The sequence below is a fragment of the Macadamia integrifolia genome, chromosome 5 (assembly GCF_013358625.1).
Source record: "Macadamia integrifolia cultivar HAES 741 chromosome 5, SCU_Mint_v3, whole genome shotgun sequence".
In the NCBI taxonomy this organism is placed as follows: Eukaryota; Viridiplantae; Streptophyta; class Magnoliopsida; order Proteales; family Proteaceae; genus Macadamia; species Macadamia integrifolia.
Window position 1 is genome coordinate 4,593,365 of NC_056561.1, and position 72,089 is coordinate 4,665,453.

Consider the following 72,089-nt stretch of genomic DNA (forward strand, 5'->3'; position numbering starts at 1 on the left):
AATTTAAGTAAATGGAATCAATCTATTATGTTAAATATACAATGGCTGTAAATGTCCCATGTGGTGATATGAGTGAGAAGTGGATAAAATATGAATACTAACCTACATGCATGAGAAAAATGAAATGATTTAAACAAGAAAAAAAAATGAATCATCAAATATCAAAAACATGTTAATAAACACGAAGCATGGCAAACATGACAATGACTAACCTATCTAAATCTAATGATTATCAATATGGCAAGATATCCGAATCTAAATTAAATACACAATTAACTTTAGAGGGACCCACTATTTGAGATAAAAAGAAATAGACCAAACGGGTTCATTTTATCAACCCGAAAACTCAAGAAATGCACCTAATGCTACGAGCTGGTTTGAGGGGCGTTAGCCACACCTTTGCTAACATACGCCTTAGACTACGTCCCATACGTTGTTAAGAGGGAAATTAAATAAAATCATTTGATATTAAATTTTAAAATTATGGGAATCCCAACCCTAAGTTTTAGGATTGGATACATTACAGACCTAAATCAAACCAATATAGATAAAAGAAAAATAAAGAAGAAGATTCCACACAAAAAACATAAATGAAATAACATGTGGGTATTACAAATATGGACGATCTAATCAGCAAATTAAAGAAAAACCAAAAAAAACATGAAAATAAAATAGGAAGAAAAAGAGAAGACGACGGGCTGGAGGTGGATTTTGGCAAAGGGAAGAAGATGGGAGCTATAGTGGTTCAGATTTCAGTTATGGAGAAAGGTAGCTGGGAAAAAGTAGGAGATAATCTCAGTTATGGAGATAAGAGGGGGGGATGAGTTCGGACTAGGAGAAAATGGAGAAAAGAGAGGGAGGATGAGTTTAGACTAGGAGAAAATGAAGGTGAGATTAGTTTTTTTTTTTTTGCTATTTTTTTTTGCCGATTTATATCAGCAATGGTTGCTATAGATTTTGGAGAAAGGAAAGAAGTAGAAGAAGAAAGTGAAGAAAAAGAAGAAGAATGAGAAAGGAGATTCGGTGGCTGCTGGTTAGTAGTTGCAGCAGCAAGGAAGCAGAGAAGAAGAAGAAGAAGAACAAGAAAAGAGGTTTGGTGGCTGATGGTTAGTAGTTGTAGCAGCAGGGAAGAAGAAGAAGAATGAGAAAGGAGGTTCAGTGGCTGCTGGCTAGGAGTTGCAACAGCAGGGAAAAAGAAGAGAAGAAGAAGAATGCGAGAAGAAGAAGAAGTTGCAGGTTTCAGCCATGGAGAAGGTTGACTGGAGAAAAATGATGGAAGGTAAGGATTCAGTTGTAGGCAAAAAGAAAGAACAAAAAAAATGGGGAAAAGAAAACAGGATTGGATGGTTTCAGCTTTGGAAAGAAAAAGAAAGGAAGAAGAAGGTATGGAGAAAGGAGAGCGAAGAAGAAGGAGAAGAAGAAAAAGAGAAGGTAGATGGTTGCAGGTTTTGGAGGCTGAAGGTTTCAGCCATGGAGAAGAGAAGGAGAAGAAGAGGAGGGAGGTTCGATTACCTGAGAAGTGAAGGATTTGCTACCACGATGGCTGTTGGTTTGGAAATGAAAAAAGAAGAAAGGAGAAAGGAGAAGAAAAAAAAATGAAGAAGAAGAGGAGGGAGGCGGCTGATTTTCTGCTACAGGGAAAAGAATAAAGAAAGGAAGAAAATATGGAAGAAAATAGGGCTTGAGATCCTAATCTAAGGGTTCATGTCTAAAGAACAAAAATCCAAAAATAAATCAAATCAAACCTACTTATAAGTGAATATATTAAGCCACAAATAAAACAGATTAATTGAATCAAAATATAATAATAAGAGAAACCAAAACACCTTATAATGAGAAAAACCGAATTAACAAAACCAATCGATTGGACCCAATGACCCTAATCAAACTATGATGAACCCAATTAAAATAAAATAACCCAATTGAACTGGAATCAACCAATTCACAGTTAATAAATCATACTAAACCAAATTAGAGCTAATTAAACCTAATTAATCTAAATGAACCAATTAAACCTAAATACACATAATTGAATCGGAAGAAACCAATTTATATCTAATAAACCACATTAAACCAAATTGAAACTAATTAAACCTAATTAATCTAAATGAACCAATTATTATTAAATTAGAACCTAATCTATTAAATTAGATAAAATAGTTCTAAATTGCAATTAGGAGAAGAAATATACATTAAACCCGGTTTTAATCAAAAAACAAGGGAGATAACCCTTGTGTTACAAGACCCAAATCAAATCGAACCGGACTAGATCTCCAGACTCAATGAAGAATTAATATGTTAAACTTTAAGACTTGGAAATATTTAATTTTAGATGGAAGAAGTTAGCTAAAACCTTGATGGGACCATCCTCTCTCCGATATTTCCAATATTTTTACCCCTCCATTGGAAGAGAGGAAAGGCTATACTTATAACCCTTGGGATTTAAGACAATTTTCTCTTATTTTTTATGTGAGACTAAAAAACTAAAAAGACTTGTCCAAATAAACTTGCTATTGGAAAAAAAGGGTTTCGACGCCATGTGGCACTCCCTGGTTGTTCGGAATGGAATCTGATACCGAACTTTGGAATCAACTTTCAAAGGGCATATCTTTTAAATAGTTAGTCAAAATTCGACTTGTAGTATGTCGTTGGAAAGTTCAATCCGAACACTATCCAATGATGTGAGACACAATTGTTGTATCGATCGGCAACCTTTTATGAAAATATGCCTAAAGTAGGGACCCTGATCATATAATGAAAGAGAGAATCAGACGTTAATTCGCATAGTTCTAACATCAAAATGTAATCTCCGACTTGAAGGGACAAACGACAATAATCCCCAATATCAAATTCCATTTTTTGAAAACATTTTCTTTTGAAAGTTTGTAGGGAAAAAAATGGTCATTTTCTACTCTAAGCTCGAAAATTATCTAAGTTTAAAATGTTCAACGTGTAATTCTTCTTGTGTCATCATCGCCGGAGGGTGACAAAATTAGGTACTCCCGCCTAATAAAAGGCCCAAATCCTTCACCTACTGATGTTTCTGGGTGCACTCCCATTGGCTCTTGTACCCGACGCTAACACAAGAGCCACACTACAATTTTATCTATGTTCCAATACCCTTACCTAACCCGATTCTGAATCAAGTAAATATATCAATCAGTCCATACTAATAAAAATATCCAATACCATTACTTAGAACTATGATTAAAACTAGCAAAGCCATGTTAATGGTGGAAACCAGCAAGGCATGCATACCACCAGTCGTCGTTCGCTGATAACATTCATCTCATCCATCAATGCAGAAACCTTAGCTAGGCGCTGGTCTACTCATGTCAGCATCTAATTGTTTTCTGTCACCACGTATGTATCATCACCATCTCCATTTCTAATTCTCAATAAATTTTATTAAAATTATCCAATCCTAAATACAGAAACATGGTGGATTCAGGTGGAATTGGGCAATGCTGAGGACCAGGAATAAAAACCCCAACCCTCGATATCCAACCCTGACCCAAGAAAAGCAGTGGGTTCAGACAGGGTAAGAGCCAAGTGCTGCTCACCAAAATCACAAGGATAAGAGCAAGTGCTCAACCAGGACTTCTTAAAAAAAAAAAGATAAAAAGAAAAAAAACAACCCAGTGCACGACTCCCTCTACATATTAATCAAGCTGAAAAACCAAAATGAACCCTGCATTACCGAATTTGGTCCGGGTTAGTTAGTGGAATGGCCAGGAATTGCAACCCCAGTCATACACACCACTCTAGAAAAGATTCCACCACCAATCTTTCTAAGAGAATTAGAAACAATAAATAAAAATGAGGCAAGCGCATGGAAGCTTAAAACTATACTGAACTTACGGGTGGGGGAAATATAACTAGGTTACGTTTAAACTAAAATAAAAGTAGGCTAATGCATACTACAATAAATTTATCTCATGTCCCTCCCTCATAAACTACACAATAAATCCTCTATAATATTCAAAATGTGAATTCATTAAGAAGCAAGCTGAGTAAAAGTCAAATATGCAAGCTTTACTACCAAGTTCTCTCCCTTGTTTGTGGCAATGTGGGTCAAGCTAATAAAGATGAATGACTTGTTAAAGTGGTCCGGACTACACTGTCATTCCACCAAAGGTTGGACTCCATATGGAATTCAGAACTTGGTTTACATCCAAATGTCAAGGAGCCTGGAAGGAGAGAGAAGCCAACTTTTCAAGGCAAGGAAAGCAAAAGAAACTGTGTGCCATATGCAAGAAAAAAGTTGGGACTCAACTAATCCTTTCCCAACTAAATGGAATCAGCTACACATATACTACACTGTCATTCCACCAAAGGTTGGACTCCATATGGAATTCAGAAGATAGTTCAGTGACAGATTGAAGGATAAAGTGGAACAAAGACATAAGAGATACTTAAATACTAAAAATTCTCTCTTTCCCTTCCCCCTTCCTCTTCAGTGACAAAGTAGAAAATCATGATTAAGAACTGCTACAGGACAGCCGAAATGTAGATGTATGATTAAGGTTCCATAATTATAACAATCCACAAGGAGTGACTTTGAGATATCCACAAGCCAAACAAAGTAGTTGATTAGGGTTCCATAATTATAAAACACACGGAAATCCATCACTAATCTACAAGTAATTTCCTCCATGTGAAACATCATCCATCTATAATCTACAAAAAGCAACACATAAAGTGACCAAGAACAGGAAAACCATCCCTAAAGCCAGTAGAGAACAATCACCTGACCAATTGGAGGATCAAGAACAATAAACTTGCATGCAGTCAATTAGCTAAACACGCCCAGGCCAATTAAGAATATACAATGTGGAAATTTTGTTTACTAAGTCTCCAAGAGATATTAAATTTTGAAATATGAAATATCTTTTTTTTTTTTTTCTTTTTTTGCTAACAACGTGTATCTAGGCCTTCGGCCTAATTAGTCCCACGGGTCCATACTGACCCTACAACCGCATGAACCAGTTCATACTGGAGTTGAATGAGAACCATTCAACGTACACTGAAAGCAGCGAAGAGCACTAAACACCCGCGTGTGAGTGGCTCCCAAAGTGGTAAGAGGAGTCGAACTCATAAACACACACTTCCTGAGGCAAAAGTCCCTTGCCAACTTGGCTACCCCCTTGGGTTAATATCAAAAGAGTTGATTTATTCATCCAACATGAAAATCATACAATTAATTAGAAAGTAAAATGTCGACAATTTTTCTATACAATTCAAAATTTCAATCATTTCGAGCAAAATTTGACCATTTCAACCATTATAGTCATGTCGACAGAATGTTGACCAAAACCTTGTAAAACTGTCAAGTCGCTAAGGGTTTCAAGTCGACTAGGATCGATAAATTTCTGAAATTTTGATCTATGAGGCTATGTAAAGTAGCTCCACCATCTTCACAAGAGAGTTTAAGCAGAACATTTCATAAATTTCCTCTACCCACTTATTTGTTTTATTTCCTTTCAAACATTTCCATCCCTTATTATCAAAACAGAAGTTAAAGCAAAAGTTTTCCTGAATACCTGTTCAAATTCCCTTCCACGCACAGATGGATTAACACTTTTATGCTTTCCACCAGAACCAGAGGATGTCAATGTCCCAAGCAAGACATGCACAATTGTTAAAATAGTATCACAAGAGAGTTCAAGACTCATATCTCATTTCAGCCATGCTTTCCACGGATGCAACCTATAAAAGAGGAGAGTTTATTTAGAGAGATTGATTGCATAGTGAACTAAAACTAGGACATGTATGTGCCTTCTCTAACAAGTACCAACCAAAAGGAATCCTGTGATTATCAGCTTATAATATATAAAGAAATCTTTCATGGCACAATAGCTAATGAGCCGAGAAGGAAAACACAAACAGAAGGAAGGGCAGTGAACAGTTTTTTAGAGCTTAAAGAAAGGGCAAAAAAAGATTTACCCGGACAAACCCATTGTAAGAATTCTCCTCTCAGAATTCATGTAACTTATTCAATCAAGTTGCATTGAGAACGAGGGTGAACTACATAGAAAAAAAACAAACACTATGTTTAACATGACCCACCATGAAAATGGGGTAAAACCGTAAAAGAAACTACTGAAGTGTGAGAACATCAAGAGCAGAGGTGTTTCTGTGTGAGCATTACCCAAATAAAAATTTAATACATCCCCCTATCAGTAGGAATAAAGAACCATTATAGCAACAAGGGCATTAAGAATAGTGGATCTATTGAGAATCACTATCAAAGCACTGAGGGAATTGAGAACACACGTTTTTTATTTGAAGATTGTCCTATTGGGTGTAGTAATGTTGGGCAAAGAATATCCTCTAAGGAGAAAAAGAGTATGAAGAAATTCCCAATTTCATCAATCAAGAAATATGCACATCTTTTCTTTTTACCTAATTTTTCACACATGCAAATTCGTTAACTCTAAATTTTTATAAATCATCCATCAAGATAGACATTAAAGAATCAAGAAATTTGAACTGCCCAATTCTTAAAAAATATCTGAAACAAAAGTGTTACAGAATTGAATCAAACAATTACCTCAAAGCTTCTAACTAAGATAAAGAAGTGAACACATACCAGAAGATATCAAAGCAATGCAGGAACAGAGGAATGCCATTGATAAGTTGGAATCTAAAGCCAATTGAGATGTATTGAGGCTCCTGATCTTCCAGAAACTTTGAGTGAGCATAGATACTTCTTGAATGAGCAACTAAACTACAGAATCACAGACCTTGTCACTCGAAACCATAGCTGTCGGTTGTTTTTCCCATTAGATATAGATAAATGGAGAAAAGAAGTAATTCACCCATGAATGGCCATTCAATCACACTCATTGTGAAAGGTGTGATCACCCATGAATGGCCATTCAATCACACTCATTGTGAAAGGTGTGATCACCCATGAATGACCATTCAATCACACTCATTGTGGAAAAGCTTAAGCACAACTTTCAGTTAATTAAGCTTGAAACATCGTGGATAGGAGTGGGGGGAGAGAGAAATTCAGTGGGAGATCTAGTTTCCTAATAAATAAATAAGTGGAAGAGTTATAAGAAGATATATTTTCTAATAAGAAGACAGATAATTCAGAGAATGAAACGGAGGGAATAGAGAAGAGAGATTTTGTTTCCTAATAAATATGATAAGGGGGAGAGTTATAGTAAGATATATTCATCCAATATAATATATTTATGAGAGATAATGGAGGGAGGGAAGAGGAATGATTTTGTTTACTAACAAATAAGAAGAGAGATAAAACAAAGAGAGAATGGAAGGGAGGGGAAAACATGCATTAAGAGGGAGAATTATAGTGGGACACTCATCTCATGAAAGAGAATGAAGGGGATGAGAGAAAGAGAGAGAGAGAGAGAGAGAGAGAGTCGGGCAGGGGAGAAACGTGAGAGGATGAGAAATAAAGAGGAAAAAAGGAATAATTGTATCCCAATAAAAAGGATGATATGGAGAATTATCTCCTAATAAATAGGATAAAAGGGAGAATTATAGTGAGATACACACACAGAGAGAGAGAGAGAGAGAGAGAGAGAGAGAGAGAGAGAGAGAGAGAGAGAGAATTGGGAGGGGAGAAATATGAGAGGGTGAGAGGGTAGATTTTTGTTTCCTAATAAAATAAAAGAGGGAGATAAAGCATGGATAGGAAGAGGAAGGGGAAGGTGAAGGGGGAGAGGGGAGTAAATATATAAAAGGATACTAATAATTAAAGGGTAATTTACAGTGCCATCCCCTGGAGAATGCCAGTATAATATGAACACCCCCTCTCTTTCATCAAATTAGCCTCAGACACCCTATCGTCAGTCTCTGTTATAGAATATACCAAGAATTCTGACATCAGCAGTTCATTTTCACCACAAAGAATGTTGGAGAAGAAGATCCTCAAGGCTTTTCAGATTGCCAGTTGCAACCCCCTTCTGGCGACAGCGACCACGGCAACTGTGAACCCCCTCCAACGACTACAGGTATATTATTCTGCCTCTTCTCAATTAACCCCTCAACCCGTCGCACTTTCCGGCACTGCGCCACCGTCGCAAGTTGTCTTTTTGTTCATCTCATTAATCTCTGAGAACTAAGCGTATAAATACCCTTTCATTGTCCTTTATCCAACACAACGAAACCAGAGAAAACAAAACAGATAATTGGCTTATTAACTGACAGTTATTCTCTGCCCTAATCAATGAGAGATTAAATCTCGTCGGCTAAGACAATACGAGAGTACGCACAGTCAGCCTCAGCGGGCAACCTGTTCGAATGCATGTGCTGACGTCAGGTAAGTCGATCTCCTTCACATTCTCTTCAATCCCTTCTTCTGATCCTTTTGGACCTGTTGCTTTCAGGTCGAGCCCCCAACCCTCCCACCTCTTCTCTATTAATTAAACCCTGTGTAGCACTCCCACACTCACTTCTCTCTCTCTCTCTCTCTCTTTGTGATTTATAGGGAGAAAGGGACAGTTCTTCAGGTTGCAGAGAAGAAAGGAGGAGAGAAGTTCATATACAGTGAGTGAGGAGACCTCAGGCTTAGATTTTAAAATAATAGAGTTTCTATTTTTTCTAGGTTTCTGTTAAATGTTTTGATCTAATGGGTTACATTTCTACAAATCTCACTCTTTCCTCCCCTAAAAAAATCAAACCCTAATATAGCAAATAAATATTTTAAGGAAAATCAAGAACTAAGATTCCTGTAATATTTCCAATAATATGCTCTTTCCATTTTCTTTTTTTTCTTTTTCTTCTTCCTTTACTGATCTTCAGTCTATATCTCTGAACTAACTTTTCTGTTTTTCTAATTTTAGGGAGAGAATATAGGAGAGAAAGTGATAAGGAAAGAATGAAATGGTATATAGGTGAAGAGGGGTATTTTTGGGATAATAAGATAAGGGTGTTTTACTCATAAGGGCTAAATTGTCATTACATAGCATCGCTGAACAGAGACAGATGATAGGGGGTATGAGTCTCATTTGGTAAAAGAGAAGTGGTGGTCCTATAATACTGGCATTCTCCAGGGGGTGGCACTGTAAATTACCCATAATTTTAATAAAAAGTAAAAAGATAATGAAAAATAGAGGATAAAGTAAAAAAGTAAAAAAGATAATGAAAAATAGAGGGTAAAGTAGTCCAACGAAAGATTTGCAACTTCGTGCTTTTATATAATAGTATGATATATAGCGAGAGAGAGAGAGAGAGAGAGAGAGAGAGAGAGAGAGAGATGATAAGCATGCTTGGAAAACTACAGTTCACTATTCCGAGTGAAGTATAATCCTTCACAACCTGCCATGTGGTGATACATAGGTGGGTCCAACAGGTTTTTTCATACAAGTGCAATATGGCAATGGCAGATAAGCTCTTTCTACACTATATTTGGTCAAGCTGGTTTGGGTCACAAGTTGGGGGTTTGACCCAACCTTTTCAAGTTGATTAGATTGCTTTATTAATATTTGGTTTCCTAATTAGAGTAGGTTTCCTATTTAGACTCCAATTGTAGTCTGTTACACTAGTTAAAAATAAAGGAAGTTCCCACAACAGACATACGGTCTGGGTCTACCATGGGTTCAGCAACTTCTCCATTATCACTCTCTTCCTCTTCTCTTCTTCCTTTACTAGTCCTGGTTTGTCAAAATAAGCTTTCATAACAGTTCCAATTTTCATTTGTTTTAACAGCATTTTGATTACAGTCAAACCAAAAATTAAAATCTGCAAAATAGGCTCGAAATTTGGTTTATTCCACAGCTCAACCCAAAATGGCCATTTTGGTGGCCAAATTATAGAATTTTTCCCTGTAACGGAAACTTCTTGTACCTATTTAAGAATGTTTACACGTGCTTGAATTATTAGACTAGAGGAAAAACCCCCAAAGTGGTAGTCTGGCATCGGACCCTAGGTTGCTAGAGCACGTCGTAGCCGACTATATCCTTTTTTCTTCTAGCCTATTATGCACATAATTTAGTCTTATAACATAGAACATTTTGTAAAATAACTAAAATATAGACTAGGAATAAAGAAACATAATATTGAAAATTTTGATCAATACCTCGGAAACCCGTCAAGTCCTTGGTGGTTTTGTTTTGACCAAGGTTGAGACCGAGATAAACCATCAAAATTTTGACTTTTTTACCTAAATTTCGATCTATGGGTTGAATATACTTTGTTGTAATATCTTCCACTACCTGAGCTCAAGATAATACTAATTGAACTGATTAGGATTTCAATTTCAAACCCTAAAGCTAAAGGTGTTATACTGATTGATCCAATATTTCATATAGCATATGAAAAGAAAGGTTAACGCATTATAAAGCAATAAATTAGACTCATATAATATCTATTAATGAGAGATCTATCATGAGCTGTCCCACAAAAGCTTTTTTGGTGTCAAGGCTTCCTCAAGAGTGTTTATTGGTTACATCCTATACATTGTCATAAACTTTATTGTAGAGCTTTCCACTTTTTGCATTAGTAAACTTTTCCTTTTGCTATACAAAAAAAAAAAGGAGAGAGAGAGAACCATGTGCCCATCTCATTGATAACATTTCAAGCCAAAAGCACTAGAGGAAGTAGCTCAACTCAAAATTACAGAGATTCCATTTTAATTCTTATATTCAACCCCCTCTAATGGTAGTTTACACAAAATCTTTGCATCAAAATCTGAGCCCCTCTTTGTTTCCAGGATAATTTACCACCGAGACAAATGTGGAGTCCTACATCAGATGAACCCACTTATGTATACGTGGCAGATCATGACATTTAACAATTTACTAAACTATGGCATTGTGAAGTGTAGAAGGATCTAAACATGTTTTAACATCTACTGACTGCTATAGCACAATTTAAGGTGCAATATGATCATGCAATCCCTAAACTGAGACAGATCAGCATATAGCATTTACACGGAAATAGGTTAGCTCTCCCCCACCCCCCTTTCTTTGACACATACTACTTGAGCCAATGATGTGCCAAGTCTTGTCATGGATATTATTACAACCGTCTTTACTAACATGATTCAAGCAAAAGACCATGAAGATGCAACAACATAGCAGTTAAGCAGTAAAAATTTCAAACAGAAATTTTCACTAAAGAACAAAATGTACTTCTCTCCGTCAATACTATATGGAATAATGGAACCCATCCGAGAAAAACAATAAATAAAAATAACTTCCAATCTGGTTGAAAATAAGTTTGATTTGATCAAATATCATCCAATTCTTGATCATACTAAATTTAACTTTAAACAGAAACAATCTTGTTAATATATCGAGAAATCTTAAGACAAGAATTTACAGAAACCAAACCTTCCATTTGAGAAATCTTGTAGATTCATTCTGAGATGTAAAAGATCTCGACAGTCACCCTACAAAAAAAGAGAAAAAATGGAAAATGAATGTACACACATATACAAGTAACTAGGACAAACACAGGATTTGATCATAAGCCTAAGGTGCAACAACCCAAATATATATAGTTCTTATGGGCACCTAAAGAAATTAAAATTAATGTGGAAAGGCATTAAAAAAAAAAAGTTTCATCAAAGTAGAACCATTAATCTCTTCAAAGAATAAATTTTACAAATACCAACAAAGAAGTTAGATATGTCGTAATCTCATCAAAATGGGCAAAAAAAAGTCATAATGGATTGCATTGCAGGTAAATTGATGAATGCTTCCTTACCTCAGAGCTATGAAGTAAGTGTGTGTGTGTGTGTGCGCGCACTTGAGAGAGAGAGAGAGAGTTTTCTCATCTCTTTAAAGTTTAAACAACAAATGTTACCATGAAGCTATAATAGGAAAAAAAGCATATATTTACATAGTAAAGCACATACCTGGGAAACTTTTCTTCAAAAGTAGAATGAGATGAAGTACAAAGTAGACCAGGAGGAAGCCAATAAATATGGAGAATAATTGTTGCCCTATGAGCTTGTACTTCCACCTTCTACACTTTATCAATAAATTCAAATGTTAGTAAAAAAAAAAAAAACCATAAGGATTAATGATAACAATACAATCAACCCATCAGAGAGATTTTTACATCCCGTTAAGGTCATTAGATTCCCAACTTCCTGGTTAAACTACTCGTTCCAATGGAAGCTGAAGGTGACAAAGGGATGGCACATGATCAGATGATTTAGCAAAATAAGGAGTTATGCTGCCTTAATTCCCTCGCATGCAATGCTTAAGATTTCCATTTCCACACAACTTCGTTCACCTAGAATCTTTCTAGAACCCTAAACTGCATTAAACAGAGCCAGCAGAGAGCCAGATAAAACAAACCTCGTGTCTAATCCAACTTGTGATGTGGAATAGATCAAAGCCATCAGAGTACACAACTTAATCAGTACAGAAAACAAGGTAATGACATGTCTGTATTTATTGTACTTCCCCAAGTCTCCACATTCCTCAAAAACATATACATACAAAATATTGTACATCTACTTTAACAAATAACGCCATTTCACATGGCCAATTGCTGTCTTCAAGTCATTTTGCATACTATGCCAACGCGTTCACTAGCAACAGCATCCAAGATGTTTTTCCATTTCTTTACTAGGAAATTATTTTTAGTTTTTCACAGTTATTTAATAAGCTGGTATATTTAAGGTTAATAGAAATAAGTGCAGCATGAAAGATTGACCCAATTCCGCTTCTTGGCACTTTTTATCATGGCTATGTTTAAAAAGAGTAGTATATTAGAGAAGAGTTAATTAAAGAAATATTAATGCGGGGCAAGTGGGTCTCGAAGACCCAACTCGGATGGTTGTGGGCCCATTTAAGAACTTAAGTAACTCAAGTCTAAGATGGGCCCATTCGGATGTCCAAGAATTCAAAACACTAAAGACCAAACCAAACCTTGAACACAACAAAGTTCACTGAGCAATCCCGCTTCCTCTAGACGACCACTTCCTCCCTAAAAAACAATGCTTCCCACTTACGTTTTCAATTTCTAACAGTAAAATCATATTTCTTTTGTCAATTATCAAAAGCCTGACTAAAAAAGATCAGATATCATATGAGAGGCATTGACCATGGCCTGCATGTCAAAGAGTAAAAAACTAATAACAGTTTATATTGATACTCCACACGAGAAGAGAAGGATAGCAAATGCCTCCATCATTCAAAAATACACAAACAAAATCAATCTTCAGTGTAATAGCCAAGTCATAACAAAAAAGAAGAAACCAAGTGAATAGCGTAATTACTTATGTAAATTGTCTCATGACTCAAGGGTTTCAGCAAATTCGACCTGAGAAAAATTTTTCCTGAGATTTTTTTATCCCATGGAGGCTTTTAAGCATAAAACAACCAATTAGAGGCCTCAGATACATCAACAATTTGTAGGTACTTATGTCTAGTTGTTTTGTGTCCTCCCCCACCCCCCCCCCTTTTTCCCTGTGTATTATTTTCCTCCTCGGTAATGAATTTATTTATTCATTTAAAAAAAGGAAATCTATGAACTAGCATTTCGAGAATTAAATGAATTATTGAAATGCCGATTCAGAATCCAAGGCAACTAAGATCCATGGAACAAGATTAGAACAGTTATGTGGCTAAAGTAATAATATAGAAAAAAATATTAAGTCCACTGAGTAAATTTCTCCCTCAAAACTACGCTTCCCACTTACCTTTTACTTCTGTAACAGTAACATCATATACCTTTAACATAAATATAAGAATTTTAAATTCATTAACTGAATAAATAATAAAGCAAATGGCATGCACCTTCCGTGGTAGCTATGATATATTTATTAATTCTCACTTATTTGATATCATTTTCATTTTTCAATCAAAAAAAAAAAAAAATCAGATATCTAATCATATAAGAGGCATTGACAATGGCTTTATGTCAAACCAAGAAAATCAAATAACAATCTACGCTCATTCTCCACACGAAAAGGGATGAATATATGTTTTTGGTGGCAAAGAAGTGCTGCATAGAAATAAAGGGAAAACTGGGTGTACTCGGAGCAACTGGGTAATGGGTTGAAAACTAGGTGTACTCGTAGCAACTGGCTAATGGGAAAGACCCATGTCATAATATTACCAGTAAATTGAATATGAATAAGAAATTTTACATTATGAACTCCAAATATAATGAAACTGAAGAGGATAAGGCGAGAATAAGGAAGCAAGTATCATACAAAAACACTCACACATGCATGAGTGAACAACCATCCCTACAAGCCTCTTTTACCTTCAGAAAATATATCAAACCCTAGCTTGGATTCCAGTTCGTCCTTAGCATTGAGGATAAGCTTTTGTTTCTTTCTAAAATCTCTGAACTCTTTACGTCTATAATTGCCATTCATTATTGTTTCTTGCTTGATCATATAACTTCTTTGAATAGCGGCCACATTCCAATTCATTTTGTTTCTGCCACTATCGGTTTGAATCGGTCAAATAAGAAAACCCAGTTTGTGTTTGCATGTCAAGAAAAGAGAAAAAAGAATGTTAAAAAGAAAAATAAATGAGATAGACTTGGTATAAGAAACCAAATCTTTGTGTTAGATATATTCAGTGGCATGTATCCTCTAAATCTAGAATTTAAAGGATCTACAAAGTAATTATTTGTTCTTTTCAGTTGTATATGTTAGAAGCATAGTTGGCACCACGCCAGGGCGAACCAAGGCGTTGGAGGCATAGTTGGCACCTCGCCTTAAGGCGAACAAGGCGACAAATTGTTATTTTTCATTTTTCCTCCTTTATAACATTATTTAGTAAGCTATATAGACCTTGTATCATAAAAAATCAACATTAAGCCACATTAAAACATTAGAAATCAACATCAAGCCACATCAAGTCATTAAAAATCAACATTAAGCCAAATCAGATTATAAAAAATCAACATTAAGTCATAAAAAATTAACATTTAGAGAAATGCTCTTAATCCATATAATAAGTTTGATTGGTCAAACTATTTTATTTTCACATGAGACTTTTTGTATTACGTATAACAGAAAACCAGCTTTCCAATAAATCTAAGATTACTTAAATCTAAGTCGTAATGATAAAATTATATACTGGTCAAATTTATTTTAAAGTGCATGAATGCTATTAAAATCGCCTCAGTAAAAATAATTTTATAGATACTAAAAAAAAAGATTATTGTACTGGACTTTTGGTCTATAGAAATGTTTTGACATGATAAGATTTAAAAAATTTCATAATTGAGAAAACCCTCAGCATTTAAAATAGAAAATCGCACCTATAACAAAAATCTTTTTTTTTTTTGTTTGGACGAGAGTGTTGACTTTTCATCATTTTGAAATTTGATTTTTAAACTATTTTTATAGGATTCAAATAGGGTGTATTTGCTTATTTATTAATAATACCTTAAGTAATGAATATAAAAAACATTTACTTAAATGATATTTAGCATAAATAAGTACCAAAACACAAGGTGAAATGCAGTGGTGATGGTGCAATAGGTCGACTATTGCCTAAGCCACAAGCAAACCGCCTAGATAACTATGGTTAGAAGTCGTTTACAGTATGGATCTCTTAACATCATTCAATATAGATCTTTGCATTAGAATCAAAGAAAGAAAGAAAGAAAAGGGAAAAAAAGCTAAAATAGATTTCAACTTCTAAAAGCGAAGTAATGGTACTAGTCTATCTGATGCAATAGGACATGTGAATCCAGTTGGAAGGAATTAAAGAAGGGAAACGCCACCTCTGCACCTCCCTTTTCTCCCCTGCCATCTCCTTCCTCTCCTCCGTCTTATTCGTATGATTTTCTCAGTTGAACAAAATATTTTTGTCGGGCAAATGAATTTTACTTTGAGGCATATAAAAAATGATAACAGCAACATACCCCACTCATTACAATTCCTAGACAAGCTGGTCTAGTTTACAAAAAGGGCCAAATAAAGGAAGCAACATTGAATGTGAGATATGTACCAGGTTTCACCTTTTGCACATGAACAAACCACTATCACAGGAGCTCTTCCTACAAAGATAGCTCACGCAAGTCGAGCAAGGGAATAGAAGGAAAGCTAAAGTTAGGGCCTCACACTGAATCAATAGTAAACACATTACCCACCCACATACACAGGATCAAAGGAAAAGACTCCATCAAAACAAAGGAAGCTACTCAGAGTCAATTGCGAGGGCTCACACATAGATCACTCCCAAAGGAAAAGGAAGTGAGTTCAAGTTAAGAATCGAGCAAATTTAGTTGCACAAGAGTCTCAGAACTAGGTTGAAGAAGCACTACCCGAGTCAAAACAAATATAAATACGTAGCATAATGATCGACAGGTTTCAACAAATTCAACTTGAGCAAATTTTTTTCCAAGATTTTCAGATTCCACAAAGGCTTTAAAGCCTAAAATAACCCATTAGAAGCCTCAAATACATCAACAATTTGCAGGTATGCACAAAGAAATTTCTCAACCATTGAACCATGGAGTTTATTACATTCTTAAAAAGCAAAACCACTTTGTATCCAATAACTACTAACTTTGGTCAAGTAGAGGCTTTAAGACATTAGGCATCCACACCCTTTCCCAACTCAATCATTCATTCTCTCTCAGATCTTTCGCACACCCTACTTCTTATAGAAGAAAAACGAAACCAATAGGAGATGAAATGACATCCAAACATTAAGAAATTCAGGAAAATTCAAGAGACTACGTAGCACCAGTAACACATCCATGCTAGGGCAAGTTAAGTTTTAGAATGGATGTGTTACTGGTGCTACGCTTTAACAGGATTATATGATTGACCAAGGATTTTAGAGTATTTAGTGCAAGTAGTAGGAGTGAGGTTTAAGGTATCGTAACTACACTACACTGAGGCGGAGAATAGTAAGGGTGGTTAAATCTGTGATTTAGGTTTCAGATTCAAGCTGAATTATAGTAAGTTCAATCTAGGTTCTATGATAGGAAGGAAATCAGAATTTGAAACACATTTGGAAGTTCATAATGCGAGATATGATAGCCAACAAGAGCAAAAGTACAGATAAGACTGTCTTCAATAGAGTTTATAAACTTGACCAACTAAAGCTGTTATGTTTTCATTTTGATGCAACGATGAACATCTGAACCTGGTCCTGCCTTCAACCGTCTGTAACAATTGAAATCAAGAAAAGACAAAAAACTAAACCCAGTCTGCAGAAACACTAGTGAAAACCCTCAACTCTTAATCTAATGTCTTCATTTTCAAACAGAATGGGCCTTCTAATCAACATCAACTTAACAAGCATACTGAAATTCAATCAATTTCAACTTGGAACCAGAGGGGGGGTTGTACATACTTGTGAATCTAACAGAAATAACAAATGAATCACTAAACACGGGGAAGAGGAAAGCATGCAACATAAATTGAGAAAACTGACAAAAAAAACATAAGGTTACTACAAACAAAGCACTTGCAAAAGAATAAGAATAAAGACAATACCCCCAAAGCATTAATGCAATTTATTCCCTCTCAATCTTCAACTAGCTTTTTCAACTTTGAAAGTTGTTACATCAAGTTACTTTTCAATAAGAAGCATCAATAAATGGTAGCTTTCATTAACTAGGAGGAATCTATTGTGGTTTTACAAGAATAGGTGGTGAAGAAGAAGAGTCTTGCAGATATATCATGCAACTGCAAACTTTGACCCAGAAGTGGATTCAGTGTTTAATGGGAAATAAACTTACAATGAGACTAATAGCATACCCAAAAGGGTGCACCCCTAATTAATTGGCTTTGGGAAATTAAAATGACCTAAGAAAACTCCCCCTGTTGATTGTATAGAAAGCTTAACGATGGCACAGGTGGAATCAAAAGAACAGGAAAAGCTGCTGCGTTAGGGCGGGTCATCTACTGATCCACATGAAAGCATTGTAAACCAAATGATGGGGCACCCAAAGGGAAAGAAATATAAGTACCACTGTGTACCATACACACAGGCCTTGCTATCGTTGTAGAAATAAAAATAGCAACACTAATGATCTACATTTTTGTATAGGAGGACTCAGGAGATCTATGAACTAGCATTTTGAAAAGTAAATGAAATATGAGAATGCCAAATCAGAAACTAAAGAAACTGTGATTCATGGAATAAGATTAGAACTATGCTCCCTACTTACCTAGTGCATCTGTAATAGTAAAGGAAAAAACTAATAAAGATCAAACAAAACCTGAAACCCATTTAAGTCCACTAACCATGAACGCTTTCTCTAGAAGATAAATTTCACCCTCAAGAACTATGCTCCCTACTTACCTAGTGCATCTGTAATAGTAAAATCGTCCATTTTAACAGAAATGTAAGAATTCCAAATCCATTAACCTAATAAATGATAGAGCAATTGACATGCACCTTCAGTAGTACTATGAAATATTTATTCATTCTCATTTGTTTTATGTCATTTTTAATTTTTTAATTATCAAAAGCCTAAAAAAAATCATCAAATATCTGATCATATAAGAGGCATTGGCAATGGCCCGCATGTCAAAGCAAGAAAATCTAATAACAATCTACATGCATCCTCCACAAGGGAAGAGAATGAATATACCTTCATTGTGGCATAGAAATAAGGGGGAAACTAGGTTAACCCGGCACAACTGCGTAATGAGAAAGAACAAATTCATATGAATAAGAACATTCCCATTATGAACTACAAATATAATGAATCATAAGAGGATAAGGCGGGAATAAGGAAGCAAGAATCGTACGAAACCACTTACAGATGCAATAGTTAACAACCATCCAAGCCTCTTTTTTGCCTTTAAAAAATAGTTCAAAAACTAGGTGGATTCAATTTCTTTCTCTGCTAGATAAGCTTTTGTTTCTTTCTAGAATCTCTAGACTCTCTACATCTACCTTCTCCATTCAATATTGCTTCCGGTTAGATCGTATAACTTCTTCGAATTGCTGCCACACTCCCATCCATTTCATTTCTACCACCATCGGGTTGAATCGATCAAATAAGAAAACCTAATATGTGTTTGCATGTCAAGAACAGAAGGGGAAAAAGAATTTCAAAAAGAAAGTAAAATAAATGAGATAAGCCAGGTATAAGAAATCGCATCTTATTGTTAAATATATTCAGCAGCGAGTCTCCTCTAAATCTAGAATCCTTCAATTCAAGAATTTAAAGGATTTGCAAAGTAATTATTTGTTTTTTCTTGTTGTATGTGTTTTCCAATTGTATGGGTTAGATGTCATTTATAGTTAGGATCTCTGTAAACCCTTCAGTATAGATTTTTGCATTAGAATACTTTTGCACAACCTGCAGTATAGATCTTAGCATTAGAATCAAAGAAAGAAAAAATGAAGGCCAAAAAAAAAGAAGCTAAATAGATTTAAACTTCTGAAGGGGAAGTAATAGTACTAATCTCTTCGATGCAATGCGATATGTGAATCCAGTTGAAATGAATTAGTGAAGGGAAATAGAGAGGCCGAATTTCCAGCTCTCCCCCTCCGCTTTCTCCCCTGCCATCTACGTCCTCTCCTCCGTTTTAAATGTACGGTTTTCTTGGTTAAACGAACTTTTCCTGTCGGGTAGACAAATTTTATCTTGAGGCATATAAAAAAGGATAACTGTAACATACGCCACTCATTACAATTCCTTAACAAGCTGCTCTAGCTTCCAATAGTGGCAGGCCAAAGAAATCAACTTTTTATTGCACCAATGTACCAAGTTTCACCTCTTGCATATAAACAAACCATTATCTTAGGAGCTCTTCTTACAAGCTCATGAATATGAAAGGGGAAAATTTGATGGAAAAAATATGCACAATGGCAATCTGAACAAATATCAAACAGCCAATTAATGAAAAGCTATTACCTCGTTTTTCACATTTTTCACTTTGAAGCACCCTTTGTAATTTGGTTTTGGTGTATACCAGGTTTTCTATGTCCACCTCCAGATACTACAACAAATGGGGCAATCTTAAATAGTTAATAAAGGGTCAAACAACCCAGGTAATAATCATAATCCAAAAGGACAAAAAGAAATAGTATGACTATTTCTAACAACCATTTTCATAAATAGAAACTGGAGGACAAGCATAAAGTCTCAATCTGATACCAACACTTTCAACCCAGAATGGAGCCTCAAAGCTCTTGGTTGATATCAAACTAGAAAACTGCATGATTATAAAATATTTTCAAACAAAAACACACACACAAAAAACTTAGAGAACTAAGGAATTGCATCTAACTAATGTATGCATGCATAAGGAGGGGGGAAGTGGTAAAAGAAACTGCATCTTTATGTTAGAAATATTTAGTAGCATGTCTCCTTTAAATCTATAATCCTTCAATTCTATAATTTGAAGAAGTCGTTCACAATATGGATCTCTTAACACCCTTCAATATAAATCTTTGCAATATAATACCTATAAACACCCTGCAGCATAGATCTTTCATTAGAATCAAAGAAAGAAAAAAAAGAAGCCAAATATAATTAAATTTCTGAAAGGGAAGTAATGGTACTCATCTCTTTGATGCAACGCGATATGTGTATCTAGATTGAAGGAATTAGAGAAGGGAAACAAAGGGACAGAATTTCCACCTCTCCACCTCCACTTTCTCACCTTCTTCTCCATCTTATTTGTAAGATTTTTACAGTTGAATGAAATTTTACTGTAGGGCAAACAAGTTTTATCTTGAGGCATATAAAAAAGGTTAACAGCAACATACACCACTCATTACAATTCCTTGACAAGCTGCTCTAGCTTCCAAAAATGGGCAATCAAAGAAATCAATGTAATATGTGACATATGTATAAGCATTCACCTCTTCCACGAGAACAAACCATTATCCTAGGAGCTCTTCTTGCAAGCTCATAGAAATATAAAAGGATAAAATTTAATGGAAAAAATATGTAGAATAGCAATTTGAACACATATCAAACAACCAAATAATGAAATCCCATTACCTCGTTTCGCACGTTTTTCCTTTTGAAGCACCCTTTGTAATTTGGTTTTCATGTACACACCAGATTTCTCAGTCCTCTGGATACTAAAACAATAGTGGCCTTTTTGAATAGTAAATAAACAGTCAAACAACCCAGGTAATAATCAAAATACAAAATCTAACAGTATGAATATTTCTATCTACCACTTTGATAAATAGTGACTGGAGGTCAAACCTCAAGTCTCAATCTAATACCCAACATTTTCAACACAAAACACAGCATCCAGGCTCTAGGCTGGCTCTAGGTTGATATCAAACTAGCAAACTGCAAGATTTTGAAATAAATATAAAAAAATACAAAAAAATACAAAAATATATATATATATATATATATATAAGAACTAAGGAATTGATTCCAACTAATTTATGCATGCAAAAGGAAAACAAAGAATTGGGGGGACGAGCATACATAAAGCTAATCTGTTTTCTATCTATGCCATGCAATGTTGCTTCTTATTGGATCCTATGACTTCTCCGAGTAGCAGCCACATTCCAATCCGATTTGTTTCTACCACTATCGTGTTGAATCCATCAAGTAAGAAAACCTAATCTACATCTGCATGTCAAGGAAGAACGGGAAAAAAAAACCTTAAAAAGAAAAGAAAATAAATGAGATAAGCCTGATAAAAGAAACTACATCTTTATGTTAGAAATATCTAGTAGCATGCATCCTCGAAATCTAGAATCCTTCAATTCTAGATTTTGAAGGGTTTGCAAAGTAATTATTTCTTCTTCTCAGTTGTATGTGTTAAAATTCATTCATAATATGGATCTCTTAATATCCTTCAGTATAGATCTTTACACTAGAATACCTCTAAACACCCTGTAGCATAGAACTTTGCATCAGAATTGAAGAAAGAGAAAAAAAAAAAAGGCTAAATAGAATTATACTTCTGAAAGGGAAGTAATGGTGCTCACCTCTTTGATGTAATACGACAAGTGAATTCAGTTGGAAGGAATCAGAGAAAGGAAACAGAGGAACAGAATTTCCACTTCTCCACCTCCCCTTTCTCCCCTGCCATCCCTTTCTTCTTTGTCTTATTCGTATGGTTTTCTCGGTTGAATGAAATTTTCCTGTCGGGCATACGAGTTTTATCTTAAGCCATATGAAAAAGGATAACAACAAAAAACACCACTCATTACAATTCCTTAACAAGCTGCTCTACCTTCCAAAAATTGCCAGTCAAAGAAATCAACATAATATGTGACATATGTATAAGCTTTCACCTCTTCCACATGAATAAACCATTATCTTATGAGCTCTTCCTGTAATCTCATAGAAATATGAAAGGGTAAAATTCGATGGAAAAAATATGAAGAACCGCAATTTGAACACATATAAAAAAAATAAATTAATGAAAACACATTACCTCGTTATTCAAATTTTTCCATTTGTAGCACCCTTTGTAATTTGGTTTTGGTGCATACACTAGATTTTCTTTGTCCTCCTCTAGATACTAAAACAAATGTGGCATTCTTGAATAGTAAATAAAGGGTCAAACAACCAAGGTGATAATGATAATAAAATATCACAAAAACTAACAATATGAATATTCTATCTACCACTTTGATAAATAGTGACTGGAGGTCAAACCTCAAGTCTCAATCTGATACTCATCTCTTTCAACACAGAATAAAGCCTCCTGCCTCTAGGTTAATATCAAACTAGAAAACTACATGCTTTTAAAATAAATTTAAAAAATCATTAAAAAAAAAAATAACAGAATTAAGGAATTGCTTCTAACATAAAGCAAAGGCACAGAACCAGTAATTTCTCAAAATCATCAATACAAATCCTTGTGTCCTCATACATGCACTTGCCTTTATATTAGTAAGGTCGCAAACTGAATCAATAGTAAACACGTTACCCACCCACAAACAAAAGGTCAAAGGAAAAGTCTTCATCAAAACAAAGGAAGCCACTTATAGTAAATTGAGAGAGCTCACTCATATACCACTCCCAAAGGAAAAGGAAGGGAGTTCAAGTTAAGAATTGAGCAAATTCAGCTACAAAGTCCAATTGAGAGCCACTAGTGTCGTTTCCAGTTCCATATAAAAAAAAAAATAGTGAAGTCCTTACCTTACTCTCTGTTTTGTTCAAGTTCAAAATCCTTAATCAATTGATCTTCAGCAGAAAACATCTGGATTAGCACGTATACTAACAAGAGTAGAGGCAGATCCTTAGATGGAAACAGCAGTTCGAAAGCCCTATGTGTCCCTCCCATTTCGTCAGTACTCAACTTTCCCAAAAGGATCCCTTCCACTCCAGAATGGTATCCAAAAGTGGCAAAGCCTGAGACAGAAAAAATTGGTAAGAAGTAAAAGAAAAGAAAAATAAAATAAGAAGACATACAACAGCAGCATCCAGTGCATCTTAATCCCTCTCAAGTTGTAAGTTGCTTCATCAAACTTTTCCTCTGTCAAAACAAATGGGATCCATTGAATAAGATTAGAAAAACAACATGGTCGAAATAATAATATGAAAAATTAGAGGTAAGAAACATTAAACACCAAACCAAACCTTAAACCCATCAAAGTTCCCTGAGTAAGCCCGCTTCATCTAGGAGTCCAATTCCTCCCTAAAAATCAACGCTTACAACACTTACCACTTAGTTTTTGAATTTGTAAGAGTAAAATCATATTACTTTTGTCAATTATCAAAATTCCCTAAAACACATCATAAATCTAATCAAATAAGAGGCATTGACCATGGCCTGCATGTCAAAGAGAAAAAAACTAATAGTAGTTTATTTTAATTCTCCACATGAGAAGAGAAGGATAGAAAATGCCTCCATCATTCAAAGATACGAAAAAAATCAATCTTCGGAGGAAAAGCCAAAGTCATAATGACAAAGAGAAAACCAGGCAAGTAGATTATAAATTATTTTGGCTCCTTTATAATTTATTCTCGTAGCGTAATTATTTATGTAAATTGTTCATGTACCTAGGGCTTCAACAAATTCGACCTGAGCAAATTTTTTTATAAGACCTTCTGATCCCATAGAGGCTTTAAAGCTTATAATAACCCATTAGAGGTCCCAAATACATCAACAATTTGCAGGAATGCACAAGAAAATTCCTCAATCAATAAACCATGGAGGCAAAGTACGAATATAAAAGGGAGGGGAGGAAGAAGGTTATGTACTGCTTTTAGAGTTCGAAGAATTTGTCCCCTGTGGATTCATGTAATTCCTTCTATTTGAAATCTCAAGATTCGAGCATAAAAGTTTAGAACTGAGTTTTCCTTATTCCACGGTGATATCATCAATATCACCCCAGTAGGGAGGCATAATGTCGACTTTGTAAATAGTCATGCTGGAGTTGAGTGTATTCATAACATAAGATTGAGCAATCATTCTCTGCTGCACTACACTGGTGCGGTGAGGATCTAAGTGGCTGGGAGCACCCGGGCACACATCCCGAGGTGCTCTCGGCCATCCAGATCCTCGCTGCATCAGTGCAGTGCGGCAGAAGATTTTTATACCATAAGATTCCAACCATGGGGTCATATCACTATGTTTATTTGTAAAGAAAAACTTAGTCGAGTAATGTTTTAGCAAAATTTCAAAAGGAAAACTAAGCAATTTCGTAAATCTTTAAAGATTAATCAGGGTTTGGTACTCTAATTGGAACAAAGATTATGGCTACTTAAGGTCCCAACACAAGTATTATTTTTTTATTTTTTTTTTTTTTTTTTTAATAAATAATGAAACACTAGTATATGGTTTATACTTTGTGCTTCAAACCTCCATGATTAAATCAGTAAATAAATGTGTCCTTGAGATGGAAAAAATCATGGGGTTCCTATAGAAAGGCAAGATGTAATGTAGATCATCGCACAGTAAGAATATCTCACTCAACTAGATTCAATTGAATGGCAACCAATTAGGTTTCTATTGAGTCACAAATGTTTCCCAAACTGATCCTTTGACCTCTGCAGAGCTGTTTTAAGAGTGCATCTTGCTGAATTCTGCTTCTATGTTCCTTATTAATAAAATTCTGTTTATAACAGAAAGGGATAAAAGATTATGGCTAGTAATTGTTTGTTTCATATTTGGCCTTTTCTTGTTTTGTTCAGGAATTAGACATACAAGACTAAAATCATTCAAAGATTTAGGCTACAGGGTGTGGAAACTGAACTTTTGAGCTCCCTCCAATCCCCAAACCATATGGAACCTTTCCACATCTTTACTGGGTATAAATTTCTGAACTAAGAAAGCCCCCCCCCAGTCCACATATACAGAAAGTCATGTCATGACAGCCAAAAACTTAAAGCAAAGTGGAAGACAAAAGTTTGATTTAGTCATCAGTGGCCAATATTGTGGTTGCCTAATGGAAAATACCTATACCCCAACCCCAAAACGAAAAAAAAATTCAACCAGCCATGATTTTGGCAAGAAAAGAATATTTCAGAACAGAACATGCTCAAAGAGTTTCTCAGATACCTCATAAGCCATGGCCAAAAATTTAGCCTTGGTTAGTAATGGAATGAAACAGCTGAATAAGGAAGGGAGAGGATTCCTTCCGATGCCTGTTTTAGGATGTGACGTCCGGTTTCCCCTTTCGGACATTCCAATGGGGAACGGCCCGATTTTTTAGACATTTCACTGATTTGGAAGAACAGTGAAATATTAGGGGTTGTGCAAACATTGATCTGCATACTGCCAGTGGGAATCTTCTCGCCATGAAAAAAATATTCTAAACAATTTCTCAGGAATATGTTGCAAGAGTGTTAGAGCTTTCTATCAGCACTATATACTGATTACAAAGTTTCACTCATAATGCTAACCACAGCAGTTAAAAATACCGAGAACTAGTCAAAAGCAGAACTTAATCCCTGCTAACCACCTCCACTCTAGATTTTAACACATGAGGCACGAAGAGCATATGTTGCCAAATTCTCCATATCAGAAAGGCTACTGTGTCTAGAATGGAAGAATAGACTCAAGAACCGTGGGGTGTACTAGAACATTAATTCCAGAAGCAAATTTCTCCAAAAGCAATAATCTTGAAGAAGGCACGGATTTTGCCATGGTGATATTCACGACAACATAAATACTGCAACAGTGGTCCTGAGACAATGATATTTATAGCAAATACACAAAAGCACCAACAGTTCTTACCTGGTACAGTTTGTACTCTTTCCTTCTTGTACATCGTCTCTTCATGAGGTGAACTTGTATTTCATTAATTGAGAAATATCACTACAATCTAAACTCTTCAACACCATACAATCAATTCTACTTCTGTTCTTGGCAAATACAATGGTACATTGAAAAGGGCTCGGATTTTTCCATGGTTCTGTAGTGTTCACTATAAAATAAATGGTGCAAAAGTGCTTGTTTAACAAAAGACATACAGAAATCCACAATTAAGTATAAGAGCAAGAATTTGTCAGGTGCTGAAAAAATTTGAACTCTCCTAATCCAGTGGCATACTTGGTCACAACTTAGATTGCTTGTCACCAAGCATAGCCTTCAAATAACCTATAACTGGCAATGGTCGAAAATTGAAGTAGGTAGCAGATGAAAGATAAGCATAACCTGATGCTATATATATTTTGAACCAGACATATGAGAAAAATGTAAGGAATACACATATGCTGGTGAAAGAAATCACCACTAGAAAGTTTACCAGGCACTTGAATGTTGAGAGACTTTCTTCTTTTTGTTGATTGGGGAAACAGCCTTGAGCAGTAAAATCAGCAAGCAGCAGCCTCGTTCTCAGAGGTTGGAATCTCACTGAGGAGGATATGCTGAACATGAATGTGCACTTCCGCAGGATCAACACCACATAAATTATCCATGAAGAGAGGGCAGCGATGCTTGTACCCAATAGTTACATCATATACAGCAGTCAAAAGAAAAGGATAAGCAAGGGAAATTGCAGTTAAAAGGCATGCCAAGAAATATATGCTGCAGTTAATGGATACATTATAATTAGGGGAAAATGAGAATCAGATATTGCGGTCTAATAATAGAGCTCTCCATTCATATGAAATAGCAGAAGAGACAATCAAGAAAATATCATATGCAAAATAACAAGTTCAGCTCCTATTTATATGTTCTCTTGTAGTTCCGGGTACCATCTTTAGTTATTTTCTTTCCACATTTCAAGGGGATTAAGTATCAACTTCTAAAAATATCTCTTTTCTTCAAAAGCAACATAATTTGCTATCCATCCAAAGAAAAAATCACTGCACTAGCAGAAAGCTTGTAGCTCAACTACAACCTACCAAAGCCTAATTCCAACTATTTGGGATCAACTACACAACTATTCCTTTTGCATCATATCTAGAGCCATATCTTCCTAAATCATGTCTTTCTCCAACATTCTTTATAGCCTTCCCCTTCTCCTTCTGGAACCTTATTTAACATCAAATTATTTCGTCTAATGGCTGCAGCCACTTGTCTTCATCGTATATAAACAAAGCATCTTTGTCAACTTTTGTTTTTGGTTCAGCTTTTCTCCATGATAACCAGCAAGTTTCATTAAATGCATGCTATTTTGAATCTTGCCATTAATCTGAATCCACATTGCATATCGGCTAGTGTAAATGGTGAGGCCGAGGTAAGCCCAATCACCAGCCAGCTGTTTTGAGTCATAGCCTAAGCCAGGCCTTGACCTTGGCCCCAGGGGAGCCAAAAAGTCTCCAAGCAGTCAAGCACAAATTTAACGGCAAAAATCAGGAAGACCCGGCAAATCCGGGTCCAAATCCATAGGGCATTGTTGGGGGTTAGTGCAACTTCAGGTTGCACCATGCATGACAAAACAGACATTAAATATGCTACATTGAATCTCAGATGGGGAACAGAAGACATGAAAAAGGTACTCCCCAACCTACCCTGCTAATGTACCAAGTTTCAGCCCAAAAGAACTTAGCATGCTGCATACAACAAACTTTTTTGGATATTTTGACTAACATGGACTGTTCGCTGTTGAAAATATGAAGTCGTACACAGTGGGCGATGTGATTGAGGTGAATCCAAAAATTTTACATTTGACAATTAAGAGTTACATTCTTTATCCAACAGTCAAGAATGGCCAAATAAGCCCTCCACATGACTCAAACCAAGACAATCCATCTTCCTAAGCCTATCAAGGTGATATATATGTGGGTGTGGGTGTGGGTGTGGGTGTGTGTGTGCACTGTGTGGGTGTGGGTGTGTCTGGGTGGGCATGTATGATTGGGTGTGGGTGTGGGTGTGGGTGTGTGTGGAGGCGTATGTGTGTGGGTGGGTGGGTGTGTGCGTGGGTGTGGGTGTGGGTGTGGATATGTGTGTGTGTCATAAAGAGAGAGAGAGAGAGAGAGAGAGAGAGAGAGAGAGAGAGAGATGCTCCAAGTTGATCCATTGCTTGGTCACCAAGGCAGGTGGTCCTATTTTCCTTTAAAGACTATTCTATTCATACTTGATAAGCTGCATATCAAAGACCCATAAAATGAAACTATCCAGAATACTGATGCCAAAGACCAGTATCACTTGCAAAGAGGAAGAGCCAAGCTCCAAGAAGATCTATTGCTTGGTCACCAAGGCAGGTGGTTATGTTTTCATTTAAGGACAATCCAATTCATACTTGATAAGCTGCATATCTAAGACCCATAAAAATGAAACTATCCAGATACTGATGCCAAATACCAGTATCACTTGCACAATGTACTTTAGGGGCCTATAGCATCAAGTAGAACACCAAGGCCCCACTTTGGCCTGCCTAATAATTGAAGCAAGGTCACACACACACACCACTTATTATAGAAGAAAGATGAAACCAAGCAATATCAAGAAAGTAACGCAAATTCATAAGACTATGTAGCACCAGTAGAGCACCCAAACTAGGGCAACTTAAGTTTTAGAATCAATAAACCCTTCAAAATGACAGATTGATACTACAAGAAATAAGATACTTAGGTTTGGAGGCGATTTACTAAGATTATATGGTTAAGTAAGAAATTTAGAGTATTTACTATTTAGTGCAAGCAGCAGGAATGAGTTTAAGGTTTCCTACCTACACTACACTGAGACGGGGACTATTAAGGGTGGTTAAGTCTGTGATCTAGGTTTCAGATTCAGGTTTAATTATAGTAAGAGAGTTCAAGCTAGGTTCAATGATAGAAAGGAAATCTGAATTTGAAAGACATTTGGGATTCATAGGCGACATACGATAGCAAATGGGAGAAAAAGTATAGATAACATAGTTGTCACGGCGCCAAGGCAAACTAAGGTGGTGGAGGGTTGTCTAAGCGCTTAGGGAGAAGGCGCATGCCTTGAGGCGAACAAGGCGACCAATTGTTATTTTTTATTTTCCCTATTTTCTAACATTATTTAGTAAGCTATATATACCTTGTATCATAAAAAACCAAGATTAAGCAACATCAAGTCATTAAAAATCAACATTAAGTCATATTAAGTTACAAAAAATCAAAATTTCAAAAAATGCTCAGGTTCCATAATAAGTTTGACTGGTCAAATGATTTTATTTTTACATGAGACTTTTTGTATCAATTATAATATAAAATCAGCTTTTCAACAAGTCTAAGATTACTTAAATCTGAGTTGTAATGACAAAGTTATGTTCCGGTCAAACTTATTTTTAAGTGCGCGAACACTGTTAAAATCGCCTGAATGAAAATAATTTTATGGATATCAAAACAAAAAATTATTTTACCGGACTTTTGGTTTTCAACAATGTTTTAATATGATAGAATTTATAAAATTTTCATAATTGAGAAAAACTCCAGCATTTAAAAGTTGAAAATCGCCCCTATAACCAAAATCCAGTTTTTCTTCTTGGACTGGGGGGTTGACTTTTTATCCTCTTCGAATTTAATTCTTAAACTATTTTTATTTGATTCAAATAAGGGGGTATTTGCTTATTTATGAATAATATCTTAGTTCATTTACTTAAATGATATTTGACATAAATAAGTGCCAAAACACAAGGCGGCATGCAGTGCAATAAGGCGACTGTCGCCTAGGCCAAAGGCAAACCGCCTGGACACCTAGGCGACGCCTTGACAACTATGATAGATAATATTGCTTTCAATAGAGTTCAGAAACTAAATCAGTTAAAGCTGTTATAATTTTCATTTTGATGTCCATAAAAATCTAAACCAAGTACTGCCTTCAACCATCTCCATCAATTAAAAGAAAGAAGAGACAAAAAACTAAACCCAGTCTACAAAAATACTAGTGAAAGCCACAAGTCTTAATCGAATGTCTTCAATTTCAACCATAATGGGGGCCTTTTAATTGATATCAACACAACAAAGTGACAGAAATTAAATCAATTTCACCTTAGACCTGCCCCGCCCGGGGGGGTTGTAATTATTTACGAATCTAACAGAAATAACTAATTAATCACTTAACAAGGGGAAGAGGAAAGAATGAAAGATAAATAGAGAAAAGTAACGAAAAAACAGATGATTAAAAACAAAGCACTAGCAGTGAATAAAAATAAAGACATTACCCCCAAAGCATTAATGCGACTTAATCCCACGCAATCTTCAACTTGCTTTTTCAACATTGAAACTTGCTACATCAAGTTATTTTTTTGTCTTAGATGCATCAATAGACTAAAATATCTTCCCTAATCATCCAGGACATACAACACTCTAATGTACCAAGAAATTTAAAAGTGAGAAAACACAAGAAGATCTATAACAAGATTATTCAGTGGATTTTCAACTCAAACTTGATCTTACATCAAGTTAATTTCTCCTTAGAAGCATCAATAGATTGCAGCTTTCATAAACTAGGGGGAATTTATTGAGGTTTAACAAGAATAGGTACTGAAGGGGAATAATCTTGCAGTTATATCATGTAACGACAATCTTTGACCCAGAACCGGATTGATGGGGACATCAAGGTGTACAGTCGAAAGAAGAAGAAGATTCAACCAGGTCCATCTTTATGGTTGGAGGATTAAACAAGAAAGAAGAAGGAAATAGAAGAAACAAGAAAGAAGAAGGAAAGAGAGGAGTCGAACCAGCCTTCCAGCGCGGGGTTCAACCCCCCCTTGTCCTCCCAGTTAGTAGACCTTGTGGACCCCACCAAATCTTATTTGATTCTAGTACTTTGCTTTAAATCTAGTGATATTTGATTGTCTTACATAATTAGGAAACTAGGACTTCTTTATATTGGTCTATTAGGTAGTTTTTTATTTCAAGCAATTGAGTTTCTAAATATATTTTTTATTTTTGGAAGTTTATTCTATTTAAGTGTAAGGCCATTGGCCATTGGCCATTGTTTAATTCAATGAATGTGAATTGAAAAACAGCCAAGAGCAAAGCCCCACCCCTCACGATTCTCTCTCTCTTTCAATCTCGTCCTTCTCTTCTCTCTTGTCTCGCCTCCCTCTCTTTTTCCATTCTTTTTTTTCTCTGCTGCTGTTTTATATCCCCTTAAGGCTGAACTGCTGCTGCTGTATTTTTATCCCCTTAATGTTGAAATGTTGCTGTTGATCTCCCCTTTTGATGCTCACTGCTGCCATTACATCACTGCTGCTGCTACCCTCAACTGTTGCTACTCTCGGTTGTTGTTTACTCTCTGCTAGTGCTGATCTCCTTTCAATGAATGGATTACTGCTGGTTGTACCTGCTGTCCGTGAGTTGCTGAGAGCCCCAACATCATTCACCAAGCTACATCGATAATTCTGAGGATCTCTATACAACGGGCTGGACTTGTCTTCATCAACTACAGGTAGACTGCATCTATTTATTTTGGAGGACCTTGATCTTTTCTTTTCTCCTCAGATCTGGACAGCAGCATGGTAAAACATTAAACTAAACCCTCCCCACCTCCATTAATCCCTATTATATATTGCAGCCCATTAACATTGAAACCAGCCTTTGCCCTTTGTTTATGACTATTTTTACCCGTTGTTTTAAGTCGTTTCGTCACTGTTATATCTCCAAAAACCTTGCTGATTTTCTATTTTAGTTGGCTGCTAGAGGACATTGATTGTTTACTTATCTAATTTGGGTGTCTAGATTGATTTGTGCTGAACCTAACATTCGTATGTCGTTTATTCCCTTCCCCATGCCCCCACTTGAAACTTAAGTAAGAATTTATGTGTTTTTCCATCTAGATTATTATTGCTTTTTGCTACTTTGTTTATTAGTCTCATTTTATTTTGCATGCTTAATCTTGTTTGTTGAGTTTCTTTTTGTCCTATCTACCTAAGTCCCTTGAGTTAACCCTACCTAGTTAATTAATCTTGTAGGAGACCTAGTCACCTAGGAACCCCCTACATCATCTTGGTATCAGAGGATGGTTTTGTCTAGGTTTAGGGTAATTAAGTAATGTTGTCCCTTGTTTACATGTCTTATCTTTTAAGGTCTAGTCTCTATCACCGTTTGTCCGTGGTCGAGTCTGAGCTAAGAGAGCTAGGACCTCCCAGTCAGCCGAATCTTTTGCTCAGCATATACATGATTTGCATGTAGGTATAAGGAGACAGATAGCACTGAGCAATGAGCAATACAAATCGAAGGCAGATGTGCACAGAAGGCTACAAGAGTTTCAAGAGGGTGATATGGTGATGGTAAGAATCAAGCCGCAACGTTTTGTTATGGAAAAAGCGACCAAGCTACATGCTCGCAGGAGACCTAATCACCTAGGAATCAGGGTTAGGGCATCTGCCCCTAGGTTCAGTGCCAGTTATGTTACAGCCTTGCCGTCCATCAGGGTTTTGGGCACTTGTCTCGAGGGCAGCCAACTTATCAACAAGGGCTTGGAGATGGATAGCTTGTGTTTCCTGTATGGTTTGAACGGCTTTCATGAATTCAGCCAGTTGCTCCGATTAGGTGGCGGTGCTAGGAGGGTCAGACATATCTTGGTATGCTCTACCACTACGAGTGGACATAAGGAGATGGGCAGCCAAAGGTACGATTGCCACCAAAGACTCAAGGTCTACTCAGGATCTCCAATTGAGATAAGTAGTTTGCCCTTTCAATCTTGAGGTCAGAAATCTCCCTCTCGAGTATATGCTTTTGGAGGGAATAACGTCCAATGCTATTTGGTCCCGTCAACTTAAGAAAGAAAAGGGTGTCCTCTAATCTATGGTATCGCTCTCTTATCTCAGACTCGACCACGGACAAATGGTGACGGAGACTAGACCTCGAAAGATAAGACATGTAAAAAAGGGACAGCAATACTTAATTACCCTAAACCTAGACAAAATCATCCTCTGATACCAAGATGATGTAGGGGGTTCCTAGGTGACTAGGTCTCCTACAAGATTAACTAACTAGGTAGGGTTAACTCAAGGGACTTAGGTAGATAGGACAAAAAGAAACTCAGCAAACAAGATTAAGCATGCAAAATAAAATGAGACTAATAAACAAAGTAGCAAAAAGCAATAATAATCTAGACGGAAAAACACAGAAATTCTTACTTAAGTTTCAAGTTGGGTTCATACGAATGTTAGGTTCAGCACAAATCAATCTAGACACCCAAATTAGATAAGCAAACAATCAATGTCCTCTAGCAGCCAACTAAAATAGAAAATCAGCAAGGTTTTTGGAGATATAACAGTGACGAAACGACTTAAAACAACGGGTAAAAATAGGCATAAACAAAGGGCAAAGGCTGGTTTCAATGCTAATGGACTGCAATATATAATAGGGATTAATGGAGGTGGGGAGGGTTTAGTTTAATGTTTTACCATGCTGCTGTCCAGATCTGAGGAGAAAAGAAAAGATCAAGGTCCTCCAAAATAAATAGATGCAGTCCACCTTTAGTTGATGAAGACAAGTCCAGCCGGTTGTATAGAGATCCTCAGTATTGTCGATGTAGCTTGGTGAATGATGTTGCGGCTCTCAGCAACTCACGGACAGCAAGTACAGCCAGCAGTAATCCATTCATTGAAAGGAGATCAGCACCAGCAGAGAGTAAACAGCAACCAAGAGTAGCAACAGCCGAGGGTAGCAGCAGCAGTGATGTAATTACAGCAGTATGTAACAGAAGTAGTGAGTAATCGCAGCAGCAGTGAGCATCAAAAGGGGAGATCAGCAGCAACAGTTCAACATTAAGGGGAAAAAAATACAGCAGCAGCAGATCAGCCTCAAGGGGATATAAAACAGCAGCAGAGAAAAAAAAGAATGGAAAAAGAGAGGGGGAGAAGGACGAGATTGAAAGAGAGAGAGAATCGTGAGAGGGGTGGGGGCTTTGCTCTTGGCTGTTTTTCAATTCACATTCATTGAATTAAACAATGGCCAATGGCCTTACACTTAAATAGAATAAACTTCCAAAAATAAAAAAGATATTTAGAAACTCAATTGCTTAAAACAAAAAACTACCTAATAGACCAATATAAAGAAGTCCTAGTTTCCTAATTATGTAAGACAATCAAATATCACTAAATTAAAAGCAAAGTACTAGAATCAAATAAGATTTGGTGGGGTCCGCAAGATCTACTGACAGGGAGGACAAAGAGAGGAGTCGAACCCAGGATTAAGTGTTTGATGGGAAATAAACTTACAAGGAGAATATTGCATACCCAAAATAGTGCTCACCTAATTAATTGGTAAAGGCGATTAAAATGACTTCAGAAAACTCTCTTGTTGACTATATAGAAAGCATGAACACAGCACGGCTGGAATCAAAAGAATAGGAAAAGCGATTGCGCTCGTACTGATTTAGTCTTTCATTTGCAATGAAGTAATCACATCATTCAGAATAACATCATCTACTAATATACAAGGAAGCATTGAGAACCAAATGATGGAACACACAAAAGAATAAAAAGATAAAAGCCAGTCTAGAAGATAAGTGCCACTGTGTTGCATACACAGAGGCGTTGCTATGGTTATATAAATGAAAATAACACGACCTAACAATCTACATTTTTGCATAGGAGGATGCCTCAAGAGATCTTCTAAGTAGAATTTGAAAAGTAAATGAAATATGAGAATGCTAATTCAGAAGAGATAAATGGAATAAGATCAGAATAGTTATGCGGCTTAAGTAATAATACGAAAAAAATTAAGGAAAGAAATAGTAAAGATCAAACCAAACCTGGAACCCACTTAAGTCCACTTAGCATGAACTCTTTCTCTACACTACAAATTTCTCACTCAAGAGCTATGCTTCCCACTTACCTTGCACATCTATAACAATAAAATCATCTACCTTTAACATAAATCTAAGAAATCCAAATTCATTCACTAAATAAATGATAGAGCAATTGCTATGCACCTTCCGTAGTGGCTATGGAATATTTATTTATTCTCACTAGTTTGATGTCATTTTTATTTTTCAATTATCAAAAGCCATAAAAAATCATCAAATATCTAATCATACAAGAGGCATTGACAATGGCCTGCATGTCATAGCGAGAATATCTATAACAATCTACAATCGTTCTACACATGAGAGGAGAATGAATATACCTTCGTGGTGGCACAGAAATAAGAAGGAAACTGAATGTACCCAACGCAACTAAGTAATGAGAAAGAACCACGTCATAAATATTACAAGTATATAGAATATGTACAGAAGCATTTACCTTATAAACTCCAAATATAATGAATCAGAAGGATAAGGCAGGAATGAGGAAGAAAGTATCATATGAAATCACTCACAGATGCATGAGAAAACAACCATCAGATCCTCTATTTTGCCTTCAAAAAATAGACCAAAACCTAGCTTGGATTCAAGTTCCTCCTCAACTTTGCGGATAAGCTTTGATTCTTTTTAGAATCCATAAACTCTCTACATCTACTTTCGCCATTCATTGTTGTTGTTGTTTTTTTCTTTTAAATCATACAACTTCTTTGAATAGTGGCCATATTCCAATCCGTTTTTGTTTCTGCCACTATCAGGTTGAATCGGTCAAAATAAGAAAATTGAATCTGTGCATGCATGCCAAGAAAAGAAGGGAAAAAAGAATCTTAAAACAACAAGAAAATAAAGGAGATAATCCTAGTACTAGAAAATCTTTCAATTCTAAAATTTACGGTATAAATCTCTTAACATCCTTCAGAAGATTTTTTCATTAGAATACTTATAAAGACCCTGCAGTATAGAACATTGCATTAGAATAAAAGAAAGAAAGAAGCTAAATAAATTTAAACTACTAAAAGGGAAGTAATAGTACTCCCCTTTGAAACAATACGGCATGTGAATCCAGTTGCAAGGAATTAGAAAGTGAGACAGGGGGACAGAATTTCCACCTCCCCTTTCTCCCCGACCATCTCCTTCCTCTCCATCTCCATCACTGTCTTATCGGCACGGTTTTCTTGGTTGAACGAAATTTTTTTGTCAGACAAACGAGTATTACCTTAAGGCATATAAAAAGGAAAACAGCAACATACATCACTCATTACAATTCATTGACAAGCTGCCCTAGTTTACAAAAATCACTAGTCAAAGAAATCAGCTTTGTAGGTGACATATATAACAAATTTCACGGTTTCACCTCTTGAACATGAACAAACCACTATCTTGGAGCTCCTTCTGCATTCTCATAAAAATATAAATGGGAAAATTTGGATATCAATATATGCGCAATGGCAATTTTATCACATATTAAACAACCAATTAATGAAATCCCGTTGCCTCGTTTTTCACATTTTTTCCTTTGAAGCACCCTCTATATTCTGGTTTTGGTGTATATACTAGATTTTCTATGTCCTCTAGATACTAAAAGAAATGTGGCATTTTTGAAAAATTAATAAAGGGTCAAACGACCCAATAATAATCATAATACAAAATCAAAAAAACTAATAGTATGAATATTTCCACCACTTTGGCAAATAGTGATTAAAGGGCAAACATCAAGTCTCAATCTGATACAAACACTTTCAATCCAGAACGGAGCCCGTAGGCGTTAGGTTGACATCAAACTAGAAAACTGGAGGATTTTAAAATAACTTTAAAAAAAAATGATCGAGTCGTAATTATTCATGAAACTACTACTTAAATGTTGATCTTAATTAGGTTTTTATCATTAATTTGACCACATATTGTGATGATCTTTGATTATAGGGTTTTCTCTCTCCTTGTCCTAACCATCTCCTAAAATCTCTCCCCTAGTACAACTCCAGCCCACAACTCCATTCCTTTTCACAACTCCAACTCTTCTACTTTTTCTCTCTTTGTCCTAGAATCCCACTCCCAAATTTCTCCTACCAATCTCTTTTCCTATAATTTCTTTCTTTTCTCTCTCATCTCACCCTACCCACGGTTCTCCATCTCCCACTGAACCTCTCCCTCCTACAATGTCACTCTTTTCTCACTCACTTCCCACATTCTCTCTCTCCTTGCTCGCACAACACACACCCATACCCTATCGATCTCTCTCTCCCTCTCCTTTGTCCTAATCTAAGCCATATCTATCTCTTCTTTTCCCTAATTTTTCTCAAATTCCCACGGTTGGAGTGGGAAAGAAAAAGAAAGATAAAGAGAGAAAGAGAACCATGGGAGATGTGAGAAAAAATAGGGAAAAGAATAGATAGATATGGCCTAAATTAGGCAAAAACAGGAGAGACAGATTGATAGGGATAGGGGTGTGTGTGTTGTGGTAGCAAGGAGGAGAGAGAGAACGGGGGAAGTGAGTAAGAAAAGAGATATTGTAGGAGGGAGAGGTTCGATGGGAGGTGGAGAACCGTGGTAGGGTGAGATGGGAGAGAAAAGAGAGAAATTATAGGAAAAGAGATTGGTAGGAGAAATTTGGAAGTGGGATTTTACGACAAAGGGAGAAAAGGTAGAAGTGGAGTTATGAAAGGGAATGGAGTTGTGGGCTGGAGTTGTACTAAGGAAGAGATTTTAGGAGCTGAGTAGGACAAGGAGAGAGAAAATGTGAGATAAAGCAAGAAAAGGGAAGGACGTGTGAAAGAGGTAAAGAAGGCGAAACCGTAGGATTTCCCTATCATCAATTTCCTTTTTTGTTTTATTTATTTTTTATTCTCTCCCTCTTTTGGAAATTCCAACTCTACCCTTGATCCTTTGCCCTTGCTTCTAGACTGACCCATCTCCATCCATTTAGCATCAAACCTGTCCACATCTCTTGAAAACCCTACAAACAAAGATCATCACAATATATGGTCAAATTAATCATGAAAACCTAATTAAAATCAACAATTGAGTAGTAGTTTAATGAATAATTAAGACCCGATCAAAAAATACAAAAAAATAATAATAATTATTATCCTATAAAACAAAGGAATTGCTTCTAACTAATGTATGCATGCAAAAGAAAAACAAAGAAAAGGGAGGACGAGCATACATAAAGCTAAGTAACAGAACCAACAGTTTCTCAAAACCTTCAATCTAAATATTGTTTTCTTCATGCATGCACTTGACTTTTATATTAGTAAGGCCTACATCTTGTTCTCTGGGGATCGGAGTGAGGGTTAACCATCGTTTTTATAGGAGTTGTGTTCCATCTCGCATAATCTAGGATTCTGCTCACTCAATCCCAGGGAAGAGGAACGCTGTAACAAGATAGCTCACTTGAGTCGAGTAAGCAAACAGAAGGAAAACTAAAGCTAGGGCCTCAGACTGAATCAATAGTAAACAATTTACCCACCCACATACACAGTGTCAAAGGAAAAGACTCCATCAAAACAAAGGAAGCCATTAATAGTCAATTGAGGGAGCTCACTCTTATATCACTCCCAAAGGAAAAGGAAGGGAGTTCCAAGTTCAGAATCGAGTAAAAGCAGCTGCACAAGCATCTCAAAACCGGGTTGAAGAAGCACTACCCGAGTCTTTGCCACAGCCACTGCAACGTCTAATTGAGAGCCAATAGTGTCATTTCTAGTTCCATATAAAAAATGTCATTACCAGTTCCATACAAAAAACAAATATATATACATATATATTGAAGCCCTTTAAATAGCCATAGTGTGTTCCAATTCAAGATCCTTAATCAATTAATCTAGAGCCAAAAACTTCAGGAATAGCACCAATACTAACAAGAGAAGAGGCAGATCCAGATATGGGAACAACAGTTCGAGAGCCCTACGTGTCCCTCCTATTTCATCAGTCCTCAACTTTCCCAATAGGATTCTTTCCATCATAGAATGAGATCCATAAGTGGCAGAGCTTGAGTCGGACAAAAATAGAAAGAAGATAAAGGAAAGACAAATGATAAAAAAGACAAATACAACAGCAGCATCTGGAGCATCTTAATCCCTCTCAAGATGTAAGTTGCTTCATGAAAATTTTCCTATATCAAAACAAATGGAATTCATGGATTAAGATTAGAACAACTATACGAGCAAAATAACAATATAAAAAATTAAAGGAAAGAAACATTAAAGACCAAACCCAACCTTGAACCCATCAAAGTTCACTGAGCAAGCATGCTTCTCTAGATGACCAATTCCCCCCCTAGAAAACAACGCTTCCCACTTACTTTTTGAATTATCAAAAGCCACTAAAATTATCAGATATCTAATCATATGAGAGGCATTGAACATGCCCGACATGTCAAAGAGATAAAAACTAATAACAGTTTATATTGATAATCCACATTTGAAGAGAAGGATAGGAAATGCCTCCATCATTCAAAAAATACACAAACAAAATCAATCTTCATTGGAATAGCCAAATCATAATGAAAAAAGAAGAAACAAGGTGAATATTATAAATCATTTTGACTCCTTTAGTCCTTTATAACATATCCTCGTAGCGTAATTACTTACGTAAACTATATCAGGACCAAAGGGTTTCAGCAAATTCAACCTAAGCAAATTTTTTTCTGAGATTTTCTGCTTCCATAGAGGCTTTGGACCCTATAACAACCCATTTGAGGCATCAAATACATCAACAATTTTCATGTATGCACAAAGAACTTCCCCAATCATTGAACCGTGGAGTTTATTACATTCCTAACAAGCAAAGCAAGTTTGTATCCTATGACTACTTTGGAGCAGTAAAACCTTTAAAACTTCAAGCGTCCACACCCTTTCCCAACTGAAACATTCATTCTCTCTCAGATCTGCCAAACACACTTCTTATAAAAGAAAGATGAAACCAAAAGAAGATGAAAATAACGGCCAAATATTAAGACAGTCAAGAAAATTCATGAGATTAGGTAGCACTAGTAGCACACCCATACTACGGAAAGTTAATTCATGAGCCTATGAAGCACCAGTAACACAGCCATACTACATGAAGTTAAGTTTTAGAATCAACAAACCCATTGAAATGATTGATTACTCCCAGATGACATAAGATATTTAGGTTTGGATTCACTTTAACAGGATTATATGGTTGAGCAAGGATTTTAGAGTATTTAGCCCAAGCAGCAGGAGTAAGGTTTAAGGTTTCCTACACTACACTGAGGCTGGGAATAGTAAGGGTGTTTAAATCTGTGACTTAGATTTCAGATTCAGGTTGAATTATAGTAAGTTCAAGCTAGGTTCAATGATAGGAAGCAAATCAGAACTTGAGGACATTTGAGATTTCATGCTGCGACATACGATAGCCAACAAGAGCAAAAGTACAAATAAGACTGTTTTCCATGGAGTTTAGAAACTTGATCATCTAAAGCTGTTATAATTTTCATTTTGATGCACTCATGAACATCTGAATCAGGTCCTGCCTTCAACCATCTGTATCAATTGCAATGAAGAAAAGACCAAAAACTAAACCCAGTCTGCATAAATGCTAGTGAAAACCCTCAACTATTAATCAAATGTCTTCATTTTCAACCAGAATGGGCCTTCTAATTGATATCAACTTAACAAACTGACTGAAATTCAATCAATTTCAACTTGGAACTAGAGGGGGTTTGTACATATTTACGAATCTAACGGAAATAACAAATGAATCACTTAAGATGGGGAAGAGGAAAGCATGTAAGATAAATTGAGAAAAGTCATGAAAAAACAGTTGGTTACAAACAAAGCACTTGCAGAAGAATAAGAATAAAGACAATACCCCAAAAGCATTAATGTGACTTAATCCCTCTCAATCTTCAACTAGCTTTTTCAACTTTGAAAGTTGTCTCATCAAGTTATTTTTCGCCTTAGATGCATCAATAGACTAAAACACCTTCCCTAATCATCCAGGGCATACAAAACTCCAGCTTACCAAGAAATTTAAAAGAGCACAAGATTATATATGACAAATTCAGTGAATTTTCAACTCAAAATCAATCTTACATCATACAATGCATTAAGGAATGTATGAATTAGAGGAGGAAGGGATACTGATTACAACTAAAAAAGAAAAAAAAAAAAATATATATATATATATAAGAAGGAGAAATAATCACATGCTTTAGCCAACTAATAATTACTACCAATCAAATAAGAAACTCATTCAAGAAATATGCAACTAAAATTCCATTTGGCCCACTTAATACTAAGCACCACAATTAATCGCCCACTTAAATAGAAACCAATCTTTAAAAAATAAAAATAAAACCCTTCGACTGAAGCAGCAGACTACCTTTTATTAACGAGTAGTAATTGTGTCACTTATAGTGACCTAGTTGGAAACATCTATAAACATTTGTTACAATACATGTGTTGGGTGAGGCTAGTTCCAGGAAATGGCTTTAAATAATTGCTCTGCTCACCAAGTTGGGGGGTTGAGGCACTCCATTATTTACCTTTACTCACCGACGATCAATATTAAGTAATAACTACTAGACAAACGTCTTTACACAATGTATGTGATGCTAATTCTTTCACTTGAACCCATTTGGAGTCTCAGATGACATTAGTTGCAGTTGCAAATATTCTAGTTGACAACATGGTGTCTGATTATTATGTTAATGGTGGTAATCTAATTACCCATTGCCCATTGGCTAGGATTTAAATAGCTAGCAAGAATCTAAAGTTGCAGGTCAAACAATGTCCCACATAGTGAAAAACCAGCAACTTAGGCGAGGGTGTAAGATAAATGGAGAAAAGTCACGAAACACCAGTTGGTTACAAACAAAGCACTAGCAGAAGAATAAGAATAAAGACAATACCCCCAAAACATCAATGCGACTTAACCCCTCTCAATCTTCATCTTGCTTTTTCAACTTTGAAAGTTGCTACATCAAGTTATTTTTCGCCTTAGATGCATCAATAGATTGTAGCTTTCATCAACAAGAGGGAATTTATTGTGGTTTTTTACAAGAATAGGTAGTGAAGGGGAAGAATCTTGCTGCTATATCATGCAACTGCAGACCTAGGCACAGAAGTGGATTCAGTGTTTAATGGGAAATAAACTTACAAGGAGACTATTTGCATACCAAAAAAGGTGCTCCCCTAATTAATTGGTAGGGGCAATTATTATGATCGCAGAAAACTCCCCCAGCTAAAAGTATAGAAAGCTTAAAGACGGGCATAAGTGGAATCAAAAGAAAAGGAAAAATGACTGGGTTAGTACGGGTCACCACTGATCTATATGGAAGCATTGTAACCCAAATGATGGAACACATAACAGGAGTGCCACTGTGCAGCATACACACAAGCCTTGCTATGGTTGCATAAATGAAAATAACAACACAAATCAATCTGCATTTTGGCAGAGAAGCAAGCCTAAGGAAATCTTCGAACTAGCATTTCCAAAAGTAAATGAAATATGAGAATGCCAGTTCTAAAATCAAGGAAACTGAGATCTATTGAATAAGATTAGAACGGTTATGCAGCTGAAGTAATAATATAAAAAATAAAGAAAAGAAATAGTAAAGATCAAATCAAACCTGGAACCCCTTTAAGTCCAATAAGAATGAAAGTGTCCCACTTACCATTTACATCTGTAACAGAAAAATCATCTGTCTTTAACATAAATCTAAGAATTCCAAATTCATTCATTGAATAAATGATAGAGCAATTGGCTTGCACCTTCTGTAGTAGCTATGAAATATTTATTCATTCTCACTACTTTAATGTCATTTTTATTTTCCAATTATCAAATGCAACAAAAAATTATTAGATATCGAACCAGCATTGGTAATGGCCTGCATGTTAAAGTGAGAAAATCTAATAACAATCTACACGCATTCTTCACACGATAAATGAATGAATGTACCTTTGTGATGGCAGAGAAATAAGGGGGAAACTGGGTGTACCTGGCACAACAGCATAATGAGAAAGAACCACGTCATAAATATTAAAAGTAAACTAAATATAAATCAGAGCATTTACCTTACGAACTCCAAATATAATGAATCAAAAGTGGATAAGGCGGGAATGAAGAAGAAAGTACCATATGAAACCACTGACAGTTGCAAGAGTGAAAAAGCATCCAAGCCTCTTTTTTGTCTTCAAAAAATTGATCATAGATAAGCTTTTGTTTTATTATAGAATCATAGAACTCCCTATGTCTACCTTCAACATTCATTGTTGCTTCATGTTGGATCGTATAACTTCTTTGAATAGCAGCCACATTCCAATCCGTTTTGTTTCTACCACTATCATGCTGAATCGATCAAATAAGAAAACTTAATTTGTGCTTGCATGCCAAGGAAGAACAGAAAAAAGAAACTTAAAAAGAAAAGAAAATAAATGAGATAAGCGTTGCAAAAGAAACAGCATTTTTATATTAGAAATATTCAGCAGCATGTCTCCTCAAAATCTAGAATCCTTCAATTCTAGAATTTGAAGGGTTTGCAAAGTAATTATCTGTTCTTATCAATTGTATGTGCTAGAAGTCGTTCACAGTATTAATCTCTTAACACATAGATCTTTGCATTAGAATATCTCTAAACACCCTACAGCATAGATCTTCACATTAGAATCAAAGAAAGAAAAAGAAAAAAAAAGCTAAGTAGAATTAAACTTCCGAAAGGGAAGTAATTGTACTCATCTCTTCGATGCAACACAACATGTGAATCCAGTTGGAAGGAATTGGAGAGGGGAAAAAGAGGGACTGAATTTCCGCCTCTCCATGTCCCCTTTCTCCCCTTCCATTACCTTGTTTTACACATTTTTCCATTTGAAGCACCCTTTGTAATTTGGTTTTGGTGTATACACCAGATTTTCGATGCCCTCCAAATAACTAAAACAAATGTGGCATTTTGAATAGTTAATAAAGGGTCAAACAACCCAGGTAATAATCATAATACAAAATCACAAATAGTAACAGCATGAATATTACCATTTACCACTTTGATAAATAGTGACTGGAAGGCAAACCTTAAGTCTCAATCTGATACCCAACACTTTCAACCCATAACGGAGCCTACTTTAGGTTGATATCAAAGTAAAAAAACTGAATGACTTTAAAATAACTATAAAAAAAAAATCTAACGGAACTAAGGAATTGCTGCTAACTAATGTATGCATGCAAAAACAAAACAAAGAATGGGGGGGATGAGCATACATAAAGAAATGGCACAGAACCAGCAGTTTCTCAAAACCTTCAATCCAAATCCTGGTGCCTTCATCCATGCAATTGCCTCTCTATTAGTAAGGCCTACATCTCGTTCTCTGGGATCAAAGCGACGGTTACTTGTAGTTCTTATAGGAGCTGAGTTACAATTAAATAAATTGATAGAAAAGATTTTTGTTCTGAAGTTAAATGAAGAGCCACATCTTGCATAATCTAGGCTTCCACTCACTTGATCCCAAGGAAGAGTCACACTCGTAACTAGATAGCGCACTCGAGCCAAACAAGTGAACAGAAGGGAAGGTAAAGCTAGGGCCTAAGACTGAATCAATAGTAAACACGTTACCAAACCACATACAAAAGGTCAAAGAAACAGTCTCCATCAAAACAAAGGAAGCCACTTATAGTCAATTGAAAGAGCTCACGCACATATCACTCCCAAGGGAAAAGGAAGGGAGTTCAAGTTCAAAATTGAGAAAATTCATCTGAACAAATGTATAAGAATCTGGCTGAAGAGGCACTACCTGAATCTTTTCCCACCCACTGCAAATTCCAATTAAGAGCCAATAGTATCATTTCCAGTTCCATATAAAAAAAAAATAGTGAAGTCCTTCACTTACCCTCTGTTTGTTCCAATTCAAAATCCTAATTCAATTGATCTACAACAGGAAACTTCAGGGATAGCACCAGTACAAACAATGGGTAGAGGCAGATCCGAAAATGGCCGTTCGGGAGCCCTACGCGTCCCTCCCATTTCGGTCAGTTCTCAACTTTCCCAAAAGGTTCCCTTCCATTACAGAATAGGATCCCTAAGTGGCAAAGCTTGAGACAGACAAAAATGGCAAGAAGTTAGAGAAAAGAATAATATAATGAGAAAGACAAATACAAAAGCTGCATCCGGTGCATCTTCATCCCTCTTAAGCTGTAAGTTGCTTCATTAAACTTCTCTATCAAAGCAAATGGTATCCATGGAATAAGATTTGAAAAACAATATGGCAAAAATAATAATATAAAAAAATTAAAGGGAAGGAACACTAAGAAAGCACACTTCCTTTAGGCAATTCCTCCCTAAAAAACAATGCTTCCCACTTACTTTTTGAATTTGTAACAGTAAAATCACATTTCTTTTGTCAATTATCAAAATCCACTAAAAAACATCAGATATCTAATCATATGAGAGGCATTAACCATGGCTTGAATGTCAAAGAGAAAATAACTAATAATAGTTTATTAGGAGAGGCATTGACATCAGTTACCTCATTTCTCAACACATTTGGTAGACAGGCACATACCATACAGGCACCTGTTAGATTGAAAATAAAAACCATATAATGTTGAGATTAGAAAGAACAGGTGAAAATCAACAAACAAAGTAAATAGAAATCAATGTAGGATGCAATTCTTACAATTAAAAATAGTTTATTGCACATATCAGGAGGGGAAAAAATAGTGCTACTAATGTGATCAAACTCACATCTTTAGAGGAAACAACAAAATCAACAATAATCTCCAAAGTAAATGGTCATTAGGATAGGAATGCAACAAAAATTGCAATTATTACAACTGAAATAAAAGCAGAAAAATAAGTAAAACTTACAACTAAAGCCATGTTACTGAATATGGGTAGCGCATGCATCAAACAAGTCCAGATTACAAGCCAGCAAATACAAAGATGCATAAAATGTTCAAGCAATCAGTCTTCATCCTTCTTTTTATATAAGGGGAGGAGGAGTGGAGGGCAGGGGTTGAATATCTTCTTTCTCACTCATATTTAACAGAACACAGATGAAATGAGAAAAAAAATTGTAAACCATTATTCCATCAATCCACCAGTCACTTCTTAATCTCAATTTTGTATGAACGAGTCTCCATTGAATCTGCATTTTTGCATAGAAGCAGGCCTAAGGAGATCTTTGATCTAGCATTTCCAAAAGTAAATGAAATACGAGAACGCCAATTCAAAAACAAAGGAAACTGAGATCCATTGAAAAAAATTAGAACGGTTATGCGGCTGAAGTAATAATATGAAAGAATAAATGAAATAAATAGTATGAATCAAACCAAACCTGGAACGCCTTTAAGTCCAAAAAGAATGAACACGTCCCACACAATTTATAACTGTAACAGAAAAATCATTTGTCCTTAACAAAAATCTAAGAATTCCAAATTCATTCACTGAATAAATGATAGAGCAATTGGCATGCACCTTCCGTAGTAACTATGAAATATTTATTCATTCTCACTTGTTTGATGTCATTTTTATTTTCCAATTATCAAATGCCACAAAAAATATCAAATATCAAACCATATAAGAAGCATTAGCAATTGGCCTACATGTCAAAGCGAGAAAATCTAATAACAATCTACACATAATCTTTTACACGATAAGGGAATGAATGTACCTTCGTGACGTCATAGAAATAAGCGGATACTAGTTGTACCTAGCACAGCTGGGTAATGAGAAAGAACCAAGTCATAAATATTAAAAGTAAACTGAATATAAATAAGAGCATTTACCTTACGAACTCCAAATAAAATGAATCAGAAGAGGATAAGGGGAGAATGAAGAAGCAAATAACATATGAAACCACTCACAGTTGCAAGAGTGAACAACCATCCAAGCTTCTTTTTTGCCATCAGAAATAGATCAAAACCTAGCTTGGATTCAACTTGCTCCTCAGCTTTGCGAAGAAGCTTTTGTTTTATTCTAGAATCATTAAACTCTCTATGTCTACCTTCGCCATTCATTATTGCTTTCTGTTGGATCATATAACTTCTCCGAATAGTGGCCAAATTCCAATCCATTTCATTTCTGCCAGTATTGTGTTGAATCACTCACAAAAAAGAGCCTAATATATGTTGGCATGACAAAAAAGAAGGGAAAAAAGAACCACTAAAAGAAAAGAAAATAAATAAGATAAGCTTGGTAAAAGAAACAGCATCTTTATGTTAGACATATTCAGTTGCGTGTCTCCTCTAAATCTAGAATCCTTCAATTCAAAATTTGAAGAATTTGCAAAGCAATTATTTGTTCTTTTCAGTTGCATATGTTAGAAATCGTTCACAGTATTGAACACTTAACACCCTTCAATATAGATCTTTGCATTAGAATACCTCTAAACACCCTGTTGCATGTGCTAGAAATCGTTCACAGTATTGAACACTTAACACCCTTCAATATAGATCTTTGCATAAGAATACCTCTAAACACCCTGCAACATGAATCTTTGCATTAGAATCAAAGAAAGAAAAAAAGAAGCTAAATAGAATTAAACTTCTGAAAGGGAAGCAATGGTACTCATCTCTTCGATGCAATGCGACATGTGAAACCAATTAGAAGGAATTAGAGAATGGAAACATAGGGGCAAAAATTCCACCTCTCCACCTCCCCTTTCTCCCCCTTGCCATCTCCTTCTTCTCCATTTTATTTGTACGGTTTTTTCAGTTATATGAAATTTTCCTGTCAAGCAAACGAGTTTTATCTTCAGGCATACAAAAAAGGATAACAGCAACATAAGTCACTCATTAAATTTCCTTTACAAGCTGCTCTACCTTCCAATAATGGCCAATCAAAGAAATCAACGTAATATGTGACATATGTATCAGCTTTCACCTCTTCCATGTGAACCAACCATTATCTCAGGAGCTCTTCCTACAAGCTTATAAAATTATAAAAGAGTAAAATTTGATAGAAAAAATATGCAAAAAAGCACATTGAACACATATCAAACAACTAATTAATGAAATCCAATTACCTTGTTTTTCACATTTTTCCCTTTGAAGCACCTTTTGTAATTTGGTTTTCATGTATACACCTGATTTTCTCTGTCCTCCTCCAGATACTAAAACAAATGCGGCATTCTTGAATAGCAAATAAAGGATCAAAACAACCCAAATAATAATCATATTACAAAATCGCAAAAACTAACAGTATGAATATTTCTATCTACCACTTTGATAAATAGCGACTGGAGGTCAAACCTCAAGTCTCAATCTGATACCCAACACTTTCAACATAGAGCAGAGCCTCCAGGCATGATTTTAAAATAAATATAAAAAAAATAGCAAAAAAAATAAATCTAATGAAACTATGGACTTGCTTCTAACTAATGTATGCATGCAAAAGGAAAACAAAGAATGGGGGGGGGGGGGGGGGGGGGGACAAGCACACATAAAGAAAAGGCACAGAACCAACAGCTGTTTAAAACCTTCATTCCAAATACTTATGTCTCATCCGTGCAATTGCATTTATATCAGTAAGGCCTACATCTGCTTCTCTGGGATCGAGAGAGGGTTACCTGTAGTTCTTATAAGAGCTGAGTTCCATTCAAATAAATTGATAGAAATAATTTTCGTTCTAAAGTTAAATGAAGAGCCACATCTTGCATAATCAAGGCTTCCACTCACTCAATCCCAAGGAAGAGTCACACCCATAAAAAGATAGCACACTCGAGCCGAGCAAGGGAACAGAAGGAAAGCTAAAGCTAGGACAAAGAAAAAGACTCCATTAAAGAAAAAGTCTCCATCAAAACAAAGGAAGCCAATTTTAGTCAATTGAGAGAGCTCACTCACATGTGACTTCCAAAGGAAAAGGAAGGGAGTTCAAGTTCAGAATTGAGAAAATTCAGCTGAAATAGCAAATATTACAACTGAAATAAAAGCAACAAAATAAGTAAACTTACAACTGAAGTCACGTCACTGAATATGGGTAGTGCATGCATCAAACAGGTCCAGGTCATATGCTAGCTAGTATCAAGCTGCATAAAATGTTCAAGCAATCAATCTCCTTCTTATTTAGGGGGTGGGGTGTGGAGGGAGGGGGTTGAATATCTCCTTTCTCACTTATATTTAAGAGAACACAGATGAAATGAGACAGAGAAAAATGTAAACCATTATTCCATCAAACCACCAGTCACTTCTTAATCTCAATTTGTGTAAACGAGTCTTCACTGAATCATACTAAAAAAGAGATGACAACAACCACCCATAAAAATAGTCTCCTTTCATTCATTTTGAAGAAATAAGACTTGATAAGAAACAAACCCACAAAAAAAATATCCCTCAGTTTCTTACCATTCATCTTTTGAGAAAATAAATTCAAGAAGAAATAACCACAACAAGAAATTTATATCCACCATTTCATTTTCATCCCAATAAAATGGATTTTGACAATAGAAAAAAATAAATAAACATTGCAAGTTCCATGCCTTAAATCTTATCTTCACCAATCATTTAAAACCTCCATGATGACACCTTAGCCTGAATGTAAATTGTAAGAAAATCAGACTAAACAAGTTAAGAGATTAGGCCTCCTCAGCATTTTGTGTGTGTGTGTGTGTGTTGGGGGGGGGGGGGGGGGGGGGGGGGGGGGGGGGTAGGGTTCAATAGCTACCATCAGACAAGAAAGACCCCAATAACAGTAGGGATGACTAACGATATTTGCTAACACACTCCATAAGGTCAATCAAGAGGATTACTATAGTACCTTTGGTATTATATTGCCACCATCAAAAGGAGAGAGAGAGAGAGAGAGAGAGAGTAAAAAAAAAACTGGTTTGGTCCCTTTATTGGTCATAGCCCTTTAGGCTCTCCATCTACCTTTTAGAAGTGAAGCAAGGAAAGTAAAATGGGTACCAACTCTACGCCACACCGAAAAATAAGTACAGATTTTGCTGAAACTTCTAAGCTTCTAAGGTTACATACTTCCCACCAACTCCCACCTTCTACTTCTCAATCTCCTCTTGTTTTTTCCTCTCAGCAAGTTCCTTCCCCAAGTCGCCTACAAACTTGTGAGTTGCATGTTCCACACTACCTTAAACAAAGTCGCAAATTTCAACAAGTCATTGCTCCCCAACACTCACCTTGATACAGTTCTCAACCATATACTTCAACCTCATCCACAATGGAAACCAAGATTCTTAAGCACTTGCATCACCATTACATTAGAGTTGGGCTTCTCTTGTTTGATTTGGGATTCTCCCCCAAGAGTTTCAATTGTTTCAGTCTAACTACCAAATGGTACAATAGACATGCAACACAAAATTCCAAGCTAACTCAAAGCCCAAGAAGAAGTAAAGCAGTGAGGGGTAAAAGTGGGGAATCCAATTAAATGCCAACCTCAGTTCTCCTAGGTACATATAAAAGGGCAGACATTAATGTTGTTTGGATACTTGGATTGATTTTGTACAAGGATGGAGGTTTATTGCCGTCTGTATAGGGGGTCTAAATGTTGGAGGCTCCATCTGGGCAATAGCATCCTTTTATAAGCTGCTTTTCCCCTCTTCAAATCAATATACTTTAGAATAATAATAATAATAAACTGACTCCAAATGAAAATATGGAATCACATATTTCCAAAGGTATCAATTTATTTTTAATTCTTCCAACAAAATAATACAATAAAAACAAAATAGCCAAATACCTTGATAGTGGAGAGAGATGCACACTGTAGAGTATCCAAACTTGCTTGGAGAAGCAGCTCAGAAGAGAGTTCCTGCAGGGTCAGCTCCAATTATGGAATTACAGCATTTCAATTTATACAACAAAATTTTAGAATCATAGCTTTTCGAATTAAATTTCAAAATCCCTCTAGACTGAAATGCCTGATAATGCTAGTAGGCATCCATTGCAAGTCCTTTAAGCCCACAAATTGAAGGCAAGTAGGTCAATCAATGTGCTCCAAGTAACAATTGACCAAATCGCTAACATTCATTTGTAATATTTTTAAGGCAATAACCTGTTTAGAAAATCCATGGGGATATTTATCCTACCTAATAAAACAGAAAAGAAAAGACTTCCTACCTAATAAAACAGAAAAGAAAAGACTCTAGAGTAGAATCTCCTGTCATAACAAACAGGACGATCGAACTCTAAATCATGGGAATTGATTTCCAGGTCCCAGGGATTGAACTTCCATAATGAGATAATAGAAGTACTACTTTTTTTTTGGGGGGGGGGGGGGGGGGGGGTGGAGATCAATTTCCATTTCTGTTCCAGTAGACTATGGGCCTACCTCTTTGGGCATGTACTGATGCAAAAGAAACCAAGTGCAAAGGTGTTACAACCCTAAACCTTGCGCTACTTTAGAAGCCTGTTACTAAACTACATAAGAAGCTCTGTTCTAGTTTTTATTTCAGTTTGAGTTATTCTTGTTTCTACTTTGTTTCAGAAGTTAAGTTGAATCTGATCCTAGAAGCTCTAGAAGCTGTTATACGAGTTTCTATTTTCAGATTTCTCAATCTACAAGTTTATTTGCAAATTAGAAATTATATTTTCTTTCACAAATTAATGGTGGACCTTTTACCATAAAAAGGAGACGTGTTGCTCACAAGCACAGTTTTCACTGAATAAAATGTTCTGCTGATGCTTTCAGTCTTAAAAATGTGGAATCACTGGGAGATATTGACATGGATTCATCAAGGTTTCAAATGAGGATTCCCTGATTGTCATAGGTGGATTACTGCGAACATCTCTTCGACTTCTTATTCCCCTTATTCTGGTTCAGATCAGTTTCAGTTCAAAATTATACCCTACGCATTCATTGTTTTCCTGTCCAGCTTCAGCTAGTGGGTTTTGGTCACCTCTCTTTATTCTATTTCCCATATCTATTCTCTTTTGATTCCTATTGTTAAGACTCACTATCATAACTGTGATTATCACTATTTAGCTGCCTCACTTGTTTCTGTTAGATACCCTAGCTAGCCATCACACCCCTTAATAGTTAAGAGAAATCACCCATATAAACCCCTTAGGACTCAATGAAAGGGCAAAGACCTGAGTTTCAGTCTAACTGATCAGTGGTTTGGAAGTTATAAGTTCTCTCTATTAGCCCCAATTCTGCCTAATTTCAAATCTATTAATTTTCTTTATTTCTGTCCCTTTTTTTCTCATTACTTATTTTGTCCTTTTACTTGATCAGACCATGATCACAATGTTTTTTGAACTATCAAACCTAATCTGTAATTCTGAGCTCTATGTAATTATGCTTTGTGTCCCAAACAAGAGTTAGGGTCTCTTATATTGAACCACATATTCTCCTTGGAGCTGTACCAATAAGGTGCTATTTAAACTCCTCAAAAAAAAATCATTTTATGGATATTTATAACCAAGGCCTTGTCGAGTTGAGCTCATCTGTTGAGTTGTATTTTATACTTACAAGAAACTAAAGAATATATGTATGATATGATATATATATACAAGAGATAAACATCTTCACAGACATCATCGATTTTCTTTCCCTATTACAAGTCGACAAAAAAATAACACTGATTTTCTCCCAACATTTGTTTATCAATTCTCCCCAAAAAAAATTTAATGTAAAATACCTGCAAGAAAAAAATTACTGGTAAATAAATCACAGGTAAGAAAGAGACAATAGAAGAGGAAGTGTGCATGAATACAAAGAAAAGGCCAAAACAAAGTCAACAAGTGACTTGTCAAAAGCATTCTCTCGGATGTGTGAGGAATGTTGTTGGGCTATCAGGGTCCCAATACCCCTAGGAATCAATACCTAGTCAAGAAATGGGGTGTTCAACCCGTTTGGTCTTCAAGATAATTTGTTGGGGGGTGTTGTTCATTTCATGTGTCTGTTAAAACTGGTCAGATATAATTTTAACAGACACATGAAGTATCCTCCTGCCTCAAGGATAAGAAAGAAACCCCAATGGTAAGATAAAAGGTACAGTCATACATATACAAACACTTCCATTTATTTCCACAATGGTTCTTTTATTTTATTTATTATTATTAGAAAGGATCACTTTAAATCCTACAGCTAATCAAGTACAAAATACAACTTTCAAATTTCGCAAAAATCCTCAACATAAAAAACCATGCAAGCTACTCAATGTGAGTGCTAACTAATAATTGAGTAAATCATATGAAGCACAATAAAGTTCCTTTCACTGACCGGAAACTTGCAGCCTCTGCTCGTTGGATGTCAATTCGAAGGGTTTTTGGAGAAAGCAACTTTGGCAGTCGCCCTTTGCTTGTGGATATCTCTGAAGCTAAACATTGAATGAGCAGTGTTACAAGGAACGGCCATCTTTTGGCTGTACACAATCAATTGATTGGAGAAAATAAACAGAAGATTAACAACTATTGGTTTTTATAAGTCCAAAGTGAATATCTGCCAAAATAAAAGCATATCTGAGCATAATGGTTGCGCTCAGTGAGGAATCTGTAACTACTTGCTTATGGTTTCAAAGCAAATACCCTGACCAACCATTTTATCAGATATTTCTATCTTACGTGGAACTTGTTTATTTATTTGCAAACCATCATTTAGGAAATAGATTTTTCTTCTTACCTAATAATGGTTGCGCTCACAGAAATAGCAGAACATGGAGGAACTACAGTAGCAAGATTCGGTTAGTGCCACCACGTATTACCAAAAATGATTTACAGTGATACAGTAGTTTGACTTTCCGACAGATGGATAGAGAAAACACGTCAATTTAAAAGGAATACATATCTAAGAAGGAGTCATGGTCACCAGAGCTCATGTGGATAACTAGAAGCTAAAGTGTAATAAGGGCACAAGGAATTAATCAAAGACAAAAGATGAAATGAGGAGGAAAAAGAAAAACGAAACCTCACCTCTGCCCTTAGGAGTGATTACATTTACAAGGTCATCCAAGTAACATTACTCCTTCCTTTCTTCCTAGAAAAGGCTCTGGTGGAAAACAAATCGAAGAATTAAGATTATTTTCAGATATCAGAGAAGACACCACACAGACCAAAACAAGTCCGTACAATGGGGTCTGAAAATGGGAGGGGGAAAAAAAACCATATTGTTACAAATGGAAACACGTACAAAAATACAAAAGGTGCACAATTGATGTCAGGTGAAAGAAATGTCAACACAGCCAATAAATTTACTCATGAAATTTAAGACAAGTTTTTGGAATTTGAAATTAGGAATGAAGCATTTGTCCAAGAACAATTAACCAATAAAACAGATTATAAAATAAAATCATATAGCTCCGCACAATGGTGAAAGAGTCATATGCTGAAAGTCAAAAACAAATATTGGTAAAAAAAAATTAGGTCAATTGAAAGAACGATTATATACACTATTATGTGATAAGGAAAACAATTTTGCTTGCATGGTATGGCAAATATTGCAAAAAATACATACGTTGTTCACCACTTCACTAACATAGTTGGGACAGGCAAAATAGTTTCTTAATCTGACCGTAGACCAGAAATACTATTAATTATTCAATTTTTTGTTTATTGATAACCCGATGCGGATAATATGGGGTGGGACAAAATCCAGGTTAACATGCAGTACATAATCTGATCTCTTGGCAACCACTGGTTGTTGATCCATACCAAAACATCCAGTCCTGTTAACAGACAACGATCTGGTACTGAAACCCACTTCTGATCATAGAAACATTGGTTCAGTACCTGTGCAACAGCCCATTGTTCAAGCAAAATAACAATGCAAACCTGCTATGTGAATCCTATGGTTATCAGCCATAGAATTCTGCAAGACATCCCTACAAAGCTTCTCAAATGAAGCTAGAGATCATAGCGGTTTTTACTTTAGAATCTCACTGTAAGCTTGCATTATGCTCCGATTTGCAGTGTTCTGGCTTAGAATCTTGTTTTAATCAAACGATCTTTCCCCCTCCGACCAATTATTCAACACCTTTATTCCTTCCTAAGGAAATTTTGAAACAAACGTAAGACAAGAAAGAATGAAGACATAACAAAAAAATCATAAGCGCCAATAAATAAAGCATTAACATACTTCCCAGAGATTTGGCCTCATCTGATGATGAAAGCATCGAAACGATTTCTTGAATATCTCTTGAGGTCGGCATTTTATCTTCCACTTGGACTTCAGTTCTTGAATTTCTAGAAGTAAGTGATTCGGCCAAAAAGAGATTTAACCTACTTTTGTTAGTACATTGGTTTACTACTCTCGAGTGGTCTTTCAACAGAAGGAGGTAGCGGGAAGAAACTCAACCGACTGACGATGTAGACCTGGAAACCAAGAACATTTAGGGTTTCATTATACAAAGTATGACAACAGAGAAAAAGAAGACCTGACAGAAAAATTTGTAAACGCCATTGAATAGATCAAGAACACACTTCAAAGTATGCCAAAAAAAGAAAAAGAAGACCAGACAGAATACATATCTGCGGGAAGAAACTCAACCGACCGAAGATGTAGACCTGGAAACCAAAAACACTAAGGGTTTTATTATACAAAAAGTATGACAAAAGAGAGAGAAGACCAGAAAGAAAAACTTGAAACCGCCATTGAATAGATCAAGAACACACTTCAAAGTATGACAAAAAAGAAAGAGAAGACCAGACAGAACACATATCTGCAACTCTTTTGAGCCATTTCGCAACAGAAGTGTCGGGAAGAGAGTGAAGTGACGAGATGATGATGGAGACCTGCCGAAAGTCAAGAACAAATATTGGTAAAAAAAATTATTTCAATTGAAAGAACGATTATATATGTTATCATGTGATAAGGAACACGATTTTGCTTGCATGAGATGGAAAATATTGCAAAAAATACATTCATTGTTCACAACTTCACCAACATAGTTGGGACAGGCAAAGTAGTTTCTTAGTCTGACCGTAGACCAGAAACACTATTAATTATTCAATTTTTTGTTTATTGATAACCGGATGCGGATAATATTGGGTGGGACAAAATCCAGGTTAACATGCAGTACATAATCTGATCTCCTGGCAACCTCTGGTTGTTGATCCATACTGAAACATCCAGTCCTGTTAGCAGCCCATTGTTCAAGCAGCCCATTGTTCAAGCAGTGCTTCATTCATCAATATCAATCTCTCCATCCCACGTTTGGGTTTCAAAAATAACAATGCAAACCTGCTATGTGAAACCTATTGTTATCAGCCATAGAATTCTGCAAGACAAGCTTCTCAAATGAAGCTAGAGATCATAGCGGTTTTTACTTTAGAATCGCTCTGTAAGCTTGCATTATGCTCAGATTTGCAGTGTTCTGGCTTAAAATCTTGATTTAGTCAAACGATCTCTCCCCTTCCAACCAATTATTCAACACCTTTATGGAAGAAATTTTGAAACAAGCGGAAAACAAGAAAAAACAAAGACACAACAGAAAAATCATAAGCGCCAATAAATAAAGCATTAACATACTTCCCAGAGATTTGGCCTTATCTGATGAGAGCATTGAAACGATTTCTTGAATATCTCTTGAGATCGCCACGTTATCTTGCACTTGGACTTCACTTCTTGAATTTCTAAAAGTGTGTGATTCGGCCAAAAAAAGATTTAACCTACTTTTGTTAGTACAATGGTTTACTACTGCCGAGTGGTCGGGTGGTCTTGCAACAGAGCGGGAAGAAACTCCACCGACGGACGATGTAGACCTAGAAACCAATAACACTTAGGGTTTTATTATACAAAAAGTATGACAGAAGAGAAAGAGAAGACCAGGCAGAAAATTTTGTGAACGCCATTGAATAGATCAAGAACACACTTCAAAGAATGACAGAAGAGAAAGAGAAGACCAGACAGAAAAATTTGTGAACGCCATTGAATATATCAAGAACACACTTCAAAGAATGACAAAAGAGAGAGAAGACCAGACAGCACATATCTGCAACTCTTTTGGGCGATTTCTCAACAGAAGTGTCGGGAAGAGAGTGAAGTGACGAGGTGATGATGGAGACCTGCAATGGTAAGTAACCATAAAAGAAAAGGACCTGCAAGGTTAGATGTCTTTTCGCCGCCTAAGTGCCTAACCGCAGTGGCTCGGAATTCGGGAGAGCAAATTACTTTCTTTTCTTGGTAATTCTTGGTAAGCGGGAGATCAAATTTCAAAATAGTGAAAGAAGAACCAGACGTAAGTCGTAAGCAACCATAAGCTCTAAGATAATATATATTTATAGGCCTCCGTTGGTAGAGTGACCTTCACGCTAGCGCCTGGACTAATGGAAAAACGTGCATAAGTATCCAACCAGGGATAAAGGTGTCATATTCCACCGCTGTTTGGAGCGCCTTACCAAAAGAGCCGTTGGGAGCGCACTGATTAGCGATCTTTTCCTCAAATTTTATTAAACGAAAAAACAAAGCTCTAAGTGGGTGGACCAGGGAGGGTGTCTTCCATATATGCATATCGTTGAATGCCCCTTCAGAGTACGATAGTATGAATCGCGATGTCATCGTTATCTTTGTTAGAATAATAGGATTTTTATCCTGAGGGTATATCTTCATGAGCACAATGTAGCGAAGGAGCGTCCGAACTAATGCTACATTGCTACTCTAGCCCTCATCAAGCAGAACTGTCACCTCGGCCCTTCATCAACCCGAGTATCCACCTCAGCCCTTCATCAGCCCGAGCTATCACCTCAGCCCTTCATCAGTCTGAGCTACCACCTCGGCATCTCATCAGCCCGAGCTGCAACCTCAACCCGGCATCATCAAACAGGGCTCCCAGAAACGTGCTATCGTCCATTCCTATATTCAATGACGTAATTCCAAATCACAAGGACGGGACTCTATCCACTACACGTCATCAGAGACATCCACCCCTCCCACGGTTGACACTTTCGAGATAAGAGGGAAATATTCCCATAGTATACCCTAGGATCTGGAATATTCCTAGTATTAGAGAGCCGTGCCACTCCAGAACTCCATGCCCAATAGGATTCTCCACGGACTTTCCCCTTTTTCCATTCCATCAATGACCTATAAATACTAACGTAAGCATCCATTGGGGAGGTCGATCACTTCTTTTGAAGAAAAACTCTATTGAGTATCTACTATAGAAATATCTGACTTAGGCATCGGAGAGTCCCCCGTTGGGTCAGCCCAGCTCTCCCCTGTCTTCTCTTATGTGCAGATTGGCTGAAGCTTCATGAGCTGAAAGGAGGATTAGCTAATCAATTTTTACCACATCAATTCCCAAACAAAAAACAATAATAATAGGATTGATGGGAGGGAAATATCAAGGATGAAGCTATATGCGTATGTGAATGAATATATATATATAGAGAGTTAATTCTATGATAGCAATGCTACAATCTATTACGATGTGTGCACCAGATTATTGTAAGTTTGAGAACTGTAATAATACGAGAATGAATACGTATGGTAATTAAATGAATTATACGATAATAATACTTCTTGAAAAAATCTGACACAGTGTGTGTTTAACGATTGTCCGGTAAAAATTTGGAGTAAAAATATGGGTTTATCATGGTATTAATAATGAAGATTAATTGAATTATGGGCCTATGGGTTGATTAGTCGATTATGATGTTGAAATTTAGGTTATTTTTATGATTGGGTTTGTAATTAGTAAACTAAGAAAACAAAACAATTATGAAGCCCAAAATTATCAAAGCCCATTAACTTAATAGCCCATTCAGAATTGTCTAAATTGTGGTCACCCAAACATTATTCTAATTCTGAATTTTGAAGCCAAATAGTCTTAGATGATCTTTAAAAAGTTTACAAGGTTATGTCATGTCTTCACGTTGATAATTTGTTATCTTGGATGGATCACATAAGGCTTATGTATTTGTGAGTTTTATGTCAATCCATTATTTTTACAATCCTATAATATGGGCGGCCTAAGTGGGCAAGCCTGTGGTGCAACAATTAAGTTGCATTAATTTAACATGTTAGTTACATCCTCGATCTCCTATAAAGAGGGATTAGGTTGCATATCCCTCCCAGACCCTAGAGTAGCAGGAGATGCACTGGGTTGCTTAATTCAAAATTGTTATAATGTCATCACATAAAGCTTATGCAGTTGTTGGTTCTATGTCGATCCATAATGTTATCAACCATAAAACGATGGTCGGCCTAATTCAAATTTGTTATACTGGCATTTTATGTAATTATTTTAAATAATTTTACCATATAAATAAATGGTAATCAAATATTGTAAAAAAATTCAGTTACATTTACAACATAATTTACTCCCGAGGAAAATTTTCAATTGAAAAAATTTATATGGAAAATTTTACATGGAGACTGTTACATGTAAAATTTTACACCGAAACAAACGAAGCCTAAAGAATCATTACTAGAACAACCTCATCTCATATCAGGTTTTCAGTGGTATTGTCTCTGGCTCCTTGTCTCTGATTCTACATAACTCATGCTCTCCTTAGTTTAGTATACTCGAAGCAGTTGAATTCACTTCCAACTTTACGAGATGTGTTTGGAAATTCACTGGAACTTATGGACATTCACAACTGGGCCCCCTTTACTAAATTATTTATGTGGTCTTGGTCGGGCTTAATTGGGTTTTTTAATTTCAAGTCCTACACCGTGAACGTCCAGTTAACTAAATAATCTTAACTCTGGAGTGCATGGTACAGTTTGCAATTGGGCTGGTCGATCTCGAGCTACAATTGTGTTGCTATAAATGGGCCTTAGCCGGGCTTTATTTGGGCTACGAACCTTCTTTAACTATAACGGGCTTTAACCAGTCTCTAAACGGGCCTTTCGTAAACACCAAGGGAAACTTGACCTTGGCATTATGGAATTGCTTCGTGCTCTCTCTCTCTCTCTTTTGCATATGTTGGCTAGGATTGTTGGAAAATTGTGTCACTTAAACTTCAGTTATGAAGTGAACACGAAAACATGATTGTATCAAATTTAACATAGAATGCATGTGAAAAATTAATATTGTAGTTTAGATAAAGGTTGTAGAAATGACCGGCAAGATGTGCACACAACTTTTAAGTTGGTGAGCAGTTGGTCGCTAATGTTGTTTGATTCTATGACATATAGTTTCCTGTGTGGAAAAGGCACTTTTTATGTCTTGCTTGTGACCTTATTATGTATTTGGGTATGAATAATAACATGGTTAACTAAGTAAGAGGAATATTCTTCTTACGATACATAATTACAATGACAGTCTCACCAAGATACTTGCATATTAGACATTATAGCAGCATATGGCGATGATGAGAAAAAGCCCTCCGAGAAGATTTAGAGGAGCAGCCCCTCAACACAATAGTGAGGGCAGCCAAAGAGAAACTGGGAAAGAAATCTAGAGGGAGTTTATAGGTAGTGGGGTACAAATGGAAATTTCAAGTATAATTAAGGGAGTCGGATTAGGTTGGGCTTACCCCTTGCATCGTGTACTATCTATTTATAAACGTGTCGGGTTCAAGCCCAACACATTTATTAATCAGGTCGATCCAGGTCAGGCAATAAACGTGTCGTGCTCAGTCGGGCCTATCGATGCAGGCTTGGAATTGACACCCCTAGTTTCTATTGACCATAAATATAGGTGTCTTACCAAGAGCTGTTGGATCACCACTTGAACATGTGTCAATCACCCAAGTAACTATGGACAAGACCCGAACGATCACCACTCAAAAGATGATCTACTCCTACCTATCCACCATTAGTAAAAGAAAAATAATAGCAATAGATCACTGGCCGGCATAAGTACGATTAGATGAACATAATGGTTGGGAAGTCCACAATGAGTGAGCTGGTCCATCATATTCATTGTCCTAATGATGGGTAGCCCCTTTGGTCCTGGCGCGTAAAGAAGATTTCTACGTGACCTTACTCACAAACCTAGAAAAAACAACAGTAGTATCACAAAAGACAACTACATAAATGTAGGTTGCAGAAGAGCATTGTAATCCATGGCTGGACTTATCGATGATCTCTCTCTCCTGTTACACATACACACAAGCTTATTTATATATAAATTATGAAAAAAAGAATGGGTATACCTAAATCTATGTCTATCTTACACATTTTTTTTTTTTTTTCACTAAAAGATCATTTATATAAGAAAGAAGTTAAAAAGAGATATACAAGTTGGGTCTAAAAGACACCTGAAACAACTACGAAGACGAAAAAACTAGGATCACTCCCCCATCTTCAGCATGACCATCAGCAGGGAAGGAGATCCACTACTCCACACTAGAATCGAAATCTTGCTAGGCCTTCAGCATCCATCATGGTTTCAAGTATCACTATGCATCGGCTGTATTGTTTCCATATCCGTTGAGACCAATCCTCGACCATTGACTGATCCGAATCGGTTACCCGTATCATTTTAAGGGGTAAAAATGTAAAATATATATATATATATATATATATATGTTTTTAAAAAAGCAAGGGCAAAACCGATCGATACTCACTGATCCGATCCACTATGGATTGGTATATGTAGATACTGATACCAATTTTTGAAATGAATGTGTATAATTCGGTTAAGTCCGAATCTATGTCTATGTCAAGAACCGGCATTTCAAATCGAAATCGAATCGAATAACTTGATGTAACCTTTTCCTCTTGTTAAAAACTAAACACTTAATTGTCACAACTTAAATAGAAACCTGATGTATTTAATCACTTAAATAGTCATAGAGTTGTAGTTATAGTCTAAGCATAAAACTTGAATCAACATTTGTATTTTGTCCTCTACATAGGAGAACCGAATTTAAAATTGAATACTGAAACCAAATAAGAACCGAATACAAAACCCAAATAGGAACCATAACTGTACCAAAAGCGGATAGGTTTTGTATGAGTATCAATTTTTAGAACCATGGGGGGACTTGATCTGGTTATGAATCACACTAACACTTCTTAGAATCGAAGCTGAAACTGGACCAAATACCTGGTTCTAGACCGAGTGACACCCTTAATTTGTATACGATAGAAATATAATTTATTTCCTTAAAAATGTGATTTTTTCTACTCTTTTTTTTTTTATCATATTATTGACCATATATGGAATTCCTATTGTAACTCTCTTCCATTGTGGGAATATTAATGTCCCTCCCGTGAACTTGGCTCCTCTCTAATTAATTGGATTCCCAATTAGTAATCCAAAATGGATCGTAAACTTGGCAATATATCATAATCTTTTTTTTTTGGTAAGGGGCAATATATCATAATCATTGCATCAATTCCATTCAGCTTTGGACCATAGGCCCTACTTGATTTGTACATAAATGGCGGATGCACGTTTAAAACCCCTCATACCCCTCATTCATGGCCATGCAAAGACACTTTTTCTATTTTTTGAGCTAGAAAAAACACAGCCGACCGGGATTGACAGATTCTGGTACATCAAAACTTTCACTCTGCCTCATTCTTCTTTCGTTTCATAACGAAAACAAAAACACAAAATAAACGATGAAAGAATTTGAATAAAAATGGATGGACCGTCGAGACCAGCCATGGACTCATGGAGAAGAAGATTAACTTGGATGTTGGAGTCCGTCGCACAGTCTCAGACTCGCTCTCTTCCAAGTCACTGGGAAATCGGAGCCACAGCTGGGTCAGAATTCAGAACTCAGAACTCATAACGAGAGGGCAGGTGAGTCGAGGAGTGGGTACAGCTACAAGTCGAACAGCTCTGGGAACGGTGAGTCCATAGACATCGTTCATATCAATCTCATTGGGTTTCATCCCGTCCGGCAACTCCCACCTGAAACAGTGTAGGAGGTGACTCACCGCCAACTCTAATGCGTACATCCCCAACTGCATACCCGGGCATGACCTTCGACCCGACCCGAACGGCACGAACTCGAAGTCGCACCCCTTGAAGTCCGGAGCACCCTCCATCAGGAACCGAGACGGCTTGAACTTCTCAGGCTCATCCCATGAATCCTTGTCCCTCCCGATGGCCCAAGCGTTGATAACCACTCGTGCACCTTTTGGGATGGCATAGCCTCCCACCTCCGCGTCCTCCGCGGTCTCGTGGAGGAGGAGCGGGACCGGTGGGTGGAGGCGGAGGGTTTCTTTCACTGCGCATCTGAAGTAGTTAAGCTTCTCTATATCCTTCTCCTGAAGTTTCCTCTCCAACCCTACTACATCCTCCATTTCTTGTTCAACCCTCTTCAGGTCATCCGGACTCTTCATCAGCTCCGCCATGGTCCACTCTATCACCGACGCCACCGTTTCTATTCCCCCGAACATCACGTCCTGCAATGATAAACCATGTGTCAATTCTTATCGTTACAGTTATTTTATAATTTTTATTACACTCACTTATCACAACTGTCAGGTTAGTCACTACCATAATGATGGCCTTGATGTTATCTCGATTTAGAATAATGGGAGCTTTTAAGTCGTCCGATTCGAATCTCTTCTTGGTTTCTTCATCGTAGTAAGCAAGTAGATCATCCACCATATCAGTGTCGTCGGATAGGCTGCTGCTCTTCCTCTTGGCAATGTGTTCATCTATGATCTTGTCAATGAACACATCGAGCGATTTGCGCGCCTTAACGAGTCTCTGGTTGAGTCCTTGTGGGTCGAACCAGCCGATCCAGGGAATATAATCGGCCCAGTTGAAAGAGCCGAAGAGCTTCGAGAACTCCTGCATTATGGACACGAACTTCTCCTGACCCTCCAGGATATCCGACCCGAAGGCGGCCCTGTATGTGATGTTCATAGCAAGGGAGAAGGCGAGGTTTCCGATGTTGACGGGCTCTCCGGCCTTGGACGCCACTGTGCGGATCATGAACTCCACCTGGTCTCGGACGGACTTCCAGGACTCGGCTCTTTTGCGACTGAAGAGTCTTGTGACGCAGATCTTACGCATCTGACGTAAGAAGCGACCGTAGGGGGCGAAGACCATATCGGCTCGGTTATAGGTGAGGTACCTAATGGCGATATTGGATGGGCGATTGGAGAAGATGTTGTCTTGGACTTGGAGGACTTGGCGAGCCATGTAAGGGGTGGACACCACCACAATGTGGAGAAAACCCAGACGGAGTCGTAAGAGACCACCGTAATGGTTGGCGAGTTTAGTGAGTCCACGGTGAGTGAGCTGGTCCATCATGTTCATGTTCCCGATGATGGGTAGTCCCTTTGGTCCCGGTGGATACGGTAGTTTCCTCAGTGACGAACTTGCTAACAAACCCAGCGAAAACAACACAGGCAGCACGAAGAGCAACCAGATAGATGTAGGTTGCAGCAGAGCAGAGTAATCCATGGCTAGACTTATTGGTGAGACTGAGTGAGAGCGATCTCCCTCGCTCTAGCTTCTACATCTGCTGTATAAATATAAGGGCAGAGTGCAGGGGAGAGCGGAACAAATCTTGCACATATGGAATTTACCGAGCAATCAACTCAATCAGCCCATACGAACACAAAAACCTTTCTCGCACATCGTCAATGCAGGATCTCTCCCGACAAAAAACTTTGTCCCATTAATATATTTAGTTGCTTTATTGAGTGTTAAAAGAGACCACATGTTTTTGTTTTTTTTGGACAGAGGGAAAGAAATAAAAATACAATCCATAAAGGCAATCCAAAGATCGAAAACCTTTTAGAAAGAAAATAAACGCTTAACGTGGTTAAGCAAGGGGATAAAAATGCATTGATGGGAACACCAAAAATGACCCTGAAAATAAAAATTCCTGAAGACAAATACATACAAAAACGAACAGGGACAAAACTGACATCATGATAGGGGTTAAAATATATATATATATATATATATATATATATGATACATGAATAGTTAGAGGGAGGGACCAAATAAAAGAGAGATTCCTTTTTATTATTATAACAAAGACTGGGAATAATTTTGGTTATTCAGTTATTCTATTCAAATGCATTGTTCTGAGGCCAAATGGAAAATTTCCATCGATGAAGAACATGTGGGGTAACCATACTTTGTATCAATATCATTGTCGTTTTCAACCAGACAACTTACCACCAATAACTTACCACCAATCAGTGTGACTATATGAATAACTTGTTGGGTGCTACCCCTCCCACTCCTTGGCTGTCCAACACACAAAATTACACCAAGACGCGAGGGGACATTGACACCAAAGACTCAGAGCCCTTGGAAAGGAAAAAACATAAGTAGTTAAAAAAGGGTGTGGATCTAATCTTCCTACAAGAATCATTCATGTATGGTATTTGATCCACTTTAGAATTCTATTGAAAATAAAAATTAATTAAAAGAGGAAAGAAATTACCTAAAGTTCAAATGTGGATCAAATACAAAATCACTCTCATATGATTACCTGGTCTGGAGTTTTGAACTAGTGAAAAAATAATTGGAAAAGGAGTGGCATGGCCTACCGCCCTTACCCATTAACCCTCTTACACTGGAATATGGAAACCCATAGGGCATTAGCTGATGGATCCCACCTGGTAAGAAAATTTTCAGTTTCGGCCTACATGTATACATAACGACATTAATAGAAAATATTTGTTTCTTTGGGATTTTGATTTTTTATTGGGTTACTACTGATCCTGTTTCGGTTTTTCTGGTTAATATGCAAAGAGTTTCGGGGGTGGAGAAGACATAATCAGAATTGGCTTCTTGTGAGAACTGAGATGGGCTTGATTGGTATTGCATTTGTGGACCATTTTATCTTTATATTTTACCAGTGGATCTGTGTTGGATTGGACCGGATCGAGGATTGATCTTGGGGATTACTGATTCAATCCCACCTATCCTGTTGATTTAATCCGATTTTTAAAACCAACCCTCTCTCCTCCCCATTATTTATAAAATAAATGTAAAGATAGATTTTCATATATAATCATGCATGAAACAGAGTCAACACTTTAATCATCTTCGGATAGACACATGAAAATTGAGTATTCTTGACCAACGGTTGAAGTATTGCGTGTGTTTATACTTGACTCTCAATAAAATCTTTGAGCTAAAATTTATTTGAAAATTTTTTAGTTCTTTGTCCTTTCTACCGTACATGATGAGGAAGTATTTGTTTCGCGAGACTATGAAAAATAATCTAGATCAGATAGCATCAGAACAGTGGTTAGACTAAAAGTGCCTTCTCTTTCAAATATATTTACATTATAAATCGGTCCAAGGGGGCATTAATCATAGTACTGATAAAAGTTTCGTGTTGTTAGGACTCATGACAAATGCCTGTGTTGAAGTACCTCTTGAAGGTGAGCACTTGCAAACATAGGAGCACACAAAATTACTATTTCACTACCTATGAAATCACAAAATTTCATCTATGTTGATGCCCCTAGTGTGCTCTCGTTAACCCCTCTATTGGTGTAGGAGCAATACGACTAAGTAGCGATCTCTTCGTATAAACAAAATAAAAAATTTTAAATCCAAATCAACATCCTTGATCACTCTTCCTCATTTCCACTTCATAACCCCAACTTTTGGTTTTAGAACCGTTGAGAGATTTGTTTCATTTAGTTATTGATTCTAACATTCAGATATAAAACACTTAGTAAGTCAATTCTAATTCTTTGCAAGTCTATTTTTGTCTGATATGCGACTATGATTATGATTCTATTTCTAACTTTTCGGAGGGTCCAACTTAAAACATAAGTTATTAAGTGGAGACAAGCCCCCTCAAATATATGAAGCCATAAGGCAAGAAGGATCGAACAAATCAATTTTGAATCATAGCTTTATAACTCTAGATATCTCAATATTCCCCCACCCGTATAAGTTCAGCATACTTGGATCTACAGGTGGACAAATGAAGTGAAAAATATAACAAAAGGACCAAGGTTATTATACTATGTTGAAGAGGCACCCACCTAGGAATAAACAAATCGATTTCGAATTATAAGTTTGTAAATCCAAACATCTCAACACTCCCCCTCCTGTGTGCCTTCGGCATATCTGGCTCTACAGGTAGACAAATAAATTGAAAACTATAACAAAGATACCTAGGCTATTATACTACGTTGGAGAACCCTAAGTTAATATGTGGATATAACTCCTCAAGTGTGCAAAAATTTAATGCTGAGATTGACTTAAATTCCACCTTGAGCATGACTATCAACCTAATAGAGAACAAGAGGATAATTAAAAAAAAATGCTTGTCATTCAAAATTTATTAGATTAAAGCACAACCATATCAAAATAAATGGGGCATTGCAAGATTCGAACTCATGACCTCTTGCACCCAAAGCAAGAATCATACCACTAGACGATACACCCACACCCCTTTAGTATATAATGATAGGTAAAAAAAGGCAAGAGCAAACCAATTTAAAATTATCCACCTGCAACGCACTTAGCTACTTTCTTTAGGAATTGTTCTTTCTATCATATCTCCTGGGAGAATAATAAAAACTGACTACTTGGCTCGAAAGGTCTTTCTTGTGTATAGACATTAAGTTGTTGTCTACCCCTTAATTATTTGAAATCTATAATTTAGATATTTTAATTGGACACACTTCAAATAAATAAGGTTATGTTTGGTTGTAAGGGGAATTAGAGGGAAGGGAAGTGAAATTTTAATACTTAAAAAAATAAATATATGTAGCTATTACCCCATGTGACTATAACATGAACTTTAAATCATTCCATATTTGGTTATAAAATCTCACTTCCCTTTGTATTTAAAACCCTTTACTATAATATGTAAAATGTATCATTATTAAATATGATTAAAAAATTAAACAATTTATACAATCACATTGGATCACATGGACTAATGATTATAAGCATTTTTTTTTAAGTATGAAAAATTCATTTTATTTCCCTTTAAATTCTCGTTGCAACCAAATGAAGCTTAAATTTATTTACTACCAAAATAAAGAGAAAAGAGTGATCATATAAGTCTTCCAATTCGAGCTACAAGGTGAAGCTCCTAGTTGTACTCATTCACCTTAATCAATGAGATTATTCTTACCCTATTCAACCGCTCCACCTTCTAGTGGACATGGTTTTCACAAATCACCGGTTAGGCTGAATCTGAAAGAAAAAGTCATTTCACCACTTTCTTTTTCCCTTAAAACTTTTTCTTATTGTTTTGGTATTGTGAGTAAAGGGAAAGGTTGGGGAGCACAAAGCACGTTATATATTTTAATATGTTTTTGATAAGGTTGGTTTCTGGTTTGAATTCAAAGTCACGAACCAAATGGAATGCACGTGGAGGGTCCAGACCGCCTCACTTATTCATCACACTCCACCCTTCGCATTATGATAGGGCAGAGCAGACAGGCCATCCTATCCTATTACTAAAGTTCGAAAAGAATTTTCTTCTCTAGGTCCCACCCATAAATAAATGAAAAAAAATATGCGAAAATGGTTTTTGTATTTTAAAAAAATAAATGCCGCACTGTCAGTCATGCGTCTATCTCTTTCCTCCTCTATGCCGACCGATAGTTTACTTGAAGTTTGTAGCATGTCCAACCAGTTTCCTCGAAAAAAAAAAAACAAAAAAACTACATTGAACATATTGGCCAACATATCCATATGGAATATATCTGATATCTAATATCGTAACTATTCTTATTAGGGGTATATTTAATTCAAAAATAAAATTTTGATTGAAATTAAAGATAAAATTATCTTATACAATCCAATATGATGGATACATAACAATATCTGTTGAGATCAATTTTGATCATAATACATATATTTATAACCACATCTACATATAGCCATCATACTATCTAGAGAAGGGGGAGAAGGGATTTAAGTTAGTTGTGAACCAAGAGAAAAAGAGAGGTCACATGTTAAATTATAGAGGAGAGAGCGTCATGAGGCGCATGTACTAGATGGTGGCTTGTCATCGTATGTGTATTTGAAAACCAATATACATACTTTTCAAAAATCATGTGGACCTTTAATATATGAATCATAAAACACTCGTTCATGCTGCCAATTCACAAAAGTCATGTATAGACTAGACCTCTCCATTTTTTTTCTTTTCTTTTAGTAAACCCCTTGAATTGTCAACATCTTATTTTGTCACAACCCAAGACTATGCTAAAATAAATGAACAAAAAATCTATTGATCCGTCTACATACAAAATTCATTAAAAAAAAAAAAAATCTACATACAAAATTTCAACCCCACCAGATTTACACCCCAACAATTAATGAAGCACGCAGATGGACAAAATTTAACTGCTGCCCGATTTGCACATGTGGCAGCAATTCTGGCTGCAACCCAGACAGCAGCCGAATTTTTTCCACGCAAACGCAAGATCCCGCTCCTATAAATGTGTCTTTTTAGTCCTCTTATCATCTCTCTATTCTAATCCGAGTCACATTCTCTACCCACATGGGTAGTTATCTCTCCCTCGCTCTTTCATTCTCTCTTTCCACTTAACGCAATTGGAGGGAAAAATAATAGTAAATAAATAAATGCCACCTTAAAAACCTTTCCACTCTTATCTCTTCTGGAAAGAAGAGAAAGCTTCCTAACACGAAAACTACCCAAACTGGAGCCCGTTGGGCCATTACATTACATGGCTACAAAAACCTACTCCCACCCACCCACTAACTACCAAAAAGTTTAAAAATTTTACATTTGAACCCGTTCCTCTGCACCCACTCGGAATGGTTCAACCGGAAACATTACCTGCCGGTCTATGTCCCCCCACCTCCCGCAACCATTAATGGAGTTTGTCTCAACTCTAAAGCGTGAAATTCAGAAGCTTTGGACAGCCGGAGCCACGTCTGGTTCCGGCGAATCTATCTCTTTTTTCCGCCGCATCTCCAAAACTTTCCGATGGTTGTTAGAATGGACATCGCTGGAGAAAGTAGGACTACAAGCCGGACGATATTCTGGCAATAAACGACCAGATTTGTAGCGAACCCCACAAGCGTTACAAAGTGTTTTTGCCCCCAAAGGACCCGTTCTCCACTGAGGGGTCTTCTGGACATGACAATGACTGCACTTCCTTGGCTCTCCATCTTCGTCTTCTTCTTCTTGGCGGCTTCCGCCGGCCTCCGCCACCAATTTATTCTTCTTCTTTTTCTGTTTCTTAGCCGGTGGTTTCCCAAGATAGTAAAACATGTCAATGTTATGCCCACTTTCAACGAAGACAAATGGTGATGTGGAAGAAGATGATGACGAAGTCGTCGTCGAAGAAATAGACGATGAAGACGTGCAGGACGACTCGGTAAAAGAAAGCGACCCCAGGGACCATACTCGGCCGCCTGTTCTGGAACGCTTACTCCTGGCTTTGCACGGGACCGGTGCCGGGAAACAAGGGGTTTTCACCGTTTCCGTCACCGTTTCCGGTGTAGGCCGGGTCTGATTTCCATTCTCTGTTTTCTCCATGAGGCTTGAGGAGGATGGATATGCTACGGAGAATTCCGAGAAAGAATCCTCCACGAAATGAGATAACCATTCCAGGTCTGCTAAATCGTCCGCCTGGAAAAGAAATTTTCAAATCAGAACCAGAAATCAAAAAGAAAAAAACCTTCTTTTTTGGGGGACTTAGGGAAAACATACGTACCGGAACGCTGAGTTCGGAAATGGAAAAACTGGTAGCGTTGGAATTATCTTGGAAGGGTTGTTCTTCTTGGGAAGAAACAGAGGCGCAGCGCTTCTCTGCTTCCTGTTCTTGAGCAGGGCCCTCTTCAACGTCGTCGTTGGAGAAGTCCAGTAGTTCGTCCACAAACAAATCGTCGCCGGAGACTCCGTTCGGCACATTTACAAACCAGACATCATCAAGGAACGGTTGCTGAGAGGATTTCATGAAGGCCGCCATACACTCTGGTCGAAAACTACCTTTTAATGCTCTTGCTTCGACGCAATCCATTTCTGATTTTTTCATGGTTTTTAAAAAAACCAACAATTTGTATTTGTGAGATAGAAATGAACAATTTTCATAAAGAAGGAACAGAAGGTAAATTCGTTAATAATATACTATTGTAGAAAAAATTTGATTAATATACCTGAGGTTGAGAAGACGAGGGATAGAAAGGGAAGAGATGAGACAGAGGAGGAGGAGAGGCTGCAGTTTCAGAAACAAAGGAGGAAGAGAAAGAGGGGTGAGGGAAGCGGTTGAAGGTTTCAAAGGGAAGAAAAGGGGAAGAGTTTGATAGAGCATTGAATGATGGCTGAAAGCGTCCGTGGGCGAAACAAGTGCCCCCGTTTCTGGTTTATCCTTCAATTTCTATAACAATTTAAACTTTTTCTCTCTCCCATCTTGTTTTCTGTCTTTTATGTTTTTTGGGTATTTTTAGGTAAGAAATATGAGAAAGATTTTAGGCTTTTCTTTTCCAATCTAACAAAAATAATTTTTTTTTCTTTAAATTGTTTTGTCAAGTTATGAGTTGTGAGTCTCATGACCATATGAAACGTTTACAGAAAGGGGGGGTGAGGTGCTGGGCTGTCAAAACCTAGGCTGAACTAGACCGAATCAACCCAAATTGAAGCGGTTCTTATTTGATCGGCTTTGAATTAAGGTATTATTAAACTAGATCACACTAAAATTGGTCGAAATCAAACAGGAACCGATATGAAATTTATGAAAAACTATTTTTTCCTTATAATTGTGTATATATTTACGTGGTAAATTAAACCCAATATCAAACCGATAATAGATTGATAAGAAACTTATGAGAAATTGATCAAAACAAAATATTCCCTTATTGTTTGATTTTATATTTATTCATCTCTAACACTGAAACTGGTGGAACTAAACCGACTGACTAAAACCCTTAATTCCATATGAGTAGGGTGTTGAATCCTAGCTCAACTAAGTGGGATTGATTGAAATTGAACCAAATCAAATTGTTGCTTGTTGATTTTTATAAATTGAAAGAAACACAAATAAATCAAACCGACCAAATAAGCCATCAAAATGTAAACTAACCCGTAAGCCTAATAAAGAAAATAGAAAAATAATTATGACCAAGTGCATAACACATGCACCACTGACATAAGGTGAGGCAAACAATGATCACCCTGTCCCATGAAAAGTAAAAATCTCATTTCTGTTAATACTTATATGGGTGCTCTCATTGAGCCATTGGCATCCACAGTAGTGCAGGCCCCGTTCACAATAAAAAATTTGCTCTAAAAAATTTGAAAAAAAAAAAGCAATAAAATAAAATAAAAATTCTATTACTTATATGTGGGAGTGAGGGATTTTATGGGTAAGTGGTACTGTTTAGCAAGATAAAAATGAAGTACAATAATAAATTTTATAGTACATTTGAGGGTAACGATA

At 36.5% G+C, this 72,089-nt stretch overlaps 2 protein-coding genes and 4 long non-coding RNA genes across 11 annotated transcripts; 1 reads left to right on the forward strand and 5 right to left on the reverse strand.

The window, feature by feature from the left end:
* Positions 1-5,020: 5,020 nt before the first annotated feature.
* Positions 5,021-21,168, reverse strand: LOC122078995. 3 transcript variants are annotated; one of them, XR_006140249.1, is made up of 8 exons: positions 19,786-21,168; positions 19,330-19,492; positions 18,683-18,932; positions 18,511-18,559; positions 11,837-11,946; positions 11,310-11,368; positions 5,947-6,027; positions 5,021-5,709 (listed from the first exon to the last, which is right to left on the reverse strand). It is a non-coding gene; the product is annotated as an uncharacterized LOC122078995 (long non-coding RNA). The 3 variants fall into 3 exon arrangements; XR_006140247.1 differs by having other exon boundaries at positions 18,683-19,492; XR_006140248.1 differs by lacking the exon at positions 18,511-18,559 and having other exon boundaries at positions 18,683-19,492.
* Positions 21,169-21,321: 153 nt separating this feature from the next.
* Positions 21,322-28,072, reverse strand: LOC122079158. Of its 2 annotated transcripts, XR_006140288.1 has the most exons (5): positions 23,440-28,072; positions 22,289-23,335; positions 22,085-22,184; positions 21,837-21,992; positions 21,322-21,474 (listed from the first exon to the last, which is right to left on the reverse strand). It is a non-coding gene; the product is annotated as an uncharacterized LOC122079158 (long non-coding RNA). The 2 variants fall into 2 exon arrangements; XR_006140287.1 differs by having other exon boundaries at positions 22,289-28,072.
* A 4,842-nt stretch (positions 28,073-32,914) lies between these two features.
* LOC122078989 lies at positions 32,915-40,717 on the forward strand. The gene is made up of 3 exons (XR_006140246.1): positions 32,915-33,324; positions 37,740-37,742; positions 40,704-40,717. It is a non-coding gene; the product is annotated as an uncharacterized LOC122078989 (long non-coding RNA).
* On the reverse strand, positions 38,686-57,050 carry LOC122078988. Its single transcript, XR_006140245.1, has 18 exons — positions 55,298-57,050; positions 54,954-55,189; positions 53,792-53,867; positions 53,103-53,199; positions 50,616-50,687; positions 48,877-48,951; positions 47,950-48,036; positions 47,747-47,846; positions 47,309-47,654; positions 46,790-47,006; positions 46,597-46,644; positions 46,261-46,312; positions 45,451-45,497; positions 43,073-43,285; positions 42,896-42,935; positions 42,567-42,620; positions 39,193-39,250; positions 38,686-39,086 (listed from the first exon to the last, which is right to left on the reverse strand). It is a non-coding gene; the product is annotated as an uncharacterized LOC122078988 (long non-coding RNA).
* Positions 57,051-62,193: 5,143 nt separating this feature from the next.
* Positions 62,194-64,323, reverse strand: LOC122079014 (cytochrome P450 84A1-like). The gene is made up of 2 exons (XM_042645229.1): positions 63,223-64,323; positions 62,194-63,128 (listed from the first exon to the last, which is right to left on the reverse strand). The coding sequence occupies exons 1-2, from the start codon at positions 64,138-64,140 to the stop codon at positions 62,490-62,492; spliced, it is 1,557 nt and encodes a 518-aa protein (XP_042501163.1). The 5' UTR covers positions 64,141-64,323; the 3' UTR covers positions 62,194-62,489.
* A 4,914-nt stretch (positions 64,324-69,237) lies between these two features.
* LOC122078541 (GATA transcription factor 5-like) lies at positions 69,238-71,031 on the reverse strand. 3 transcript variants are annotated; one of them, XM_042644563.1, is made up of 3 exons: positions 70,810-71,031; positions 70,368-70,675; positions 69,238-70,282 (listed from the first exon to the last, which is right to left on the reverse strand). In XM_042644563.1, the coding sequence occupies exons 2-3, from the start codon at positions 70,671-70,673 to the stop codon at positions 69,554-69,556; spliced, it is 1,035 nt and encodes a 344-aa protein (XP_042500497.1). In that variant the 5' UTR covers positions 70,674-70,675; positions 70,810-71,031; the 3' UTR covers positions 69,238-69,553. The 3 variants fall into 3 exon arrangements, with proteins under 3 accessions (XP_042500497.1, XP_042500496.1, XP_042500495.1); XM_042644562.1 differs by having other exon boundaries at positions 70,368-70,685; XM_042644561.1 differs by having other exon boundaries at positions 70,368-71,031.
* Between the last annotated feature and the right edge of the window lie 1,058 nt (positions 71,032-72,089).

Excerpts from the sequence above, each read along its gene's own strand:
- LOC122079014 (XM_042645229.1), bottom strand. The coding sequence starts at position 64,140 with ATGGATTACTCTGCTCTGCTGCAACCTACATCTATCTGGTTGCTCTTC. Across the intron at positions 63,129-63,222 it reads ACATCAAGGCCATCATTATG|GACGTGATGTTCGGGGGAAT; the intron begins GTAGTGACTAAC and ends TTATCATTGCAG.
- LOC122078541 (XM_042644561.1), bottom strand. The coding sequence starts at position 70,688 with ATGAAAAAATCAGAAATGGATTGCGTCGAAGCAAGAGCATTAAAAGGT. Across the intron at positions 70,283-70,367 it reads TTTCCGAACTCAGCGTTCCG|GCGGACGATTTAGCAGACCT; the intron begins GTACGTATGTTT and ends TTTCTTTTCCAG.